At 42.1% G+C, this 72,089-nt stretch overlaps 2 protein-coding genes across 4 annotated transcripts; one reads left to right on the top strand and one right to left on the bottom strand.

The window, feature by feature from the left end:
- The first annotated feature begins 31,884 nt into the window (after nucleotides 1–31,884).
- On the top strand, nucleotides 31,885–35,037 carry LOC147640084 (ETHYLENE INSENSITIVE 3-like 1 protein). 2 transcript variants are annotated; one of them, XM_086776874.1, is made up of 2 exons: nucleotides 31,885–32,036; nucleotides 32,390–35,037. In XM_086776874.1, exon 2 carries the CDS (start codon nucleotides 32,480–32,482, stop codon nucleotides 34,355–34,357), a length of 1,878 nt encoding a protein of 625 aa, XP_086633000.1. In that variant the 5' UTR covers nucleotides 31,885–32,036; nucleotides 32,390–32,479; the 3' UTR covers nucleotides 34,358–35,037. The 2 variants fall into 2 exon arrangements, with proteins under 2 accessions (XP_086633000.1, XP_086633010.1); XM_086776884.1 differs by having other exon boundaries at nucleotides 31,905–33,920; nucleotides 34,013–34,150.
- Nucleotides 35,038–38,002: 2,965 nt separating this feature from the next.
- On the bottom strand, nucleotides 38,003–67,516 carry LOC147640083 (uncharacterized). Of its 2 annotated transcripts, none has more exons than XM_086776861.1 (2): nucleotides 67,185–67,516; nucleotides 38,003–38,339 (listed from the first exon to the last, which is right to left on the bottom strand). In XM_086776861.1, the coding sequence occupies exons 1-2, from the start codon at nucleotides 67,456–67,458 to the stop codon at nucleotides 38,275–38,277; spliced, it is 339 nt and encodes a 112-aa protein (XP_086632987.1). In that variant the 5' UTR covers nucleotides 67,459–67,516; the 3' UTR covers nucleotides 38,003–38,274. The 2 variants fall into 2 exon arrangements, with proteins under 2 accessions (XP_086632987.1, XP_086632976.1); XM_086776850.1 differs by lacking the exon at nucleotides 38,003–38,339 and adding an exon at nucleotides 53,319–53,625 and having other exon boundaries at nucleotides 67,185–67,515.
- Between the last annotated feature and the right edge of the window lie 4,573 nt (nucleotides 67,517–72,089).

Genomic DNA, 72,089 nt, shown 5'->3' with positions numbered 1-72,089 from the left:
CCTCAATAGCACAAAGGGGATTGTGTCCTTTTTATTTATGAGAAAATATCTTATGTACAATTGGCCCTTATTCACACTTGGGCGTCCAAAACTTACTAACTAGCCCTTGGGTGGCCAATCTCTCATAATGTACAACCTTTATAGTGCATTTACATGACACTCATTAATGTCCTCAATTGAGGATCATGGTGTTAATCTGACTGCAATTAACATTCCCCCCTTCCTGATGTAGGTTCTATCCTCAGAACCTGTTATCGAGGTCAAAAGGCCTGGTCACCGAAATCATGTTAGTAGAAATTGCGAGACGGGACTAGAGTTTTCGGAGTGTGCGGCGGAATACTGAATGGGACTTCTAGAATTCTGTGTTGATCATGTCTTCAAATGTTAGGTGCATATATGCTGGAGGACATCTTAGACGGTGGTAATACAGCATGATACCCCTGTCTGATGGCCCTTGGTTCATGTCGAAGTGTAGGTGCTGAGCCCCAAATCCATCATAAGGTTCTTTAGGTTGGTCAATGAGAACCACCAATAATTTCATAAACCTTTTGCAGGATCTGGGATTTTTCACCAAGCCCTGATCCAATTTAGCAGTTGCTGTCTTTGTGCTTGAATACTGACAAATGTTGCTGGATTGAATATAGGAAAGTTGTAGCAAATATGAGAATCCTTATCTTTGGCATTGTTAAACTCCAGCGGTGTCCATCTCTTCTTGATAGGCATGTAGAGTGGAGCCACTCGTAGTGTTGGCGGTGCACTCATGTAAATGCTGCTGTATTCAGGCACTCTTAAGAATTCCTTTCTCCATGCATGTTGCACTCCAAAATCCGGCAGCTGTGGTGCTTCTTCATTTGTGTGGATGGTGGTGTATGCTCCTCTCTGGTGTGCACTAGATGTCACCTCCTCCATCTTCTGTAACTATAATTGATCATAAAAGTGACTAGGCGAATTTCCAACAAGTCTGAGAGATGGGCGTTCGCGCAAGCCTTGTGTGTTTGGTGACATTTTCCCACAATGTTCCCTCTCATGCTAATGGAAGTAATTCTTCTAATTCTAGACGGGTGGCACGAAGAGGGTACGATACATAGTGTTGCCGTCTGGGTGTGACTACAGAATATGCCTTTGGAAGAATCTTGCTATAGTAGGATCGAATGGAGTAATCTGCATTAGCACCTTGAACGTAAGCTTTGGCTTTAACAGTGGGTTGCCTTGTTGTATAAACTCTTCATATTCTGTAGCTGTTAAGGAATCCAAAACATTATTATCAGGTGTAAGGCGTCACATTATCAACTGGCGACAGATTACGTACCTCTTGAGGTTGTCGTATTATTGGAATTGGGATAGGTGCCAATATCTCCTTGGGGGCGAGAGTGTTAGTGGAAAAATCTAATTCTAGCGGAGAGAAGGAAGTGTTGAAATATACAAGTGAATAGGGTGTGCCCATCCAAATGGCGCAGCAAACCGCGAAAGCGTTGAGAAGAAATTGCAAAATTCGTCAACACTAGTTTTTCTAAGTGATTTGCAGATCTTGTGCTCATCAAATCAAATTGCTTCAATTCCTCTTAGCCCCGGGGGTTTTCAAGCATGCTCTACAAGCTGGTGAAGACAGAATTCAATTTCATCAAGTCTACAGTGAGATCCAAGCTCTTCATCAAATCTGCAGGTGACTTTGGTAAAATAGAGATTAAGCTTTCAATATTTGGTCAAATCTTGTGTTTCTTGGCTTAATCCTCTACTAGACTCATTGCTATTGATGCCTTTGAAAGCATTTGAGCTCATTTGAAGTGTAAGGCACCAGATCTGGACTCCCCGCATACTCTGTTTTTTGCACACAAAACAGAGCATTAATTTGCTAATCAGTGATTAATCAGTGCTAATCACTGTATTTTGGTGCAATTGAGGGTTCAAATTAACCATTAGGTATCTGATACAGATCCCTATAGCTTCAGATTGCAAATCGGAGTTGGTTTGATACTCCAACCATCCCGTACAAATTGGCTACCCTTAATTTAATGTAATTTCTGGTGATTTTATGCTGATAAAATTATTGTAATCATCTATTAAACACCAGATTGAGTTGTAAAAGGGTAGACACTGCCCTTGAATCTTGAAATTGGATTAAGAGGTAAGACCCCCTTCACATCACCATGAGTTCAGCACAGGAAATAGCCAAATTTAATGGGGAGCAGTTTTATACATGGCAGACAAAAACCATGTATTTGCTGATGAGGAAAAATCTGTGGGGATTAGTTGAAGGGAGAGATGAATGCCTAGAGAGAGGGGAAAATGAGTGGAAGAGCAGGAATGAAAAAGCATTGGGACTTATTGCACTCAATTTAAATGATGAAATCATTCATCACATCACAGGGATACAATGGGCAAAAGATGCTTGGAATGAACTCAATAAATTATTTGGTACACAAGCAAAAAATTCAAAGATAAATCTGTTAATGCAATTCTACAAATTGGACATGAAGGAAAGTGAACCTTTAATCACACACTTGAACAAATATAAAAGCATTAAGCAACAGCTGGCAGCTATTGGCAAAAAGGTATGCACATGATGATGCATTGCTTTTCTTTTTTTTCTTTTAATTTGACCATGGAAACCAAAGGTTTTCCTTAGCACCTTTAGGCATTTTTTGATGAAATCTTTTTATTTCTAATTGGGAGGTTTTTAGTGTTCCTTCCACCTAATTAAATATTTTTGTTGCGGTGTCTAGTTGTGTATTGCTTATACTTGGGACACCCTTACTTTTTCCTTCACATATCTTGTTCAATTCTGTATTCACTGTAGGTATTGTTGTTGCTTGAGTCATTTTCAACTCAGGTTACTGAATTTGCTTCCTTCTCCACACAAGTGCAGGTGTGGGGTTTGCCCTTTTGGGGAGTTGATGCTGAAAGTGCTCACCCTCTTTTGTACATTGATTCGAACCTATTGTGGCATTTCTCATAGACTTTCTTTTGAGTAGCCATGTTGTTGTATTGCCTTGATAGTAGCCTTGTGCTTGTAGTAGGTCCTTTTAGATCCATTGTTACGACAGTCATCATGAGGCTTTTGCAAGTGCTTGACCTTCTGCTTGTTGCAATGCCCTTGTTTGTTGTGATTCACAACTTGAGTCTTGCTGGTTCAATGTTTAGATCCTCTTCATCCACAAGGGTTATGGACGCCATGTTGATATGAATCAGGCCCTTCTTCATTTTAGCTTTTGCTTGCCTAGCTTTAGCCTCGTCTTGCGCTTGCTGGATCTTTTCTTTTGCTAATTATTTCTGTTGTTTTAAGAGGTGTTCTTGGAAGAGCATCTCCTAGGTTGATGGTCCAAAGTATTTTTTTAGTTTACTCCCATTGACATAGCCCTCCATTTGGATGCTGTCAATTTCTCTATTCGGACAGACCCTTGAGGTGATTTCTAATACGCTGAATGGTCCCAGACCTTGGTATTTCAGTATCTTTTTCCTGGCGCTTCCCATACCATACATGAGGACAAGGTCCCCCATTTTTAACTCTTTTTGCTTGAGGTTTCTATCAAGCCAATGTTTTTTGCGTAACTTTTCAACCATGAGTCCATGTGATGCTATCAACCAGGTCTCATCCAGTTTTTCCAAGTCAATTAGCCTTTTAGCTAATGCATTTTCAGTTAGACGTTCTTGTATAGCAATTCTTAAGCTTGGGAATACGTATTCTGTGGGCATAACCACTTCAACACCATAAGCTAGACGAAAAGGAGTATATCTTGTTGCCACCTTATATGATGTGCGGTAGGCCCAAAAGGGCTGCTGTAAGCTTATGATCCCAATTTGTTCGATTTGCTTCCACAAATTTTGTCAGGATGGTACACAAAATCTTATTGGTACTTTCTACTTGACCATTTGCTTGTGGGTAGTATGGTACGATTTACGATGGATTACCAAGAATCCTGCAAAAATTTAATTAATCACCTCATTAATGAAATGCGAGCCATGATCACTCACCAATTCCAATGGGGGCAGCCGAATCGTGATATGATTTGCTTATATACAACTTTTGCAATGGTTCGCGCATCAGCTTTCTTTGAAGTTCTGGCTTCTGCCCACTTCATGAAATAATCCATGGCTACGATTATGTAGCGGGCTTGTGATGATGGATGAGCCGCTGGATTAATCGGCCCTACAAAATCTATTCCCCGTTTCTCAAATGGTTGCCTGACAATGATGGGGGTTAGTGGCATCTTGTCATTTTTTTGTAGGATAGTGAAATGTTGGCATTCTTCGCATCTTTTGATGAACTCTATGGCATCCCTAAATAATGTAGGCCACCAGAGTCTAGCTTGGAGCACCTTTCGACCTGTAATCTCTCCAGCAAAATGCCCACATGTTGCTATCCCAGAATGAGGCTCTTCTAGTATGGTCACGAATTCATCCTCTCTTATGCACTGCCTGAGCACATTGTCTTTGACCAGTTTATACAATTCTCTGGCAATCAATTGATATGGTGCCACAAGCTTGATAAGCCTCCGCATCTTATCTTTGTTTAAGGGTACATCCTACGGGAAGCCATAAGCCAAATACTATGAGATCTCATCACTCCACTCAGGTACCATATCCAATTTGAATAGGCAAGCATCAGGAAGGTCATCGTCGACGCCAGTTCTTGGTTCTCCATTTGGAACTCGGGACAGGTGGTCGGCCAATACATGTTGTGCTCCCTTTCTTACGGTGATAGAGTAAAGTCAAATTCCAACAACAATAGTAGCCAACGTGTGATTCTTCCTGTGGTGCAAGGTTTATTCACTAGATATAGCAAAGCTTTATGGTCTACAAAAAATATGAACTTGTTAGCCAAGAGATAATGTCGATATTTCTTGACTGCGTAGACCATGGCCAATCCTTCTCTTTTGATAGTGGTGTAGTTCACCTCTACATCATTCAATTGAAGACTAGCAAAGCAAACTGGATAGTCCAATTTGAATTCACCAGGTTGGGCGAGCACACAACCAATTGTAAAATTTGACGCATCGATGTGTACGTGGAATATGAGATCCTAATTGGGGGGTTGCAAAATGGGTGCGCTTGCCAAGGTTTGCTTCAGATGATCATAAGCCTCTTGACACTCTTTGGTCCACTCAAAGACAATGAGCAGTTTATACAAGGGTCTGGCTATCTCTGCATAAAATACGATGAAGCGTTGATAATAACCCACATGACGACCCATAAACCTTTGCACACCTTTGTAGTTTGTAGAGGCGGTGGTAGTTCCAAGATCAACTTGACCTTGCTATCATTAGTGGATATGCCATTTTTTGAGACTGTGTATCCAAGTATCACACCATGCTTGACCCAAAACTAGCACTTCAAAGAGTTTAGTGATATTTGATATAATCGACAACGTTCAAACACCTTCCTTAAACAGTTCAAATGATCTTCCCATCGAGAATGTGCACATAGATCATCAATAAACACTTCCAACCACTTTTGTAAAGTAGTCCTTAAAAGCTGTGCACATTAACCTTTGAAAGGTTGCCAGGGCATTTGTGAGACCGAACGGCATAACCTTGTAAGCGAATGTTTCCCACATGTTATTGAACATAGTCTTATGTTGGTCTCTAAATACTAGGTTCCCTTAGGTTGCATCACATCAATTGTGGCCAACACATGCATCCAATTCTCAGTGAAGTTCGGGGGAGGTAGTGATGCATACATCTTTGTATCCTCCTCATCCTTGGTCTCCCCCTCTGTGGGCTGGCATATTTGTAGGGATGTGGTTCGCTCCGTTGTGTGACCGAGTCGTTAAAGAACAATTTCCCTTCCATGGGGTGTGCCTTCCATGCTCTTAGATCAATCTTCAATATTTGTGAGTCCCTACGTACATATACATGATCCAAGGCCCAATATTATGTTATATGTATTAGGTTGGCATAGGAAGTCCTTGACCACAAATGTATGACGATGGTGGAATGTGAAGAGTTTGAACTTCACATTTTCCAAGAGCCCAATGGGTCTCGAAGATGTTCCATCAGCCATCTTGACGACGATTAGATCTGCTCTTTTTAGATCCAACTTTCTCTAATTTTCCCAGCAATGTTTGGTAATGACGCTGACACCTGCCCTACCATCCAGGATTGCCAATGCCTTGTATCCATTATGATGAATCGAGATGGTAGCATTCGTGTTGTCACTCTCATAGTAGCGTCCCAGTTGGTTAACTGGTATCTTAACTACTTGCGTTTCCTTTGTATGCCTCAAGGGTCTTTCTGCCAAGGGTGGTAGAGTATCATCAATATTATCAACTGGCCTTAGACCTCCTTCGACCCATTCTTTTATATATATCCATAAGGTTGGTGAATTGCATAACAATTGTTGACCCAAGGGCATCTGGATAGGCGTGGATAATACAGCAGCTAGGCTTCCTATATCCTTGGGTTCCTTGGATATAGAGTGTTCTTCCCATCAAGGTGTCTCATATTCTTCCATGGGGAAGAAGTGAATGGAACCCCCAACTCATTTTCCTTAAACATTCTAGTCATTGTGTTTTTTTGGGAGTCTTCTTCAGTTCCCTCCAGAATCAGGGTGGGTAGGTTCAAAGTCCTATTACGGGGTGGTTCATCTTGTGGATAGATGGTATCCCTTACTTGGCTGGCCTTTGGCTTAGTTTCATGAATTTGTTGGTACTTTTCAACTAAAGCTTTGGCATCCTCTAACTTCCTTATTTCTTCATCGGCATTAGGGTATTCACCAACCCCCTTTGGAGTTGTTGGTTGTTCTCCTTGTTTCCCCAAGTCTAATCCTTCTAGATTGATCCCTTGACCCCCCTCTTCCTTTGATTGTGTGGATCCGATGTCAATTGTATCTTCTTCAGATCTGTCTTGGATTGTAACTCGTGTGTCCCCCTTTCCTAATTTCTTCAGACTGTCTTGGATTGTAACCCGTGTGTCCCCCTTTTCTAATTTCTTCACTCTTCTCCTACGACCCAATCTGGAAATAGTAGCATCCGCCCGGTTCCTTCCTTTGTCACCTAATTGAGCTTGAGCTTGTGTTAAGACATTGAGCGGTGTGATCTTCCTAGATTGTACACTAATGGTACGAATGATTGCCTGATTGGCAGTTGAAGCGGAACCACTTGCTCGGTAGGGACAATCTTTGATCACATGATCAATTCCACACTTAGTGCAAGTGAGCATTGGCATGTCATTGGGCGTGGTCACCACTTGTTGTGGCTGGTGTGTATGAGTCATATTCTTATTTGGGCATTCCACGACTCGATGTGGCCCACCACAAAAATAGCCATAGCATTGTAAAGGTCCTCTTCTCATATTTGAGTTGATTTCCTTGCCCTTCCACTGTACCATGGTTTGAAACACAGGTACTGGCATGTTATTCTATAGGACATAATACTCTGGGCATGAACTCACCCATATCCTCATAGTATTCCCCACTAAATTCTAGTTCCTACACCAGTTCAACATCTTTTGATGGTTCTTCAATCACTACTTGATTGATCTTGGCCTGTGGTGGTTGTGGCGGTAGAACTGGGTGGTGGCAAGGGCAAAGCATCTTGTAACTGAAACATCCCCCTAGGTAAGTAAGAAGAGTTGGGTTGTACTACAGCAGTGGCAATGGTTTGCATAGGCGGTGCCAGCAAGGCCAATGGGGGTTTATTTGTTTGCAGTTATGCTATATTTTGAAACCTTGGAAATCTACATGATGTGTCATGATTGCCCAATTTTACACAATGCACACAATACAGTAATGGTCTTGCTCTTAACTGTGGACATTCAGTGTGGTGGTATGATTTAGTCTGCACATGGAACACCACACTAGTTCCCTGCGGGGGTAAAGGTGACTATGCCCATGGCCCGACATCTCTCTTCCTTCCCTTACCTTTAATTTCTCCAATATGGCATTGCTGAGCTCATCCATAGTCATTTGTCCGCGACTTGCTTGCTTTGAGGTCCAATTTCTTGATGACTTGAGACACGTGAAGTCGTAGTTGCTGCCGATGTTCTAACATCCTCAGATTGTGGCAATTCTAACATGTTATCTTCGTATTCGATTGCCAATTTGCAGCATGCATCGAGGGTAGCTGGCCGGGCTAGTACCAAGTAATCATGCATTTTATGGTCTCTAACCGCTCTCCTGAAACAAGGTAACAATTGATCATCTATCAATCTTTCTCGAAGTTTGCATCTTGAATTCAAGTGTTTCAGGCGAGAAACATAGTCTCTCATAGACTCATCTTCCTTCTCTTTGATGTTATGTAGTTGGGCCATAGGTCTCCATCTGTCACCATTACGTGCAAAGCTGGGCACAAAAACATTTTTTAACCTAGTGAAGTTAACCTTGTCCTCAGGCTTAAGGGTTCTAAACCACCAATGAGCTTTTCCTTCTAAGGTCAGCAAAAATGCATGTATCATGGTCACATCACTGACCGGTCTGCAGGTTTTACATGTAGATTCAAAAATCTCTACATGCTAGATAGGATCTCCATCCCTAGAGAATTTTTGGACAAGTTTTGAGATGATATAGGGTTTCATCTGGGAAGGTCGAGGTTCTAGAGTAGAACCTAACTCCCTGACCATCCCCCTACCCATCTTAGCTGCAATATTTAACAAGTCTTCCCTTGTGGCTCCATTAAGGCCCATGGTTGGATCGTTTCTAGGTCTCTGGGGAATTGCTCCCCCCCCTTCCTAGACCTCGTCCCCTACCCATATTGTCTCTTCCTTTCGTCCTCATGATTGGAGATGGTTAACATTATCTGTCTCCTTTCTCTCAGCTCTTGCCCCAGGAGTATCAAGCTCTTGTTTCCTTAAGCTCAATTCTTAGAGTTGTCATTCCACCTCACTTCGTTGGAGGTCCAATTCCATTTCCTTGGTGGTGGAAAATAATATTTGACCCGTCCTAACTGCACTTTGCATATCTCATCTAATTCGAGGGGTGCCAGTATTTGACAACCTAGAATTCAACGTCTGGAATGGCCCTTTTTGTCTTGGACCGAGTCCAGCGCTATAGTTGACGGAACCATGCCCGCAGATTGCGCTTCTTCATCATGACTAGTTTGGAGACCAAAAAATCCTTGGGTTGTATCAATGATCCCACTGGACTTGGTTGGAGAGTGTGGTTTGTCACCTTCCCCAAACCCAGTGTATCTTAGCCCTTCTTCCATGGATTCCTCACTACTAGTTTCTGCGGTGGTCAGGTTTCTCCTCGAGACACTCAAGTGTGTGCTTACAGATTGTCCCGATCCCACACTTCTTTGGTAGGAAGTTCCTGGATGATTTGATGCACTATTATCAGGCGTAAGATCGTCTCCGATGAGTTTTCCAGATCTTAAGTGCATGTATGTATGATTTGATAAGATATTATTTAACCCAAATTGATTCAATTCTTGGTTCTATCGCTCTGTTTAGGAGGCGTGAATTAGCAAAGAATATTTCACGCCATGAAATAGCAGGACTCAGTTCACGTCGTAAAAAAATGGTTCATGTCGTGAAACTGTAGAAAAAATGGTTCACGTTGTGAAACTGCAGAAAAAATGGTTCATGTCATGAAACAAAAAGTGTTTCACGCCGTGAACTGCTTCGAAAATGGTTCACATCGTGAAAGTCTATTGCACTTTCACGTGATCCAATTTCCTTCCTTAAGATTAAATTCCTTCTTTAGCTGACCCTCACAGCCTCAGTTTTGTCAATTCGTTGGTTTTGGTGGTCGTCTCGTGAAACAGCAGGATTTAGTTCACGTCGTGAAACAAAAAGTGTTTCACGCCGTGAACTGCTTCGAAAATGGTTCACGCCGTGAAAGTCTACTGCACTTCCACATGATCCAATTTTTGGCGGACTGAATCGTGTCAGAGGTGTCAGGATAAGGGTTTTCTATTTTTGAAATGTAATCCCGTGATTTTCGGCAAAACTCCCAGCACTCATTTCGTGAGCGACATTGTAGGAAAATGGTTCACGTCGTGAACAACTTCCTGCACTTTCACGTGGAGTTTTTCGCATCGGTAATTTGTAGTCTTGGGTGCATAATACTTATCCAAATGATGAAAATTAGATTGTGCCAATGCTCGGGAATGAAATGCAAGTTCCTGGATCAATCAATGGTCCCTTATGTTTTTGAATTTTTGAATTTTTTGAAAAAAGGAGAAAACAACACCCAACTTGCTTCTTCACGTTGGTGTTTTTTGTGGTGCTAACATCAAACTTATCAAGAGTAACCAATGAATCCTTTCCTAAACTACTTTCCACAACATTCACAGCATCAAAACTATATTTTTTTTCTCAACCACACACACCTTATCCTTCCATTTTCACACAATACATTACCAAAATGCAAAGGCAACAATAAATACTATGCAATGGGAGCTCAAACTCAAAGAGTATGGAAGAAACAAAGGTGTTTCCCCGACAGTGGTGCCAAAAATGTTATGGGCTACCGGGAACTCTACACACAATCACCTATTGGGACAAGCAGTAGAACACAACTGTCATGGGGTACTTACCAATGCTTTGAGCCCGTGTCTCTTGAGGCCTCCAAGCCCGTGTCTCTTGAGGCCTCCAAGCCCATGTCTCTTGAGGCCTCCAAGCTCGCTTGTATGCTCCAAACTCCAAGCTCCACCTCCACACTCTTGCCGTGGAGTCGCTCACACCATCGCATAGGCCAGTCACACTCTCTCATACAAGCATAAACACACAAACATGAAAGAGGCACAATGCTAGAATTCTCTCACTCCTCACTCTCTCACAAGGTGCAAGGGAAGAGCTCTTAATAGCATAAAGGGGATTGTGTCCTTTTCATTATGAGAAAATACCTTATATATAATTGGCCCTTATTCACACTTGGGTGCCCAAAACTTACTAACTAGGCCTTGGGTGGCCAATCTCTCATAATGTACAACCTTTATAGTGCCTTTACATGACACTTATTAATGTCCTCAATTGAGGATCATGGTGTTAATCCGAATGGAATTAACAGGTCTCCAGATGATGGCCTCTATACAACTCTATACACCACCAGTAGGCACACCACAAAGAAGAAAAGTAAAGGGATCAGAACTAGGGGATGCTAGAATCCCAGGTCCAAGGACAGATGGCTTTAGATGTCCTTCTAGGTTAGCTCACCCCTCTAGAAGCTCTGAGCTTCCACCAAAAAGCCTCTCCTGACCACAGCTAATTAAAATCTCCTCTAGCTAATTAGAAACACAAAAACACGACATCGTCTCAACAACCCTGAGACCTAGGCATATACATATCAGAAGAAAAACTCAAAGACACAAGGATTCCCCTCAAATGGATCACAGCAACTAGCTACAAACACCTGAACACACCATTGTGCATGACGAGCAACAACCTTCACTCAGCCGATAGAAGAAGAAATAGTTGAGTAGAAATGAATAGAATCAATTCTCTAACGAGAATTGGCTTCTTAGAGATCCAAGGGGACGCATCACCTTCAAGACTCTGGCCAACAACTCTCTCCCGGCTCTGATCCAAAACACTCTCACTCTGAACTGTCCTCTCTTTGAAAACCCGAGGATATATGCAAGAAACTCTAGCCTGCAACTAACATGAGTACAGGAGCTCACTCCATTAAAGTCGGTGCACTCTTTCCTCTTTTGTAGTAACACAAACCACTCTGTGATGAGCCACACCTACATAACTGCCTCAATTTTCCCTCTTTAAGCCCGGTCGCCCCGCCTTGCTTTTTTTTGGAACCTTACATTGCCCGCTTCCTACAATCGTGCATGCACCTTCTTCTTTTTTGTGGACATGCTCTTATGCCACGCTGCCTGGCCCATTTGGGATCCACCTCATGCCTTCTTATGTACAAATCATCCCTCTATGCATCATGTTTTAGATAGGCTTGATATTCCCCACAACACCTTAAATATAATGCTAAAAGGAAACCCCAAAATATGGGATTGGGAAGAAGCAACAAATCTAAGAAGGAGCAGTAGAAGAAGTTATGATATTATTAGAGTGAAGGGTAGAAGTAATCATCAAGATGAAAGAAAATGAGTCAAAGAAATGAAGCAAAGAAAAAGTGAGGAAGCAGATGAAGCAATGAGAAAGAGAAGAAGCAAGAGAGTAATTGGTAAAAGAAGAACAATTAAGGGAAGAGGACAAAAATAAGAAGAAAAATAGAAGGAGAGAAGTTGGAAGACAAATCAAAAATAAGAAAAAACATTGGAAGAATAGTAGGTGAAAAGAAGGAAAAAATACTATAACAATTAAAAGATTTAGAAAAAAAAAGGTGACTAAAAGATGTGGGAGAGAGAGGGTAGAAATACTTTTTAAAAAGAAGAGAAAAATGAACAATAGAGAGAAGAAAAGTCACATGACCCACATAACATACTCAATAAAATGAATTGTAAATACAAAAAGAAATATTATAGAAATTAAAATAATAATAAAAAGATGACTAAAAGATGGGGAGGGAATGTGTGTGTGGACATTTTTATGTCCTCATTACTGACCAGCTTTATGGAAATTTTGGAACACATAAAAATGTGTGTGTGGACATTTTTATGTCCTCATTTACTGACCAGCTTTATGGAAATTTTGGAACACATAAAAATGTGTGTGTGGACATTTTTATGTCCTCATTACTGACCAGCTTTATGGAAATTTTGGAACACATGGATAATGAAAATCAAAGGTTTCCTTTTTTCATATCATCACGTATATAGTGAATGAAAATTGGGATTATTTGGCATCACATTGATTACCTCTAGGCTTTTCAATTCCATAAGAACTCGTAGGCCAAATTACAATCGTAATGCAGAGCTGTTTGGACTATATTTAGATCAAAGGCTTTAATTAGCCATTTTTTCATTGCTTTCCAAAGTTTTTGGATGTGCATTGCTTCACAAATATATCTATGGTGTAATATAATCCATCTTAGGCTCAAAAATCAACTAGAACTCCAAAATTTAAATCTTAATGAAAATTCTAAGGTATTTAGCTGTCTAAAAAAATAACTCTAAGAATTTTTATAGCTAATGGAACAATCATAGACTAGGACAAAATCTTGCACACATATTACTTACAATGCTATGCTTTGCTAATGCATTTTGTGAGGGCCAATCACATATACACTTATCCTTTTAGGCACTTTGTTTTGGACAAAAGTTTACAAATTTTGAACCGTATTCATTACTATAGAATAAGAGAATACTTCATGCATTTTTAAACATCTCATAAGGCTTTAAGTGGAATATCTAGTCATTTTATATAATAATAAATATTATTCTCATAAGTTTCTCGCTAGATGATCCAAATATAAGCAAGGGTTCATATATGCTATTTTGTTATCAATGCATTTTTTAAAATTAAGACCATCACCTTGTTTTCTAACTAAATTGAAATATTAGGTGTGAATTCTTGACTGATTATTTTAGTGGAGACATTGATTTATTAGTATAACTAAAGTAAATCACCATATAAGCTCACATTATTGTCATATTTTGGGTGTGAAAAACTAAACAACAAAAAAGAAAGAAATTTAATTGAATTAATTATTAATGTAATAATTTTTTTAAACGTGTCGAGATAGTTTTTTTCTTGCATGTAGGAACCGCTTCATTCATGGTTGGTTAGACCTACACTTCCTATCATGTAGCTCATGTACACGGATCTCTCATCTTTGGCCAACCATCACTCTTTTGATCCACATATATGGCCGATGCAACCCATACCATCGCATGCCTGCCACGCATCATCAACCTCCTTGCATGGAGATTCCATACTCGGCATCCACACTATGACTACTTTAACTCGAGTGCATGCTCACCAACTCTCCATGGACATGCCCCCCCTCGAAAAATTCACCAACTCTTATGCAGAATTCCACGTGGTGTGTGGTGGATCCACCATGTGGTGTGTGGTGGATCTCCCTCCTATGCCCCAACCTATCACTTGCAAGTGGATCTTGTGTCTCAAGCTGGCTCCATTGAGCATTACAAAGCCCGTCTGGTTGCGTAAGGGTTTTCTCAAACCCCTAGGCTTGATTATGCTAAAACTTTCCCCGCGGTGTGGGGGATGACCTCTTTCCACTTACGGTTGGTGGTGGTCATGCCATTGCTGCTCATCCATCCTTCACTAGTAGTTGGATGTGAAGATCGCTTTTCTCCATGGAGAGGGCTTCAGGAGGAGGCCTAACATGGTCCACAACCACCCCTCTCTCAGAATAAATCCCACCTTCGTCAAGTGTACACGTCTTCAGTCAGCAGATCCTAATATATATACATGGCACATTAACTCCATCATTGTATGTGGATGATATCTTGATCCTTTCCAACATGGATCACACTCTTAGTTTTGCCAAATGGGATGATGCTTTTCCTCTTATAGATGGAGATGAGTTATCATAATTGATGTTCAAGTTCACCGCCGAGACTACAAGACTGGTGTCATTACTTTATCTCAGTAAGGATCAGGCGATGAGATCCTACAATGTTATCAGATGGCTACATGGAGTAAAAGCATCACATGTAAACCATCTTGTACTATGATATACTAGGCAGTATCTACATGACTTGATGTATGTTTTTTTGCCAGCTTAGGTTTCTTTCTAGGTTCATAATAAACCTTGGAGAATGAGGACTACTTCTTATGGTTGAAAATGACTCACTCACTTAAAAAATTCAAACTCTCTGTTCAAAAAGTGGGGAAGAATATATATCCAATGAATTCAAAGATTTTTTGGCACAAGAAGGCATTAAGCAACAGTGTACAACTCCTTATACACCACAGCAAAATGGTGTTGCTGAGAGATTAAACAAGACTCTTATGAAGCTGAGAGATTAAACAAGACTCTTATGAAGCTGGTTAGATGTATGGTTAAAGCTCTCAATAGTTTCCACACAATATTTGAAGTAGACTAAGCAATTTTTAATCTCTCTATAGCCATGTAACTTGAGCTCCTTGGATGGTGTTGATTGGGAAAATGATTTAGATACTCGATACACTATAATCGGGAAATTTACATGTAACTTGAGCTCCTTGGATGGTGTTGATTGGGAAAATGATTTAGATACTCGATACACTATAATCGGGAAATTTACATGGTTGTTATATTAAAATAGAATCACAAAGATTATCATATGTTAGATGACTCAATCATAGATTGATCTCATGAGTCACTAACAATACTTGATAAACTTTGTTAATGAGATGCCATCTACTAAAGAACTTGTATTAATCAAGCATAGACACATGATTAATACTAAGTATCACACATTGAGATGCCATCTACTAAAGAACTTGTATTGATCAAGCGTAGACACATGATTAATACTAAGCATCACGCATTGAAAGACTTAAAGCTAGCCATAATGCAAGAATTAAGATCTCCACAAAGGATCACTTAGAATTTCTCACAAAAAGAGATTACAAATGCTAGAGTTCTCTCTCTCTCTCTCTCACACACACACACATTGTAGTGGGGGATGGTCATCAAGGGAGCTTGGTGGAGGGAGATTTTCTTGGTTGCCCTCTCTCTCTAACTATTGCCACCACCATCTCCGCCCACCCCAACCCACACCACCAACTTTGCTCCTTCCTTTCTCTCTCTATCTATTACCACCGTCCCTTCCTCTCCCTCCCTCCTTTTCACTCTCCCACCCTCCCTCTCTCTCCTTCTCCCACCCTCTTCCATCTCTTTGCTCACTCTCTTTGCTCACTCTCTTTATCCTTCTCTTTACTCTCTCTCTCATTCTTTCAACATTAGCTCAAATTCTCACACATACACCACTTTCGCATTCTCAAATCCCCCTGGAGAGTTTCCCTTTTGCTCTTTACATCCATACGGGTACTACTTGTTTCCAAGAAACCATTACAAAGTTGTTACAAAATAAGAAGACCCAACTTGATAAGTTTGCTACTCAAGGGAGGAACTTGGAGGTGGCCAGATGAGTTGATCAGCTGCTGTCAACACTTAGGGTGAAGCTTTTTCTTTTGTTGCTCAATGATTCCCATATGGTCAAGGGAGCTTCCCTTGTGATTCGCCTCTCCCTGATCATGTCTATTGATGCTTGGATCTCCTTGATAGTGGCATCTCGTATAGAAGTCAATACATCTCTCAATGTTTCTCCATTAAACCATCCTATAATACTTGGGGTGAGGAGGACAAGCAAGAGTTTCTTTTATGGCTCCATGTGAGAGAGAGTAGAGAAAAGAAATTGGCAATCAAGATAGGGGAGAGTAGATGTGATAGAGAGGGATCAAACATATTTGTAAGTAAGAAAGGGGAGAGTAGATGTGTTAGAGAGGGGAGAGTGGATGTGAGAAAGAGGGAGGGAAGAGACAAGGGAGGGGGAGAGTGGATGTGAGAGAGAGGGAGGGAAGTGACAAGGGAGGGGTAGAGAATAGAGCTTGGTATAATAGGAAAGGGCAAGGGAGGGAAGTGACAAGAAAGAGAGAGGGAGGGAAGTGACAAGGGAGGGGTAGAGAATAAAGCTTGGTATAATAGGAAAGGGCAAGGGAGGGAAGAGACATGTACATGAAAGAAAAATAGAGTAAAAGAGCGGCAGTGAGAATTGAAAGAAAGGCTCAAATGCATGCTTGCTGCATTATGTTTGGGCATGGGTGACATTAAACGTCACACTTCATAGTGACGTTAAGTGTCACACTTGGACTAGGCGTTATTCGCTTTAAAAAAGACCCAAAAATCAATTTTTGTGTTATGACACTAAATGTCACAAATTGTGACGTTAGGTGACACTGTCACAAAATTTGTGACGTTTGGTGTCACATTTGTGATGTTAAACGTTACAAAGGCATTATTTCCTATAAAAAGGCCGAAAATTGACTTTATATGTGATGTTTACAATGATAAGTTTTTTGATGTTAAAACATCACCAGTAACGTCATTTTCTCTTAATGTTTAACATCTCCCATCACTTAGAAACCCAAATATAGCAAACTATTTGTCTTTTAAGAGCTATGCTGTTAACACAATGATGGCATAGAGCTTTTTTGTAGTGTTATGTTATCTTCCTCCACATCATCCTACTTGTCTCTCCAAATTCTCCTATCACTTCCCATCTTTTCGCTTCACCTCTATCCCCTGTCCCTTATACCTATGACCTCTCTCTCTCTCTCTCTCTCTCTCTCTCTCTCTCTCTCTCTCTCTCTCTCTCTCTCTCTCTCTCTCTCTCTCTCTACATATTTATGTATGTATGTGTGTGTAAATGCAAACATACATACACATAAACCTAGCTATATTATATGTGTGCATAAATGTGCACATAAACCTAGCTAGATTTTATATCGAGTTTGTGTTTATGTGCTATAGGTAGCATGAAGGATATGTGCTACATGTATGCATACAAAAAAATTTGTTCACACGCATAAGCCTAGCAAGATTTCATATCAAGTGTGTGTGATTGTGTGTTATATATAGATAGCGTGGAGCTTAAACAAACGAGGTGTTATGGAGTTTGCTAGGGGGAAAACTTGGAGCACAAGGAGGGAAATGATATAGGCTATGGGGGTGGAGGAGAGGCTTTGGGATAAGGAGGTGAGAAACTATGGCTGGGTAAAGGGAGGCATGCAGAGGAAGGGGTTTTTTTGGGGGGGGAGGGGGGGGATGGCTAGGGGATTGGCACATGTAAAGGAGAAAAGGGAAATGGAGGTGGACAAAAAAAAGGGGAAGAAAGTGGGTGATCTACAAATCAAAAGGGTGTGGCAAAGGTGTAGCACTGCATCGGGGCATGGTGTGGAGGTGGAGAAGCACAATAGAGTACAAAGGGAGGTGATGGAGTATAGGGAGGAAACAACTAATAGGGGGGCATAAATGACCAATGCATGTTGGAGGGGCATTGGGATCCAAGGCACAAGGGGGTTAGTGCAGTATGTGCATGGGTGGGTGGTGTTGGTGGGGGGGGATCCAAGGCATAAGGGGGTTAGTGTAGTGTGCGTGTCGGTGGGTGGGTGGGTGTGGAGAGGGATGTGGATGGAGGGGGAGGGAGATGGGATGATGATCAAAGTTTTTAAGTTAGGGTTTAGCAGTAGAGTTCAGGGTTTGAGTTTATATGTAGGGTTTTGTTTTAGAGTTATATAGTATTAGAACTAGGGTTGGTGTAGAGAGAAAGGGAGAGAAAGGTTAGTGTTAGTGGTAGAGAGAGGGCGGTAGGTAGCGAGCAGGTGCTACTATGAAAGCATAATAATATTTTTTTCCCAATAAATGCTATATGACAATAAGAAAACCTCAATGGTTTATTTGACTAATATTACAAAGATAAGTAAATGTGGGAAATTATTTTTTCTTCACTTTTAAATTCACTTATAAGGAACTTGCATTTTTTTAGTGATGCATCTATACTAGTACTGAGGAGAAAGAGAGATACCATGATACAACTTGACATTTTTTTAGTCATGCATCTATACTAGTGCTATGGAGAAAGAGAGATATCATGTAAGTAGTGCATGGAATCCCCATTTATTGTTGTGATTAAATGAGATGACTACATTTTTCCATAGATGTTTGATAGGGAAGGGTGGCAAGCTACATGCATGTGTGACTTGGGAATAAGAAGGTGTAATTTTTTAATTCTTGAGAGGGATTTTTTTTTTGAAGTGTTATAGAAGAAGCCTTAAAGGTTTGAAAGGGGTGTTATTTTAGATTTGTAAGGAAGGCTAGGGGGGTGATAGGGTAGGTCCTAGGTTAAATAAAAATATGTGGGTGGTAGGATAGGTCCTAGGTTAAATAAAAATATGTGGGTGGTAGGATAGGTCTTAGGTAGGTCTTAGGTTAAATAAAAAAAGCTAAGTTTACATTCTAAGGTTGTAAGGTATGGGTTATTTATTTATTTATTAGGAAGGCTAGGTGGGTGTGGTAGGGTAGGTTCTAGGTTAAATAAAAATAGCTAAGTTTGTATTCTAAGGTTGTAAGGTAGGGGTTATGTTATTTATTATTAGGAAAGAGATGTAGAACTGCTTAGGTTTCTAGGAAAGGGGAATATGGAAGATTGACATCATAAGGATGTACAAGTTAATAAAATAAAAAAAGTTCATAATTAATTTAATAAAATAAAAACTAGCATATTAATATGATTTAATTTTTTATTATAAATTTACAAATGAAGATAAAGTGAAAACATGACCATTGCATTTTATAGGCAAATAGTTATATATAAGTATTAAGATGTAAATATGTACGTTGTAAAAATTTAGTAGATGTGTATATAAAATTAGTAGAAACTATAAACATATGCATTATACTATCAATACACAAATTTTACATATGCATTATACTATCAATACACAAATTTTACATTCAAGAAACAATGTGTGTGTGTGTGTGTGTGTGTGTGTGTGTGTGTGTGTGTGTGTGTGTGTGTGTGTCTGTGTGTGTGTATATCATTATAAAGAAATATATTTCTTGAATTATAATAATGAATATTATATATAAATGAGCCCAAATCACCATATGTAAACATTATTATTATATTATTGTAAAATGTTAATATATTAGATATATTAGTTAATACATATATTAAAATCAAGTCTTAATTTTTGCTTATATTTTCAAAAGTTTTGATAACCAAAATGATGTATCTATGAAGATTTTAAAAATTCTCAAGAAAAAAGTAATATATTCATTTTTCTTATCTCTCTCTCTCTCTCTCTCTCTCTCTCTCTCTCTCTCTCTCTCTCTCTCTCTCTCTCTCTCTCTCTCTCTCTCTCTCTCTCTCTCTCTCTCTCTCTCTCTCTCTCCCCCACCCCCCCATAAAGGCAAGCCTCTTACAAGAAAGGGTTCCCTTTTTTGATTATTAATGTCACAACGAGTAGGTTGTTGTATTCTCCCCAAGCTTCCTGCCATTAGAACATGCTTTATACTAGTCATTGAAATAAGGACAATCATTATGTTTTAAGATTTATAATTTTTTTTAAATGATTCTAAGACATATGAAGATAAGAAACCTCAAGGGTAGATTAGTTTTGGAGTAATATGCCCACATAAAAAATATGAGCATGATATTTTACAAACATAGATGTGAGACACAATGCTTTAATATATATATATATATATATATATATATATATATATATATATATATATATATATATATATATATACTGTATAAAGCGATATGTGAAGAAATGTCCTTAAATTTGAATTCTTGCAAATTAAAGTTCATTTGTAATATTAAAGTTCATTTGTAGTATTCTACCATAGACTTAAAAGTGTCATGTGTAGACCATATATGATGTGAATAGAGGCACCTTAAGTTCTAAAGAAAATAACACAATGGATTCAAAGTTGTAAAGTTGGTTTTTGATTTTTTTTATTTGATATGAAAAAAAGTGTCTAGGTATCAAGGATATTTAATAACAAACAATAAGAAATATCATTATTGAAAGATACGTAAAAGATGGTTAAACATGCATTATAACCAAGATTTACATGTTACAACCTTATCTATGAAAGAGATTCATGATCATAGACTTAAAACTAAAAGAACATTAAGGGGGTGCAAGAGGGTCAAATATTTTTTTAACATGGGAATATTTTCCAAGTTCAACAGGTGTAGAGTGCTTATCATAAAGAATCTTAAAAGGAAGGATGAAATGACAAAAGCTATACGAGGGTGTTTATGTGTGTGGTGTCTATCACATCCAAAACTATCCAAAGGATCAAATAGGTAGATTGTTTTAATAATATAGTAAGCACATATATGGTTTTAGATTATGATTGAATCAATTGAATATGTATTGTTCATATCGGCATAGCCTAGGTGGTGAGAAACGCCATGCATTGAATGATTGAAACACCTCAATAAAAACGGATAACATTTTTTCATCATAGATTGTTAGTTGACATGATGATGGAATGAAATTAGAAACATAAATTTGTCTACCAACTAATAGTTACACATGATGATTTCTATATTTTCATTTTAGAGTCTTGCAATGTTGAATTGTCAACATTACATTGTGTCTTTTGACTGTAGATTGTATCAAATATTTTAAAATATCAACACAATGTAGGGTCCATTTGAGTTAACTTTATGACATATCATTACAATTTATATCATTGTCATCCCTAATGGAAAGCAACCTCAAGAGAAAATGACATCACATGTGACTTAACACTACCAAGAGAAATTTTACCTTGAAAACTTTATTTATGTACCCCCCCTCCTTTTTCTCTTTATTAATGAAAAGCAACCTCATGGAGAAAATGACATCACATGTGACTTAACACTAGCAATGTGACGTTAAAAATTTTATTTATGTAACCCCCCCTCTTTCTCTCTGTACACACACATGTATACCTCTCTATGTGTGTGTGGAGAGAGAGAGAGAGAGAGAGAGAGAGAGAGAGAGAGAGAGAGAGAGAGAGAGATTATTATTATTATTAATGTTTGTTGGATGCAATGATGACCTATGAGACCATGAATTTTTTTATCAATATTATTAGAAAAGCTATAAAAAACTAATAGAACCCCAATGTTTGGCTTGTGAGGCTGCATCACTCTAAGAGATATAACAAGTACAACATTTGGACACTCAATGTTAGTTATTAGCAAGGTTAAGTTAAGAACAACATTTTGAGACTAAGAGGTGGTTATTTTTCATTTGTAAAATTTTTGGATAAGGCTTTTCCAATATTTTCCTTCTTTTTTTTGCTACTTGTTGGACTTTAGACAATTTGATGTCTTTCTCCTTCAAAATATGACCCATTTTCCTTCTCTTTGTGCTGTTTGTTGGACTTTAGACAATTTGGTGTCTTTCTCCTTCAATTTGGTGTCTTTCTCCTTCAATTATGCTTGGATAACTTTGTGCTCTATCCAAATTCAAAACATTTGTGCACTTTAATTTCTTTGACTACTCAAGAATTTCAACCCTATTCGATTTGGTGTCATAGGTGAGTATCGCATGATTATCACATGTTCAAGCTGTAATACCACTACCATTTACCACCAAGTTATTGAAATTTACTCAAGTATTACATTCCAAGTTATAGAGTCATTATCATGATAGCGTTTCTCTAGTAAAATTACCAGCTTAGATTTTGAGGGGCCACTTACCTTTGTGTATTATGGTAAATGTTATAACACTATCCACTTACTCCCTTTTTTATTTTACTCGATGTCAAGAATGATCAATGTTATAACACTGTCCATTATGTCTTGCACATCTTCCCATCACCTATTCCTTCACCAAGAACATTTTGTAGAAACGAGCCGTGATATGTGATATAATGAATGTGAAGAATTAATATTCACCACGGATCTTATTTTTTACATGAAGCACTTTTTTAATGGAGTGCAAGCAACTATGATGCAAGGGATGTTTCATATCAATGTGGGCATCATGTTATGCAAAGAAGAGCACCTTTAGGCCCTTTAACATATACAAATAATGAAATGATTACGATGTTAGTGCGTCTTCTTCATACAATGTATTAAAAAACCATAAGAACCTCAGTAGGTTAAAAATATAAGCTTGCACAAGAAAATAAGAAAATTGCCATGGTTTAGAGTAGATGCATATTTTTAAACATCATTATCTAGGGAATAATTCCATTGTTCAATGGAATGATAGAATTCCCATATCACAAGAAAAATTGTGTGTATTTTGACAACTTGATGTAAGACTCGTTTGGCAAACTTATAATAGTGTAAATGTGAGGGCCTTTCCCTTGGTGGGAATATTGAATACATTTTCACACGAGGTAAATATAACAAAATCCATTGAGAACCATATTGGGAGATATGATTGTCCAATCATTGCATCAGTGTTTCCCCTCTTTTTCAAAGGAATACTGGTGTGGCTATGTAGGATATCTCTATGCCTCTCTTTAAATGGAGGCATTTGCATATGTAGTGTTGATATCTGTGGCTATGTAGGATATCTCTATGCCTCTCTTTAAATGGAGGCATTTGCATATGTAGTGTTGATATCTGTGGCTATGTAGGTTATCTCTATGCCTCTCTTTAAATGGAGGCATTTGCATATGTGGTGCTTGATAGGTATGCATCCTTTATCAAGGTAGCTTGAACATACATATGTAAGGGATGGAGAGTTAGAGTTAGTTCACATAAGAATAAAATTTTAGGATTTGGTACCTAAATATGACTTGAAATAGTCATAAGAAAAAGTGTGTTGTTATACTATTATGGCATGTACAACCACCCACTCTTTGTTGATGGACATTATGGTGCAAACATTTAAGGTATTTTAACATGAACCACAGTTTGAGTTTAGCTTAATTTGATAAATTTGGCCTTGTGTGAATGTGGTCTAATAAGGAAACACATACCACATGCAAATAATACTATTTGCAAGGGTATAGAGTCCCTCATCAGGTGGAAGCTGTGTTGGTATTTGAATAACACACAAAACAACATACTCAAGTACCACCATTTGGGTCCTCGCATATACCTATCCTCTTTTTGGGTACCCATACCACCACGTTGTTGCACCCTTATAATGGATGACATGAACACTTATCAAAGTAGCTCATAAAATGCCATTATAGTTGAAACATTGTGTAAAATTAAGCATTCATTAAACAAAATAAAGAAAGTGTTGCTTTGGCAACAAAGGGTAAGTTTGATTTGACACAAGAATTGATTTGTGTTTTTTTTCTACCTAAATTTCTCTCTTTCCTTGAAAACTTTCTCTAATGGTCTCAACTTGCCACTTGTGATAATCTCCATAACACACCGTAGACTTGATATCTATCTTGATAGCCACTAAACCTTATTTATCCTTAGCACCTCTAGCGATTTAAAGTTAAAAGCCAAGGAATCAATAACCTTGTAACTTTTTGTAAATTTTTACTTATTGTTGAGCATCCGTGAAAGCAAACTCATCAAAATGATCACATCCGATACCACATGTGCCTTTGGATGAGCAACACGATGGGACACCTAGGACATGAGGAACATTTTCTTGTAGTTTGGTAAGCACTCCATTATTTACACCCCTTGCAAGTTACACTATCCAAAGTAAGCCTAATTAGCCATGTAAGTGTTATACCCACTGGGGGGTCACCTTATATGTATAGCACGATAGTTAAATGGAGGAGGGTTTATTCAATTAAGGGACTTACATGATGTATATATGTGGGAGGGACTACACAAATAGTGTATGTAAATTTACAAACATATATAGTTAAATGGAGGAGGGTTTATTCAATTAAGGGACTTACATGATGTATATATGTGGGAGGGACTACACAAATAGTGTATGTAAATTTACAAACATGTATAGATACAAGAGGGGGTAAACAATTGTGTTAAAAATATATATTTTTGTAAAATTATTTTTTAAAAATAATATGTCTACATAGTTTATGTATACATATTAAACTTACAAATAGTTTATGTATGCATACAAGAGGGGGTAAACAATTGTGTTAGAAAACATATTTTAAAAAAATAATACAAGCTTTTTAATGCATGTCTACTGGAACATGGAAGGGCTTTTATAGAGTGATCTCTCCAACTAAACCCATGGTCTCTGATAGTTCCATCAATTAATCAAACTTAGTTTGGGCTTTCCATTTGCTAATGGAAGAAGAGCAATATACTTGTAAGTACAAGGACCGTTTTCATTCTCTTCTAGGTATATTTTTAAAAATATTAATTATATACTATCATTAATTAATATTGAGAAAAGTGGCTCTTAAGGATGGATATTTTTCATTTTTTTCCAATAGATCTACTTACCAACTTTAAGAAACTCTATTCTGCTATTGTTGATAATTCCTTTCTTCTCAACATTAACCATAAGCTCTCTATGTTTTTGAATGAGCATAACATTTCTATGCACCTTTAATGTGCTAGCTTAGAGCTAGCTTGTGTGCCTCTGATTTGGCATGCTTGTCAAGGGCTTGCCCTTTAGATTGTTGTGTTCCTCACCGAAAGGTCACTAAAAGTATTATACCTAAGAAAGATGTTTTTCCTACCATACACCAGCTATTTCGACCCTATTGAAGAATATTGGAACTGCTTTCCTCTTACACTCATATTCCCAGGTCTTCCACATGTGTATTGGCCATGTGTATTGGCCAATGCTGGAACTGCTTTCCTCTTACACTCATATTCCCAGGTCTTCCACATGTGTATTGGCCAATGCTAGAGGCCATTGGGTCAACTTTTGGATTGGTCTTATAGGTGTCTCCTATCCTTGCCTTCTCGACCTCTGTTGTGTTCAATGCCTCCTGTGTACAAAGGAAGAGTTATTGGACTCAGAGCTAGCAAATGATATTGATGTTTTTGGAGGCCTCGCATGCATGTCTTTGTTCCTTCCGGGCATCCTTGGAGGCGTTTTGTTTGGTAGCAGGAGCCACCATTAATTGGTACATGTTTGTGGGATTTTGGATCAGTGATTTTCTACAAGGGACCTTGTTGGTACTGGTTGAGATTTTCTCCTTGTTTGGCTTGAAGTCTCTTTTATATTTATCATACTTAATACAAAATAAGTAATAGAAGTCTCTTTTCCGAAAAATAAAAATAAAAAAATATAAATACAATAAGTGCAAAGAATTTGGAATGCCCAATGGGAATGGGCTTACTTACTACAGGACCTCTGCTTCCTCAGAATCAAAGTCGACTTGGAAGAAATCTCTCTCAAGCAACCTTACATCTGTGAAGTGGGAGTACAACGCCACCCAATCACAGGCCTAGAGACGGATTGATGTTTTGGCACGGAGGACCTTTGGGGTCTTTTCAATCTCGGTCACGAGCTCGGCTTCTGTAAAATTAATGGTTCGCCCCGGGGGCGGGGCGGGGCGGGGCGGGGCGCATGCGATCGGCAGAGAGGGGGACTAGCGGGCAGCAAAGAAGGTTGCAGGCAGGCCGTAGAGTGGGGATGTAAGCGGGCCGCAGAGGAGGGCGAGGCGAGGCCCGCAGAAGAGGGCGAGGCGAGGCGAGGCGAGGCCGGCCGCGGAGGAGGGCTCTATTGATTGATTATACTTTAGTAAAGCATAAAAAAGTTAATAAATAAAAGAGAGGGAATGCTAAGCATAAGAGAGGGAAGGAAAAAAATGTGCATTTTTTACATTTCCAATGTACATTTAAATCATTGGTTCCATCTTAATTAAAAAAACATTGATTGAATGCTTACCTTAGGCCAGTACCCAACACATGTCAAAAAGCCATGCAGAATTAAGGGGCCCTCTAGCCATTTACATATACAAAAGGGTGTAGCCCTTCATCATAACGAGATGTCAACTCTCTTCACAAAATTTACCCCACCTTGTAAGTTGGTAGGACTAAGCTTTGCTCTTGTTTTCTCTTAATCAAACCAGATAAGAATTACAATTAATGCAAGGACTGTGTCTACACTCTATATACATAGAGAATTTATGTCTAATAAAAAGATAATGTAATATTATCTTTTGTCTATACCAATACTAATACTTATCGAGCATGAGCAACAGAGCCAATAAGAGTGTACTTTGTCTGTAAAAAAACTCAAAAGATTAACTATGCATCCTCACCTACACTACTAGGTGGACGAAGGTTGAAGCTAGCTAAGGCTAACTTAATAGCTTTCTAGCCCGAAGATGTGATCCATGGATTGGATGTGTGCTAGCCATGCTCATATAAAAGTGCAAAAGCAAACACACATGATAGCTTGTGGCAAGTGGTAGGGTTAGTGTCACTAAACCTAATGAACACTATCCAAATCCTATCAACCCCATTTTTGTTTGCACCTTTTTATGCTATGTTTGGCCTCTTTAAGCCAAAAAGTTTTTTTATGTGCACCTTCTATCCAATGTCTAGGCTTGTGGGCCCTAGATGGTGTCTACCTAATATAGTTGTGACAAATGGCATACACAAGCTTTTGATGGAAAGCTTGTGAACCTAGCTTGAAACTATTTGTGCTAAAAACTTGAAGAGGTGGACCTAGGCTATAAGTGAGATTGTAGAGTTGACCATCGCAACTTGCTCTCATGTGATAGGCATGTTGCAATATAAGGATATTGTGTAGCCTCTCTTTCTCACACACGTAATAATACACATTGTGAATTTGAAGTATTAAAAAAAATAACTTCTCTTAAAATGATATAATAATTGAAAAGACTATTTCCTCGCATAAGCAAAAAAATCACCAAATTATCAAGACAATTAAAACTAAGGCAGGTTTATGAGAAATCTTTACTTGTCATAGTATCACATTAGGAATTACAATTTACAAACCCTTCACACATGAAGTTTTACATTCTCGTCATCCAAACTCTTCCCTTTACACTCTTTATAGCTTGCCTTTCAATGTTGACTCTTCTTTGTTTGACTCATTGCCTACATTACATTTCAATTCTTTGTACCTCACCTTTCAATGTTTCGTGTAGTTTTAATATATTAAAGAAAATGAATTCACACTACGGTCAAAAACCTAGCATGTAAGAGATGATTTCCACGATGAGAAGAACTGAAAGGGTTTTGAGAGAACTTGTAGGTGCAGAATTGAAAAGACGCGTCAACTAGCAAAGGTAATGCTAAATATAAGAACAATCGGCATTGCAAATCCAAAGGTGCTACTGCAGAGTTGCATTTCATGGAGTTTTATTTGAATGAAGATGAATTCACACTAACATTAAAAACCTAGCAGCTAAGAGATGGTTTCCATGATGCAAAGGACCGAAAGGGTTTTAAGATCTTGTGGGTGCAAATTTGGAGGGCCGTGTAGGTAGCTATTACAACCCCCTCTTCCTTCTTTTTTTCCTTCTTCCCTTTCCTATACATAGGAGCACGTAGATTTTTCCTCAAAGCAACTTCAAAATGGTTTCTATATCACTCCTATATCATGAGATCACAACTAATGTGGGATATTGCCATAGCTAGGTTAGCTTGTAAGAGGCAACAAAGAGTTACAAACTAAAGGTAAAACATGTAAAAAATACTATACCCATGTGTTTACAATTATAGTTTAGCTAAGTACGTATAATATTATGATGTGGAAAGCTACTCTTTCTTTGGTACCATCAAGGTTGTCTTGGATATCAATACTCTATCCTCATATTGTATTATCCAAGGCACCAGCTAGCTCATGTTTATATGGTCCCCATTATGAAGAGTAGCCATGGTTCAACAGGCCGGGTGTTTGTCATCCCCGTATTCACACGAGAAGGTGGCCTATAAGGCTAGATGATTTAGAGATAGCTTGGATTAGATTTAGCACACTGCCAGATAGGCTACATGCTACACTAGACTGTTATCTCATAATGGCCCACACATGGAATAGGTAGACTTTACTCTTGGACACTATGTCCCAACATTGCATGGCCCGAATGGCCATGGGAGATGGAATCACTGCTATGTAGTTGCTAGTACATCTTTATGGTGCCACCACGAACGGTGGCACTGACTATGACTGTGGACATACACGGTCATGTCATGACTGCCCTATGTATACAAGCCTATATAGATACACAGCCACCCCTTCTCCACACAATTCATTAGTCATCAGTGTTCCCCATCTTTTACTAGTATACAGACTCCATCTTAGCAATTCCAGCTAAGCCATCAAAGCTCCCCTCATAGGAGCACGATTTGCCATCTGTTGTATCACTTTAGTAATACAATATTCCTCTCTATCTCTGTTATTGTGCAACTTGCGTTTTAAAGTTTTGTGCTGTGAAAGATCCTACTTCTTGTGAGTGCTCTCTTATATACACTACACATTGTATTCTCTTACATGCTATCAGAGCACCGGCTTGGTATAAAACTTCTTTTCTAATTGTTGTCTAGCAGTCCCTTAGAGAAATGGCATCTTTTGCAAGGCCCCGCCCACACCACCACCATTCGGTGCTGATGGAAAGCTTAACGACACCAATTATCCTCTTTAGAAGTTCAAGCTTAACTTTATTCTTTCCTCCTACGAGCTTTGGGACATCATCATTGGCGTTGGATGATGCAGATGGCAACCCTGTAACACCTTGTCTAAGCTTACAGATGAAGGGATTCAAATGCTCTATGTGCCATCATCAGGAGCGTGGAAGATAGTGTGCTGACCATGTTTTAGCATGCCTCCACAACTGCAGAAGCATGGACCTTGTTGTAGAGCCAATATGAGACCACAAATCCCTTAAGGAATTAGCATCTCAAAATCAACTTCAACAAAGAAGTTGAATGAAGGTGAAAGAGCGGAGGTGTTTCTCTCTAGAATGAAAGATCTCCGTGACTAAATGGCTGCAATTGGCATAAGTGTGCTCTCCTCACATCTCGTTCGTTGTCACACTGTCTAAGGGTATTGTCGCCTAAGTATGATAGTTTTGTTACATCTTTGAATGTTGGTGTCAGGCCTACTCCTCTCACATTCAAGAAGTTTAGCTCATTGCTTTGGGATAAGAAGATGAGGATGCAGAGTCGTAATGGTGGGGACCAAGCTTTCTCTGCTAACACAATAAGGATTTTAACTCTTCAAATCAGAAAAAGATTAAATGCTTTTATTGTAACAAGAAAGAACACATAACCAAAGAATACATGAAAAGGCAAGTTGATGAATGGCACTCTAAAGACCAAGGAAGAACGCTACAGAAATAGAGCTATTTATATTTGTTGCCATTAAAGAAGTGTGCAGTGATACGGCTAATGTTGTAGCACACAATGATTCTTAGATCATCGATAGTGTGGCTTCACAAGGATTGGTATTTCTTCCTAAAGTGTGTGGGAGATGACATCATGGTTGCAGTAGGCAATGATACAAAGTGTCCAATAAAAGGTTCACAGTATTATTTCACTTATGTCTAAAGAGAAGTCTTTTATTTTTTTCAGATAAAAAAAGAAACCTTCTTTCTATCTCGGCCACCCATCACAAACCGTTATTTGTGGGTGTAGGTTCACTTCAACAAGAATGGTGCAGTTACAATCCACACTGTTCATGCAAATGGATGTGAAGTCTGCTTTCCTCTATGGGAGCCTTGAGGATCTGGGTTCATGGTTCTTGATTTCGAAAGAAAAGTTTATAGGTAACAAAAGGCACTCTAGAAAGTCTCAAGAGAATCATTGGAAAGTAGGAATGCGAGTGTTGCGATACATCCAAGGTACTTAGGAGTCAGGCATCACCTATGTTGTGGATAAGCCCCTCAATGGCTTTAATGACTCAGATTAGGAGAGTGATTCCGACACCAAGTGCTCATCAGTAATTGGGTATTGTTTTTCTCTTAGTTCGAGATGCATTTCTTAGATCAGTAGAAAGAAACATCCACTGTTGCACTCTCGTCGCTCGACAGAGACCGAGTATAAAGCTTCATGCTTTGCATCATGTGAGGCATTGTGGCTGAGGAGGATTCTACAAGATATGGGAGTGGTGTAGAAGCCGTCTACAACGCTGCAATGTGATAACCAGAGTTGCATGGATATTGCTTGGAACCTTGTGTTTTATGCTCGCACAAAACACATTGCACAAGCTCATCACGTTCAGGGAGGTCAAGATTGTATACTGCCCAATGACACAGAATTGTGCAGACATCTTGACAAAGGCTTTTAGCAGGGATTAGATGGAGCAACATCTTCATCGACTTGACATAGTTTACCTTTGGGTGGACATTAAGGGAGGGGGGGTGGATATAATGCTCCACCCTCATATTGTATTGTCCAAGATAGCTAGTTGGCCCCCATTATGAGAAGTGGCCATGGTTTGAGCAACTCGAGTTGTTTTGTGATGAAATTTTCCTACGTGTCACTAATATATTTTCCTTTGCCCTAATGCGTGGGAATAGGTCCTTTAGCTCGTTGGCACACATGCATGTGCCTTGTAAAAGGCTTTGATGATGGTGGGCAATCAAGGTGGTCTAGAGTCCACCCATCGCATAGGCTATCGTGTAAAGGGCCGTGAAGTCTAATGGCGGACTTGAGTCTTTGACCATGGATGGCTGGACCTAGTGCTCACGAAAAACCGATCTTTATTATATTTTCATTCAAATTTCTCGACAAGAATTTAATTTGATCCTTAATAAAAGAGACAAAAATTTTACATATATATTTATAAAACCAGTTAGTAACAAGATTTTTATTAATGAGAATGGCTAGGTTTCAACCTTGTCTTTTTTATAGATCGTTGAGAAAAAAGTTTTTCATGACCACTAGTAGGACCTCAAATACAAGCTTTTTTGAACTCAACTTTTTCTTTTGGGGTACGACATGATTCTAGAATCTAGACCACACAAAACCGTGGACCGGGGCGCAACTGAGGCTGTGATTAGGCCAGCTGGAGTCGTACCAGCTTGCATGTGTGGTGCACCATGCGTGGGTTCAGACTGGAGACGATGGAGGACAAAAGTTACGAACTTCGCAAATCATGGGGGCCGGGCGCCTGCGTGTGTACGCTGTACCAGTATTCTCTACAGTGAGTCTACACACGAGTTCCGTAAGCAGTTGGCTAAGCAGTTAGTTGTGAACCGTGGCCCGTGAGTCGTGACCAGTAGTCCCGGTTGTCGCTCGGGGCGTGGGCCCTTCAGCGGCTAGCCACCTGGCTCCTACCCGTACGGATGATTCCGGTTCCTCCAAAATAAATTGCGGCGATAGAACCCCTTGTCGATGAATTGTTTTGACCAAATTGATTGGTTTTGTCGGCTAGGCGCTTACAGGCGTTAACCCGTTCCCCGGTAAAAAGGTCATCCGGGGTAACCGTTACTGCTTTATAACTGTGCCGGGAGGCAGCAGTATAATTGAAACTAGCGGCGGGTGGGTCGCAGCGCCGCGGCCGCGGTTTAGCGAAAACCGTCCAGTTTTCGTGCCGACAAAATTGAACCCGAAAAGACCTTACCGTCTGGGCTCCCGCCACTGCCAAGTGGTAATCAAGCATTCGCGCTAAGCACGCCTTTCTATGCCGGGCGGGGTCTACAAACCGCTGCCAAATACGGAGCCTCCCCAGTTTTAGCGGTGTTGTCTCAGTAAGATGGCAGTGTGTGACACCACCGCTACATGCATGATGCACCCCATTATAAGATACAACCCTTAACTCATTCCTTTGCCTTTACCACCCACATACCAGGTTAGCTTATCCCTGCCCAGTGCCCACCTTTGGAGACTGTTATCACCACACACCAGGGCACTCACTCTTTTGTGCTTCCCATCTCGCTGGATTTGAAGCTTCCAGGTTAGCTTTAATGGCTAGTCTACTTTAGTGTATTTAGCCTCTCTGCTTAGCTGCTAGCTACAGATTGAAAATTTTGGGTAAAAATTGCACGCTCTATATATCTATCTTTCATATTTGTGATGGACCCAACAACAATGAATGCTAGATTTAGGGGATTTAGGGGCCCTATTTCTCTTGAACTCTGATTTGGATCTGTTGCTGTCTCATAATGGAATGGGTTTTATCCTGCATCAGAGATTAGTGGGTGAAAACTTAAAAGCATAATCGCTTTGCCAGTAGCTGCTAACGTGCAGTGTATAATTGAGTCCTTTGAAGGGCATGCTTGTTGACCCCTTGCTTGCTTCTAATTGCAGATTCTTCAACTGGTGCATGTCTGTTTTTTACATTGAGTGAAGTAGTCTGCTGTAGAGGTGGTGTTGTGGGCTTTAACCCTTTGCGCCATCATGGATTTCCATGATGACTTTGCATCTGCTGGAACTCTGGACACAGAAAGAATGGGACTCATGGGGGATAATGATGCAGATGTTCTGCAAGATGAAGATCTTAGTGATGATGAAATTGATGTGGATGAGCTCGAGAAGCGTATGTGGAGGGATCGCATACGGCTGAAACGGATCAAAGAGCAACAGAAGTTGAAGTGCCACGGTGACAGGCCCAAGCAGAAGCAGTCACAAGAGGCAGCACGCAGAAAAAAGATGTCACGGGCACAGGATGGCATACTCAAATACATGCTGAAAATGATGGAGGTATGTAAGGCACAGGCCTTTGTGTACGGCATCATTCCGGAAAAGGGGAAACCTGTGAGTGGTGCATCTGACAACATCAGGGCATGGTGGAAAGAGAAGGTCAGGTTTGATCGCAATGGACCGGCAGCCATAGCCAAGTATCAAGCAGAGCATGGTGCATCAGGCAAGGCGGAAGGCAATGAGTCTGTGGCCTCAACACCTCACACTCTTCAAGAGCTTCAAGATACTACACTGGGGTCTCTATTATCAGCACTTATGCAGCATTGTGATCCGCCACAAAGGCGTTTCCCTCTGGAAAAGGGAGTCTCACCGCCATGGTGGCCTACCGGTGATGAGGAATGGTGGCCTAAATTGGGTCTGCAAACAGGGCAAGGGTCTCCACCCTACAAAAAGCCACATGACTTGAAGAAAGCTTGGAAAGTGGGAGTGCTAACAGCAGTAATGAAGCACATCTTTCCAGACATCTCCAAGATTCGGAAACTTGTCAGGCAGTCGAAATGCCTCCAGGACAAGATGACGGCAAAAGAGAGTGCAACATGGCTTGCAGTCTTGAACCAAGAGGAGGCCCTAGCACGCCAGCAGAACAATGTAGCAGGTGTATTGACCAGTGATGAAGCTGTAGCAGCTGGTAATGGGGGGACTTTCTCTATTAGCAGTGGAAGTGAGTATGATGTGGAGGGTTTTGATGATGCCCCAAAGCTGTGCCAAAGTGAAGGAGGTTGGAATGGGGAAACGTTAAGTTTTGACCCATTTGTCATGAAGGCTTTGAAACAGGAAGTTGATCCAGATGATGAGTTGTTTGCATACTCCGACAGGGGCTCTGTTGCCTTGCATGGTGGTGAGCCTGGAGAGCTTGGAAGAAAGAGGAAGTTGTCTGGGGATTTTTTCAGTGGTGTCTCGAAGGCCGCCTACACATGTGCATATGAGCAGTGTCCATGCTTCAAGCAGGCAAATGGGTTTTCTGACACTTCAGTCCAAAATCTGCATCAAGTAGGGTGTGTATACAGACCGGAAACAAGAAGTGGTGAAGTGCAGAAGGTGGAAGATTTCCAAGGCACACTAAATTCCATTGTTTTTGGGCATTCTTCACAGACATACTCACATGCTGAAACTATGGCAGTTTTTACTGGCATAGGAGGTGAGGGTATTGTGCAAGAAAACAGTCTCCTGGCAGGAGGAGGGCAACAACCTTCATCCGATTTTCTTACCAACTTTTGTGGGGTTTTGCAGCATTCTAGCCAAGTAAACACGGCAACCAGCAAGATCTTTGATGAGAGTCAACAGCTGGACTTGACAACAATCGGGCCTGAGTTTCAGGACAAGGGAATTGCAAGGTCTATCATTGATGAGAATGTAATTTTTGGGCCGGGGTATATAATGGGCAATAACCTGAGCACCATGGAAGGAAATCAAAAGGACATCAATAATGTTAGCAGGTTGCTAGAATGCATGGATTCAAAATCTGGTGTCGACTTTGGGCCGAGCTCTTACATTCAAAATTGCTATCCAGTGAAAGGAGACGTGGGTTCTCTCCCTCATGATGATGATGAACCAATATTGTATTATGGAGCCTAGACCTTGAATGGGTCTGCATCATTGCCTACTAAATTATTCACTTTGTCATGGTGTCAACTATCATCACACGTGATGGTCCTTAGCTACTGGTGGAATTTTTTTTTGTAGAAGGAACTACTAGAAAATACCTGGCAAGAAGGCAATTGTTTTATGCAAGAATATAAAGGGGTCACGGACTCTGAAGTACAGGAGTTATGGTTCTCAAGCTGCTACCTTGTCAGAAACTTTTTGATGTACATGGCAGTGCTTTGTAGCCAATATGATAACTATCAACTTTACTTGTGTATATGCAGGCATTCGCGTAATTCATCGGCTCGTCCAAATGCAGGTGAATGTGTGCAGAGTGTGTCATCGATTCTGCAAAGGCTTAAGGACCTAGGCTCATCATACATGGCCGGTGTATGTATTGCCCCTCCTCCTGCAAAGCTTTTGGTCTTTATGTAGGCTTATGGTTATCTTCTCCCGTCACACTGCTTGTGACAAGTAAACTTTTCGATCAGATAAAGAAGAAAGACGTTTGGATTGATCTAGTAGGTTACTATCTTGTTGCACCAGGGCTCCTTTCCCTGGCCTCACCTATTTTGGTGGCTTTAAGTCACGCTATATGTTACTTGGTAGATCAGTGTGGTTCATCAGGGGTCCATTGGCTCATCTTTTCTGCAACCTTTATGCCATTGGAAGTGTGTGTTTTTACTTATTTACAAGTGCTGGCATTACGTTTACGTCAACTTTACATGGAAAGTGTAGGGTGCATGGGTACTTGGAAGACTACATAGGGTCAAAATGGAAGAGCTTATGTGAGTCTTGTTCGGAAGTCTACATTTTTGTATGCCGCCTCTATCTTCTGTATTATGAAGTCTATGAGACCTCTGCAAACTCAGGGTCTTTACAGACAACCCAGACCCATGAAAATGGAACATCTGACCTGCCCATTGTCCAATTCCAGCCTGGACAATGGGTGGGGTATCTATTTGTAAAGACCTTCAGGGCTTGATCAGCTCCGTAAATCTCAATTACCCAACCCTTCGATGCGGAACAACTTATTAAGGAAGAAGATGGAAGATATCTACCCATTATATTTCTAGTTTGCTTCCACATTGGTTTGAAAGGGGATAGAAAGGTAGTACCTTTGAGAGTCTGGATCATGCATGATTGCCTTGTAAGTTGACCTTATTGTCATATCCCTTCCTCTTGATTACCTAATGTAGTGTCAAAATTTGCACATCTCAAGGGCATCTCGCCGTTGAAAAGCTGAATTCAGTTATATCTATGGTGCCACAAGCACAATTAGCTTGACCCTTCACACCACAGCAGGCAATGCTTTAGGTCCCTCACGCCCAAGAATAACATTGACTTCAATACACTAAAAGCTACTTACACTATTATTGTGTTTGCACCAAGTGGTGCAAGGTGGAGCCCTATCACGCGACCCTACACTAATAAGGAAAAAGAAGGAAGCTCTATTTTGGACTACATTGTTCAATGCTCTCAAACATGAGAGACAACACACCACAATTTTTTAACAACCAGAATTATGGATCTATAGCCACTCACACAGATGTCCGAACAATTTGACTCATGTCCATTCACACCTACAAAGTTGTAAAGGGTGCCTAAATGATATTAGACACTATCTACGAATCTCTACCAGACATGAGGGATAAGGTCTGTGTTGTCATCCATATCTAGGGTAAATACCTAGACCGCGTCACACACCGCTCCACACTGCCATGTGTCATCCTTGAACGTCCACACGTCTTGAGCCTAATATTTCAACTAAGGCCCATGAGAGTCCTGCAAGATGATCTTAAGGTCAAAACCTTTTGACATAATCTTCCTTCACATCTTTAAGGTGATGAATTTCCACTAGCAATCGCTCATACAACATCATACTAGGACACCCATGCATGTGAGAAGCCATGTTGATTTCACAATTGGGATATACACCACATCTATCTATTTGCTTAAGTATGACCAAACCTTAAAGGTATGTGTTTGGACTTGGAAGACACATCCAATGAGTGGAGGAATACTCATAAAAGAATTAGACACAAGTGCTAGATCCATGACAATTGACAATAAATGTGTATGATAAGACTTACATGACCCAAAAGACTCAAAGTTTGCACCTTTTCTCGAGCGAAAACAGTAAAAAAATTGGATGTATATCTTGGCAAACCATGTATGTCTTTCCAATGCGGCTTGTAACTTGCTATGAAATAGCTAACATCGAATCTTGTCAATATACATGTCAAGTGGAGCCATGTTGATAGAGCTTACACACATGATTACAATGGATGAGAGTACTTTTAAATGAGAGATTTTCACGATGAAACATCCTAATCCTTAAAATAATCACCGTCATAAGTGAAAAACACAACAAGGTGACATCCTCATAGAAATTCTCGTAGGCTTTGATACATATATATATATGCACATGTTTCATTTTCCAATTAAAGGGAAATGAATTCCAATAGGTCTCCATCCTTGGTCAAATATATGGCCATAGAAAGAGACACTACCCCCAATATTACAAAAAAAATGAACCTTTCTTGTTTTGAAAGGCAAAAAAGGAACAAGGCCAAAGCCAAATTTAAGTCAAAGAGGCTAAAAGATTACAGAAGCTGAGAGCGGAGAAAACAAAGATTTCGGGCAAAGGTCTAAATATTTCAAGGTTGAGGACCATCTCATGCACTTTGAAGGTAAAGCAAAGTGCTCAAGGAAAGCCAAGCACTTTGTATGATGGCCTAGTTGAGGTCAAACAAGTGAACCTTACAGATTTGTGCACATTGCTAAAGAATTTAAGCTGACGGAGGATGATTAGCTTATGTTAGAGGATTGTAAAAGGCAATTGCAGATTTGGGATTTAAATGATGCTCAAAGGGGTAGGACTCTATTTAGGAAGCTAGCTTTCTCTATGCTCATTGCCCTTCTAAGTTCTTTTTAAAATCTCTAAAGGATAGTCAAATGAGGGATTCTATGTTTTCTTAAAACTTATGGGAAAGGATAAAACCCCTTTGCTGTCCTATGAGGAATGCTTGTTAAGAAGTGTAGTAGCCATACAAGTTAAGCAAGAACACTCAATTCAAAGTGTAGGTAATAATAGGAAATACATAGGTGGTTAATGTTTGATTTCTATCAATGGAAAAGGGTTAATGAGAGAGAGAGAGAGAGAGAGAGAGAGAGAGAGAGAGAGAGAGAGCATATATGCATGCACATGTGTGTGTGTGTGTATGCGCGCGCGCATGTGTGCGTGCATGTGTGTACTTGTCTTAAATTGAAAGATTTTAATAACAAATTTAAATTCAAGATTATTTATGTATTATTAGTAAGCATGAAAAAGCATAACAAAAAGGAAGCGATTATTTTTATACAAACAAAAATTGAGAATGGCACAAGATTGAAGGTAGCTTGCTACCCAAACTGATTTTTTTATAAGAATGATTACCACTAGTCAAATTGATTTTGTTCTCACTAAGGTAGTCATGCATCATAGACACATGATTGGTGTTATAAATAATACCTTTTCTTCTCCGATGACACCTAGAAAACACATAAAAAGTCACTAATATTAGCTTCCTTTTGGATGGATGCAGGTAGTGGTAGCCATTCTAATTCTTATAAAAAATATCTAAGTTTTGAGAAATCAACATCATTACTTTCATTGAGGATTTGGGAAATTTAAGTACATGAACAACTCCTCCATAATTAGATGAACAATTCCATAAGCTCATCAGCATAGGTGAGTATGGACTACTACATCTTTGTCACAACAAATAGGTGCAAGGAGATCCAGGCATTCTTGTGGGATTGTCTTTGGTTAGCAAAAAGGTGTGGCATCCAATTTTGGGAAGTTCTATTGTTCTTGCAAGGAAGAAAAGTTGAAGGTTTAAGATGGATAGTCGAGTCCTCCACACTCAGTCCCTCATCTCCATCGTCTCTGTCTCCCCCAACCATCTCACCTCCAAAATAGCCGCAGATCCTACAAAGACAACACAAGGGTGGAGCATTAAGAAAATTCTTTTTCAACCACTTCTCCCAGGGTGCCCAAACAATAACTTGTCCAACTCTTTATAAATAATATGAACACCTAAACTTGAAGTACGAGTGGTAGTAGTTCACCAGCTCGAACAAATAGATGATGACCTTCCTAGCTAGCAAGATTAGCAACATCTTTTTGTAACTATAAAGGGTCCCATGTGGGTTGTAGCATCAAAGGGGTTTAAAAGTTATCATACCAAATGATCAGCCAATTGTGAGATTTGGTATATAGACACATTCTCATGAGCAACTAAGTTGTAATACGAATTCATTTTTATATGCAAATAGCATCCGATTAATACGTTGAGTTTAACATTTTTTTTGTAGGTATCAAGATCTCATGAGGACTATAGCATCTATGGGGTTGTTTCTTGGTCTACACACTGGCTTTGTGAGAACCTCGTACCAAAGAAAAAAAGAGCACTTGCCCAAAAAAGGGTAAGAAAATTTAAAAAAGGATTAATCAATAAAAAATAAGATTAGTATTAATGTTGTTAAAGTTTAGTCGTTATTTAATCATCATGTGACATACACATGGAGATTAAGAATAAGGAAAATTAAAATGTATATTCTAGATTACTGAGTAAGAGAGATTTTAATAAAATATGGAAATTCAAAACTGTAACATTAATGCATAATAGGTAGGAGAGATCTTAATAACATATGGAAATTAGCAAGATTGTAGCAACATAAGTAGTTTGAGCAAGCGGCTACCATTCTATACTCATAGAGAAAAGATATATGAGCTAAGGAAGAATACCCAAAGGTTGCGATTGTGGTTCTTGAGACACGTTTTACCATGTGGATGTGAGCATGGTTGGTTTGTTGAAAACAACTGAGATAGAGTAGGTAGTAAGGTGCATCAAATAAAAGGAGGGTAGAGTGAAGAGTGGTAATATTTTCCTACACTAAGTGCTTAATCTTTAAGAACTAATGGGTATCCAAGCTTGAAAGAGCCAATGAGGTGATAGCTCAAGTGGTGAATGTGTTTGCCTAGGTTCACTAGGTCTTGGGTTTAAAACCCCCTTGATGCTTCCTTGGCGGCATCACCTATGGGTGGATAAATAAGCACCTGCGGGCGGGTGGCTGTGGCTTTCTACAGATGGTCAAATTTGGTAACTACGGGAGGATCTTGGGCTAAAGGCCAGTTGAAAAAATTAAAAAGCTTGAAAGCATACATCTATGAGCTGGAACCACCTTTTTTAAGCAATAGCAATTTTGGACAATGAACACCTTGGACACATAATCTTGGGTGGCCACATGTAAGAAGGTGGTTGTCTTGGGTGGTGTTAAAATCCTAAGATCTCTCTAGATAATTGTTATGGCATAAATCAGGCATAAACTCATCCACCCGACCACCCCCGAGCCCAAGGGATGCACACATGAAATATAATGAAGTACATCATACCTTTACCTTGATGTCCCATACCATCAAGAGGTATAACTCCAATCCAATACCATGTATAGCTATAGTGTGAAATGGTAGGTAAGTAGATATGATCCTCTACACAAGAGAACATAACATAACCTAGCCTCAAGATAACATCAAGAGACCATAGCCTCAGCCTCCCTTGAGTGTGCCCCATGTCCCTATTATATAGGAGGGCCCTCAAGTGACTCTTGACTCTCCATTTTTCATGTGTGACCCTTGGATGCCTGACCCTAACCTTAACCCTTAAGGTTAGCCCTAACCCATGCTCCACTAGAGCTTGTTCCCATGCTCCCATGCTCACAAGCATATGCACTCATAATCTGCATATAACATACTTCTCCTCTCTCAAAACATTACACTCTTGCAATGAAAAGAAGGGAAACTACACTGAACAATATCAACCTACTGCCAAGTCGAATCCTCTATTTCCCTATCTTTCCACCTAATTTTAACCTCAGGGATTAGTCAATTACAAAGTTTTCTTTCCCTGAATTCCAGTACCTTATCAAGTTCATGTGGAACATAGGACACTTCTTCGACTTCAACGAGTTCTTGAGAAGTAACTATGTTATCCTCACCTCTTAGTTTCCCTTTCAATCTATTGATATGAAAGACTGGATGAACTCTAATATGTGGAGACAGTTTAAATTCAAACGCAACTGTGCCAATCCGATGTATAAATCGAAATGGACCACAATATCTAGGAGATAAATTCGAGCATTTTCCTATTGACAAAGTCTGAGAATCTTTAGGAATATTTAAAAGTTAGTGAATTTTAAAAATTTTAAAAAATATTTAGAGAAAATTTTAATTAAGAATAGTATTTTGCTCTTGTTTCTTTTGATTCATGCACCTTCACTCATTGTGGGTTATTAGGTATAACCCAAAAAGTGCAATTAATGGCATCCAATCATCATACCACTCTAATAGACTCTGTCCAATCATCCTACCAATCTAATGACTCTATCCAATCATCATACTAATCTAATAGAGACTCTATCCAATCTAACAGAGACTCTATCCAATCATCATACCAATCCAATAGAGATTCTATCCAATCATCAAAGGAGTACCCAAATTCCTTGTTGTCAAGAGCCTAGCAGTAGTGAGGATGCATCAATATTGAGCCAAGAAGAGAGTGATAATCTATGGCATGGACCTAGAGTTCAACTTGCTCATATGACCAAGTGGCTAGAACTCGTCACTCCATGCTAGCTACTACATAGGGACACGACTTATCGATCTAGTGAAAACCACAACATAACTAAATCTAGATCAAGGAGGCACTAATACACTCGGCTTTGGATGGAACCAATTGAGGAGACACTAATACACTTGACTTGACCACTAGGTGAATGGAACCAATTGAGGAGACACTAATACACTTGACTTGACCACTAGGTGAATGGAACCAATTGAGGAGACACTAATATACTTGACTTGATCACTAGATGAATGTAACCAATTGAGGAAACACTAATACACTTGACTTGAACACTAGGTGAATGGAACCAATTGAGGAGACACCAATAGACTTGACTTGACCACGAGGTGGATGGAACCAATCAAGGAGCACAGTAAGTCACGTATTATACTGTGCTCCTTGATTGGTTCCATCCACCTCGTGGTCAAGTCAAGTCTATTGGTGTCTCCTCAATTGGTTCCATTCACCTAGTGGTCAAGTCAAGTGTATTAGTGTTTCCTCAATTGGTTCCATTCATCTAGTGATCAAGTCAAGTATATTAGTGTCTCCTCAATTGGTTCCATTCACCTAGTGGTCAAGTCAAGTGTATTAGTGTCTCCTCAATTGGTTCCATCCAAAGCCGAGTGCATTAGTGCCTCCTTGATCTAGATTAACTTAATCTAGATCAAGGAGGCACTAATGCACTCGGCTTTGGATGGAACCAATTGAGGAGACACTAATACACTTGACTTGACCACTAGGTGAATGGAACCAATTGAGGAGACACTAATATACTTGACTTGATCACTAGATGAATGGAACCAATTGAGGAAACAGTAATACACTTGACTTGACCCACTAGGTGAAAGGAACCAATTGAGGAGACACCAATAGACTTGACTTGACCACGAGGTGGATGGAACCAATCAAGGAGCACAGTATAATACGCTTGACTTAACCACTAGATGGATGGAACCAATTGAGGAGGCACACGGACCGAACATTGAAATAATAGTTACCAATCCATATTATTTCAAAGGAACCTCAAGTTTTGTATTATCAGATATGCAACAAGAAATCCTACACCCAATACTATTCTGATTATGATTGGGGTTATACCATAGTCTCTTGCCCAATACTATTCAACTATGATTGGGACTACCATGTCAATAAATTTTCTTACCCCAGGTGAATCCATCGAGAATAATCGCACTTAGGGAAAGATATGAGAGAAGAAACTTCTAGTTCAATTTCTCTACCTCTTGAAACTATCACATGAGACATGAAGAAACTATTCATGTTTATACCACTTTGTCCACTGAACCAAATCCTTTGCTAAACTAGGGGCAAGAAGCTAAAAATAACACTAGAATTTGGAGGTGGAGCTCAATGTAGAAGATAAGTTATATAAAATCTAGCTTGAATAGCTCCTAGAGCACCACTGGCAAGGAGTATCTCAGGTACCACATATAGATCCCAATGTAACAAGCCATGGAAATCAAAGCTTGGATAATCTGCACTCGGATGGATGTTAATCGATTTGGGGTTAATAAGAAAAGTGCATTCATATGGCATTCATATGGGAGTAGCAATAAGAAAAACGCTCTCTATGGGGTTAATAAGGAAAGCGCTCTCTATGGCATTCATATGGGAGTAGCAATAAGTGTCATGAAAAGGCACTATAAAAGTTATAATATTATGAGAAAAGTTAGCCATGACGAACCTTTTACTAGTTAGTTTTTAAGTTTTTTTTTTCGTACACACCCGGGGCCCACTCAAGTGGGTGGAGCCGATTTTCCCTTCCAACAATTAGCCAATTATTATGGTCGGGCAAGGGCCACATACCATCGGGCAAGATCCACGAATTAGGCATCCCCCATGACCACCGCGATGAGTCGAGCGCTGGAACAGCGGAGGGGTCTCGTATGGACACCCAAATGTGAATAAGCGCCAAATGTATATAAGACATTTTCTCATAATGCAAAGGACAATCTTCTTTGTGCTAAGTGAACAAAGACGAGGTGGATGTTTATCGGTTGAACAAAGACAAGGTGGATGTTCATCACTTTATCAACTTCGACCTCTAAAACAAGTAAGAGAAGGCGACTAATGAGGGTAGACAAGGGTGAATCACTAGTCCTTATCCAAGATGGGTCATATGAAGGGACTATAGAGATAGGGTCACAAGATTTAGCCAGAATAAGATCTCGATACAAAAATCCCCTAAATAGACGGCCCCGCAAAAAGGCGAATGACCCCAAAGAACTTTAGAGAATATCCCAACACTAAAAAAGAGATCGAAAAATTAAAAACTACAAAGGCTTAATTAGAGAAGCCCAAGGGAAGTTCGAGCACAAACTAAGGAGTAGTAAGGCTATTGAAACAGTGTACCTCCATGAGAGGGTTACAAAAAACAAAAAATTGGATATTCTAGAGCTAATTTTAGAACAAGAGGAGGAGACACAATTTAGCTCCAATGAAGGATAAAGAGATGACCTCATGAATAGAATGTTTAAAACAAGGGATGAAGTTTATACACCTAGATCACAAAATGGTATAGAACACCTAGTTGGGGAAAGTGAGATAGCATGCGGATCATGGGATGTAGCCAGTTAATGTCATTTTTATCGTCAGAGGTGAAAATGCTAATTGGTCTCTTGCTTCCTAGCAATCTTGTCCTTTGGAGGGATGTGAAAGAACGGGTAGAGGAAATTTCGAAACCACGTGCTAAATCGTGAAATGAACTAGAGGTCAATGTCTCATAGCCTTTGAGAGAGGATAGTAAAGCTCCTAAATTCATCAGATTCCAGTCAATCAATTGGGATATTACTATGAAAATGATGACCATAATAGAGATCAGACAATTGTGATCCTAGATGGTGGAGCAGGAGTGAGCACCATTTTGAAAAAATGTTAAGAAAAATGAAAAAATAATGTTTTACAACGAATGGATCTTGTCATAAAGATGGCCACAAAGTAAGGCCCAAGGGAGTCTTGTATAATGGCTCAAACTGAAAATCTTTTCATTCCGATATCATCACACTTCCATAGTGATGAATTTCTTGCGCTAACCAAATTTGTATGATGTTATACTTGGCACACCTTTCATGTGGGAGGCTTGGTTGGTGCATGATTGAGACCAAGTCTATTTACGAAAGGACGCCCAAGTTCTAAAGATAGACCTACAAACATGGAAGACTCGACCGCTGATAGAACATAACCTCTTTGAAAATGAATCGGTAACAACTGATCAAACCACTTCAATACAAGTGTACCAACCAAAAACTGTTCTCTCTCCTCTAGATTTTAGTAAAAGTTGGATGCGCGTGTTTCAACAATTGATGTACTCCAGTTGATGTACAAAGTACATTGATTTGGACTTAACGAAGCAAGGTTCTTTGACTACTGTCCTTATGATAAGAATTGGGAATGTTGCAAACGTTTCAGAATCAAAGTTGTCAACAACTCAGATAGCGCAGCATTATCAAAAGGGAAGCGCATCAACCGACTAATGGCCAAGATACGTCGAAGCTACAAAGGTGCATGAAGAGTTTTCCCCACGAATCAAAGTAAGGAATTAGAGAAAGTCACTATCCTTGGTAAGACACAAGAGAGACCCCAATCTCTAGAGAAGGTTGAGCCTCAGCTTTCTAGATCGAAAAGGCCAAGGAGAAATAGAACCTTGGCCAAAGCTGCCCAAGAAGCAAAGAGGATTTTGGCCCAAACCGAGGCAAAAGAAGATGATGGGATGGACCTAAGATCAGTCCCTGAACACTATAAATCGAATAGAGTGGTCGAGGCAAAAGAAGATGATGGGATGGACCTAAGATCAGTCCCTAAACACTATAAATCATCTAGAGTGGTTGACCAAACAATGGTTTGCCTCAAAGCCCAACGATCTAAGGAGGATCATATGACGGACCCACGGAGATCGAGGAAGGAGCCCAAACCAATGTTCATCGCTAAAGATCTAACCTCGGATGAGGAAAGGAAGTTGGTGGATTTGTTAAAAGAGTTTAAGGATTGCTTTGCGTGGAAATGCACAGACATAGGGAGTACCGCCTAAGGTGGTGCAACACACAATCCCTATTATTGAAGAATCAAGACCAAGGCAAAGATCTTACCAAATGGATCCCAAGTATTCAGCCATTGTATAAGAAGAGAGATTGACAAACTTATTGCTGCAGGATTGCACAAGAAAAGATTGGCAAACTTATTGCTGCATGATTCATTTATGAAATCAAGCATACTACTAATTGGGTATCACCCATTGTCATTGTGCTGAAGAAGAGTGGAAAGCTATTACGACTCTGGTTATCGCACTCGCACTAACACGGTACGGCGGTCTATTCGGTGGAGTACTACCAGGAATCAGATCAATGGCATGATCTTCTGGCCTCTCAAGAGGAAGTTCTCCTGGCAATGACTCGGAAAAACAATCTTGAAACCCACATAAGAAATCAGTCCTGTCCTTATCTAACATAGACAAATTAGACTTAGACTCATCATCCTGTGCATCCTTTACATAAATCAAGTACGCGGAAAGATGCTTTTTCATTACTGATGAAATCGCCGAAGCGGATACAATAGGAACAGATTCCCCTTTGAGTTTTACATCCAATACATGTTCTTTCCCTCTATGAGTCAAAGTAATTTTTCTATTGTAAGTATCCACCACCGCATGTACCCTGTGGCACCATGGCATCCCCAACAAAACATCACTGCCATCAAGTGGCATGATAAAGAACTCTTCGCTGTCCACATAACCCTGCAAATGAAGCCGAAGCTTCCCAATGATAGGAGTAACGGGTTCTGCATACCCTGGACAAGCCATATTAGCCTCATGTAACGGCCCCATCTCCTCTGCGCGAATCCCCAATCGACCAGCCAAATCTGGTGAAATGAAGTTGGCTCTAGCACCTGTGTCAAAGAAGATCAAGGCATTCTGATCTCTCACTTTGCCCCATGCCCTGCACAACTCTGTTGCTTCACCACCTGGCTGTTCCCCCACAAGATCAGGAACTAAGCCTGCAGAAGGTTTTGGTTTCTTTGACTTGGGCTCTCCTTTATTGTCAGAGTCCTTTTGGGACAATTAAATGACATATGAACCTCTTCAGTACAGTAAAAACACTTATGAGCATCTCTCAAAGCCTGTCTTTTCTCGGAAGTCCTCTTAGGCATTGGCAACTTCTTATACTTCGTCTCTGAAGACCCTTTAGCATCACGAGAAGCATGCCCAGATTTTTCAGCTTTCTTGCTCAAGTGCTTACTGCCTTTAAACCCAGATGAACCACCAGTGAGTAACGCATTAGCTGTCATAGCATTTTCAATCATCTGTGACATGTTCATTACTCGTCTTGATACAATAATCTCGTACCTCCTTGGACAGCCCACAACAATACTTCTCGACCTGCTCAGATAGTGGCACCGCACGATAAGAAGTCACTGGGAGTAAAGCTTCCCAAAACTTCTTGTTATAATCCTCCAAATTAGCACACTTTGAAGCATCCAATTTGTGCCATGCGGTCATAACATCCACCTCAAATGTAGATGTGAGCCATACGGAAGAGAAAACCTGTTTAAATTGGACCCATGTAGTGGGTGCTATGCCCTGCAAAAGAAGAGTAGACCACCACTGCAAAGCATTGCCCTTGAGAAAAGTGGCAGCTTTCCTCACCTTAGAGGACTCTGTGTAATTCCCACCAGAAAAAGCAGCATCAAACTACTGTAAAAAGGTAAGTGCTTTAAGTTTATCTTTGGCCCCACTGAATGTATCAAACTTCACTGCAGCTCCCCCTTCCTTGTAATCCTTCGCCTTTCCCATAGGCGTTAGATTATCATATGGAAGTGGCTTCGCAAGATTGCTGCCCCAACATTCATGCCCATCATTGGGTCAACATTTCCCATTCCCACACCAGGCATACCATACATTCCAGCCATGTTTCCAAACATTCCATTATGCATACCTGGCTGCATGCCACCAAACATATTGCCTTGCATTCCAGGTTGCATGCCCCCAAACATATTTCCTTGCATACCGGACTGCATACCACCATACATATTCCCCTGCATACCAGGCTGAAAATTAGCTCCAAAAGGCCCGTGCATACCCATGCCTCCCTGAGGATAACCCCCAGTCATAGATTGGAACACCGAGCCACCACCAAAATAACCTGGATGCATATTCTGCTGAGGAATAGGTGGCTGTTCAAAGAAGGAACTCTGTGAGTTTGCTCCATAAGCATGCTGCATGTTCAGAAACTGGCCAAAAGATGGTTCCTGTGGGATGGCACCACTGACCCTGAGGAAGATTCTTAGAACAAACCTTCTTCTTCTTTTTCTTGGGCTCTGTGCGGGATCTCATAAATTCAGCAAATCTCTCACTCTGTGTGAGCTGCATAAATACATCCATAACACCAGCCAAACGATCTTTGAACCGAGCATCATCATCCTCTTTACCAAGTACATCTTTTGGCTGTGTTACATCCTCATAAGGCTCAACATCTGCAGCCTGTTCTCCTGCATGAATATCCTCAGATACATCTCTCTCAGGAGAAGTCTCTTGCTCTTCTTCTTCATGATAGAAGTACTCATCCTCTGTATCAAACATGTTTGCTGAATTTTCAGCGATGGCTTTCTTCGAGGCAACCACGAGCTCAACCCCTTTAGAAAGTTGATGATTGGTCCCGGCAATGGAACCTTGAAACCGGCCTCTGATAGAAACCAGAGTGCGGTAGACTAGCAGTCACCCGTCCACTTGTAGTCTAGATATGAAAACATAAAAGATTGGGGCTAGAGTGCCCAAATCTGAAAACAAAGTGACACCTGTTGGCCCCAAAGCTTGGCGCCCCTTGCGGTATTTCTTTATTCAATTTTCAAAAGTATGAAAGGCTGAGTACAACAAAAATCAGCCAAGAGATTACACCTGTATGTCCAATCTGACAGCCCACAATCCCTCTTAGCACAGAGGATTCTTGCGCACAGATCTGTGTCTCAAAGTAACACACTGTGCTTCCCTCTGATCAGCCAAGACCACTAAGCAGGGCAGCCATGAGCATACATCTGGCATAACTCAAGCACATGATTCAACATCTCAGCTCATACATACATGTACTGTTCAACCTCTGTCTCAACCCTTGTCAATCTGCCATACCCCTCCTCTCACAAGGGGCCAGATAACTCAAATCTGCAACAGACATCAAGCAGTAGAAAGAGAGATAGATGAACAGATGCGGAGCTTACCAAAATCAGCCCGTGAATCTGCACTGGAGGAAGCAACGGTACCAATCTGTACTTACAGGCACTTGTTTCCACAACCCTGCTTCACACGTGTGTATGTACTTGTCTGTACCCTCCTCCTTGTGTCCACCTCAATGTTGTACCTGCCTGTACAGTCCTGAAAAACTGCCCTGTACCAATCTGTACTGCCTCGGGATACGTGCCAAAAGCTGTCCTTGCATACGCCGCCTGCAGCCAGCACTTGTACACGCCTGTATCTGCGCAGCCAGATCTGTCCAGAGCCTGTCTAGCACCGCCAGCAGCAGTACTGTTGTACCTGAACTGTCCGTACACCGTACGGCAGTCGTACAGTGCTGTACCTGTAGTTGTACCTGTCTGCACAGCCTGTACCAGCAACTGTAGCAGTCTGTTACAGCCGCCTCTGTTCCACAGCTCAACGCCACCTCTGTCCTCAGCAGTACCTGCTGTCGTACAGACTTGTACGGCTGCTGTACGGCCTGCTCCAGCACACAGAAATCAGTAGCAGAATTCCCAACCAGCAGTCGAGGGAACTAGCATGTACCTCCACGTTTTCCAAAAGCTAGAGAGAGAGAGGGGAGAGAGAAGCACACACTCCAAAAGTGGAGTGGCCCCCTCCCCATAATAATCCTAGGGCCCCCCACTTTAAAATTTATTAAAGCCCCTAGGGGCCACTAAGGCCTAGGGGCAACTTTAATAAATCATTAAAAGTTTAATGTTCTAGTTCCCCCCTTCACACCTAGGGATGTCCACACATCTTTAACTCTGTCCGGGCACCCCCCATGTGAATCATTCAATATTCTGACTCAGCAATCACCATGCCCACACTTGTGCTGTTCCATTTTCACGGGGCCATGACACTTGCATACCTCATGCACTGACAGAAGATGAAAACCCAGAGCAGGGACATAAAGAACACGGGAAGCATGCTTGCCCCCCTTGCCGTCGGGAATAATCTCCATCCGGCCCTCACTATGTATCGGAATAGTGGAGTTATCGTCAATAAAGATGCAACCCGACTGCCGTTTCAGATCTAGAAAGAAGTTAGGGGATGGAGTCATGTGCCTGGAAGCACCACTGTCAAGAATCCATTCCCAGGTATCCTTTGCAGTGAAGCCAACTGCCTCCTCGCTCGAAGATGATGAAGCATCGGAGTCCACCATCTCTAAGTGCCTTAGTGCACAAATGCCGGAGTCTTTGCAGCTAAGGCTGAGGAATCGGCACTCTTCCCTGTCCGCTTAGGGCACTTCCTCCAATAGTGGTCTTTCTCGCCACAATCATTACAAGATCTTTCGGCCTTCAGCTTCTCTCGTTCTGAATGAGGCTTCTTCTCAGAAGACTTCTCCGGTGAGGCCTTCCCTTTGCCCTTGTTGTTATTCCGGCCTTTCGATCGTTGGCCAGTTAAGGCCTCCGAGCCTCCGCTGTGAGGAGGGTTCGTGAAACGTTCCTCCTGGTCCAAGACCATTGGCACAAGCTCCTCCCAGGTTATGGTGCTGAGCCTACCACTCGTAATCAACGAGGAATAGAAAGCAAAATACTGAGCCGGCAAATGGGAAAGCAAAGTGATGGCCATATCTTCATATGATATCTCTTTCCCAGCTTGTAGGACTTCCTGCTGAAGGGCCTGCAGCTTGTTGATGTGTTCCCGCAGCGTCGAGGACTTTGCACGGTTCATAACCCGCATTTGCAGTTCCAAGGAGATCTGTTTCATGGGTGATACCCTGTTATACAAAGAGGCCAAGTGCTCCCAAATGCCTCTCGCCAGCGTCATGTGCTTTACATGATTGATCACTTGTGGTGTGCAGTTGAGGAAAATAAACGACCGGACCCTAGCGTTGACACAATCCCACATGTGTGCCTGTGCCTCTCGGTCCTTCCTCATCGACAGTAACTCCCCTTCCTCTGCTTCCGGCCATGGAACCCCGATGATGATAAAATCAGCAAGGTCATATGACTCCAGCACCGACTTCATCATGACCTTCCAGATGCCGTAATTGGACCCGTCCAACTGACGATCCACTGGGAACGTGGGGAGAGTCGGAATCTTCACGTGCTTTTCAGCCATCTCTAGTAAATCTGCCATTGCGGGGAGTAACCTGAAAGGGTGGGTGGGTGGGAAAAAAATCTGAAAACTTGCAAGTGGCTGTCCAGCACCTTAGCCCGCCTTCCTCTTGCACCTTCTCTTCCCGTACAGTCCAAAATAGTCCACCAATCAGCAGCCTAACGCTCCCCCCTCTTGCTCAGAAAAACTCCCAAGATCTATCTCGAGCCTAGGGCTCTGATACCATGTCAGAATATGCAGCGGAAATGATAACCAAACTTGGGTAGACAAGAGCAAGTAGAATGCAGAAAATAGACAGCACAAGAAACACTGAGAGATAGGTGTGTAAACTCTTCTCTATACACATCCTGAGAAAACTGAATGAGGAAGTGGTGGGGGCAAGGGGCCTATTTATATGCCCCTATGAGAGCAGTCGGCCAGCACTGAAGGCCTCCACGACTGCATATGCAGTCGGCCAGCATAGAAAATGTCCACGACTGCATGTACCCAGTCGGCTAGCAGTCCAGAAGCCCACGCATGACCTATGTGCAGTTGGCCAGCCACCCATAGGACTGCAGTTGGGACAGTCGGCCAGCCCTGAAGTGCTCCTGCCAACCTCTGCCATCCCTCCCCACCACTAGAAAAAATGGGAAAAAATAGGGAAAAATACGGGGAGTGAGGAAAAATGATAAAACACCTTATACAGGGCGGGCACACCCACAACAGAGGCCCTGGTTTATAAATATAGACAGGAGATGACTTCTAACAGATCCATGCTGTGTCCCATACTCCCCATATAAAGGTGCTCTAGCCTTGTGTTCATCTCAGAACCCTGAAGAGAAGCCCTTGCTTGAGCACATGGCCTGGGCAGCCCACAAGACAAGGAAAACTCAAGGAGACTTTCATTTGTGCTTGTGCAAATCGTCAAGTTTAAGTGCTGAATTTGTGCTCTGATCAAGTTAATGATTCTACTCTAAGTCTTCTACATGCTACTCTCTCTCTCTCTCTCTCTCTCTCTCATATATGTAAATACATACATACAATCTATATATTGTCACATGTGGAAGCTCTGGGAGTCGTCTTTCAACCTAGACACCATCTTGGAAGAACCTGATACAAAACGCAAGCGAGAGATGGAGAGAAGAGAGAGACATTATATTCATAATGTACAAAAAGTACCACTCTTGGCCAGCCTTGGGCTGCCATCAAAAGGTGGTAAAGACCTAGTCTGCAATCTAGTCTATTGACCCTACTCCCTAATGAAGTGAGTAAACAATGAGCAATTGATGCCTTATATAGGCCATGGAACACCTCATGGACTGGCTGACCTGCTGTCGGCCAGCTTCCTGGACAAATATTCACTTTTTGCTGCAGCCCACAGGAACATCCTCCTTTCATGCGCTGGCCGACAGCCTCTTGAGTCCTCCACAAGGCTTCCCTGCTCATACAAGCTTCACCATCTCCTATATTTGGTTCTAATCTTGTTCTTTATCTGTTGCCCTTCAAGGATCAGCCCTGGGATTAGCATAGCATGTACATGTGCATACACATGACATATATATACATATATATATTTGGGACCCAATACGGTGCTCTCTCTCCTGTCTCTCTGTCATGCGCACACATGGACATGGCTGATTATCCAAGGCTAATCCCTGATTTGCAGCAGATAGACATTAGGATTAGGGTTCTAGAGGCCCAGTTGAAGCCCAGATGGACAAGACTGAAGTCAGGATGATGGACAGCAGCTCCAAAATGAAGTCGGCAGCATGCTCATATAAATATGTGTCCTCTGGAACTGGCCGACAGCCCGTTGATTGTTCCATGGGAATCTTAGGGGCCTATATAAGGCTAGGCCATGGATTTAGTTATTCATCTGATCCCTTTCATGGGGCAGGTCATGAACAGGACCCTTGAGGTCTAGAGTAGGTCTTTAGTCTCCTTTTGGAAGGCCAAAGTCTCCTTTTGGATAGGACCCTTGAGGTCTAGAGTAGGTCTATCGTCTCCTTATGTGTCCTCTGGAACTGGCCGACAGCCACAGCCGGTTGGTTCACGGGCATCTTAGGGGCCTATATAAGGCTAGGCCATGGATTTAGTTATTCATCTGATCCCTTCATGGGGCAGGTCATGGATAGGACCCTTGATGTTGATCTATAGTCTCCTTTTGGAAGGCAAAGGGCCACAGACTTTTGTACAAGACTATTACATCTCTTTTTACAATATGATATACTGAGAACACAGCTATCTCTCTCTCTTCTCTCCGTCTTTGTTGGTGACTAGCATCAAGAGTTCCTATGTAGTACTTAGGGCTGAGAAGATTCCCAGAGCTTTCACATGTCACTCTCTCTCTTTCATTTGTGCTTATGCAAATTGTCAAGTTTGAATGCTGAATTTGTGCTCTAATCAATTAACAATTCTACTCCGAGTCTTCTACTCTCTCTCTCTCTCTCTCTCTCTCTCTCACACACACACACACACGTGTGTGTGTGTGTGTGTGTGTGTGTGTGTGTGTAGCTAGTGAAGTTATGCATAATTTTTTTCTTGTTGTGGGAGGCAGTGTTTTGGGATTTCTGGCATAAGCACAATGGTGAGTTGTGGGTGCAATTCCAACTGCCCATGCGGGTCTCATTGCCCTTGCGGTGGTGGCTGCAGGTGCAAAGCCAGTGAACCCGGAGGGGCTCCGTCGGTGATTGCTTATTGCAAGTGCGGAGACAAGTGCAGTTGCGGGCAGTGCACTTGCAGCAAGGTTGCGGATGCCACGAGGGGCTTGGCGTATTGCAAGTGCGGAGAAAACTGTAAGTGCTCACAATGCACATACCCTCGTGCCGCATTTGCGGCCACAGCCTAATTAGAAGCATCACGTCCTCTGCATAAACTCCCAAATAGCATCTTCTTTCCTATTACTATGTCCAGGAATGTCTTCTTTCCCAAATAGCATCTTCTTTCCCAAAGTGTGTGTGTGTGTGTGTGTGTGTGTGTGTGTGTGTGTGTGAAGAGAGATTCTAAATTCAGGAATGCTCAAGGTCTATATTTAAATGTGCTTTGAAATGCAAAACCCAACTCAAAGAGAATAATATGGCTTGACAACTCACTGACCAACAGTATCAAAACCCTTTTCCAGACATGGTTTGGAAAGTTACATGACAAAACAGAAAGCGTAGATCATTCTTCAATTCCTCTTGTCTGAAGCCAGCTTCTGAGATAACTTGCTCGGATAGAGGAGTGCACATACTCATGGACATCGAGGACTTTCAGGCGACGCAAAGGACTCAGACCTGTGCTCTCCAAGGCCAATCCTTCATCATCATCAGCTCCTGCAAAAGAATCAAACCCATTTCACTACTAAAGCAGCTAGTTTTTCATTTTCATGTTGTGTTGACATCAGGTTTATTCATGAGTCACATGCTACATCTTTACCGTCCCATAGACCCTCTAGGTCTTTCGTAGGCGTTAATAACATATCTCTCTCTCTCTCTCTCTCTCATGGAGGGGATGTAGGATAGCCCCAGGGGCATGCCAGGGGCAGCCCACAGTCCATGAAGCAATTATTGGGCTGTAGGGCAGGTGTGAGGCAGCCCATACAGGCTGCCCAGCCTCAGGGTACTTGCAAAATCAGTGCCCAGCCCATCTAGAATTAGGCACAGGATGCCCAGCCATCTAGCAAATGATGCGCAGCTGTTTATGTGATTTTTCCAGCATTTAATGCTGATTTACAGTCGTGGGCAGAAAAGGGAATTGGCCGACTGCAGTGTAGCTGGCCGACTGCTCATCCTGTAGTAGTATAAATAGAGGAGCCCACAATCCCTTTGTTTCATCTCATATTTCACCAAGAGCCAAGGCAAACAAGGGCCAGTCAAGCCAAGGAGTTGCTAAAGCAAAGGGTTTGGAGGCTTCTTCGGACAATCCCGAGAAGTATGTCCTTTTATGTGACAAAAGAAACATCTACCCTCCTTCCTGTACTGAGAAAGCTCCTCAGCACTCAACTTGCCACCTGTCTTGCCTACCTCCGCTTTTTGGTCTGGAGTAAGCTTAGACGCATTGTTCGAGTTCTTGGAGCCAGAGGCTCCCGGGCTCTGTCCTGGGGAAGACCCCGTCTGGTTCTGGCTTTTGTCCCCCGAGGCGTTAGCCTTGGGAGAAGCCGGCTGGGAAGTCTTGGGCTTGCCACCATTGTGTTTCATTTCTGCACTCTGCGCAAGCGAGAGTGAGTCCTCAAAGGTGGCTGGCCTAAACATGCGCACCTCCCATTGGATTTGCGTGTCCAGGCCATACAAAAACTGCCCTTTCTTGTCCGTATCAGATAAGCCTAATTGCAGACACAAGGTCGAAATTTTATTGGCAAACTGAAGGACTGGTTGCGCGTTCTGACGCGCTCCCCTGAACTCGTCTTCGAGTCGCTCAAGGTAGTGGGGCGGTAGAAACCGCTGCTTAAGGTCGCGGACGAACTCGTCCCACACATAAGCTGCCATACCTGCTCTGGTGTGGGCATGAGCCCACTGAGTCCACCAAGGAATGGCCTCACCTTCCAAGTACCAACTAGCTAAGATCACTTTGTCAGTATCTGTTTTCCTAACTGCGGCAAAGTATTCCACTCGTCGCATGGCGTCGTCTTCTCGTTGTCGAATCTCCAATGCACGCATCTGCATCTCAAGCAAGGAGCTTCGCTGCCGCTGTGACCCCGCGAGAGGGTCCCTGTGAGACGAGGATCTGGTATCTGGGATACGGAGGAGAGGGAGGAGGAGATGGAAAACGCGACGCTGGAGAGCGAGAACGCTCCTCCAGAGCCAAAATCCGCGCCTTCTGCTCATCCAACTTGGTTGTCTGGTCTGCGATTGCTCGCATCATCTGCTGGAACATGTCTGTGACACTCAAGCCGGGTGCCCTTGCTGGGCTGCCTGGTGCACTCTGGTCCCATGGTTCTGGTTCTCTCTCGTCGCCAAAGCTCGCCATAGCGGGAAAATGCAATTCCTTTCCGGAACGCAATCTGACCATCCACTATCTGTGTGGGAGACTTCCGGAGGCTTCCGGAGGCTAAAAGCCAACCGTCCTTCGAGGGATAGGAGTCACTCCGAAAGGGGTAGTCCACCGGCGTCTAAAAACCAACCACACGAGCGAAAAAAATTTCTGGTTTTCTTTGCTGGATCTTTGTCCTTGAAGTAGGCTCTGATACCACTGTAATATGCGGAAGCTTCCGAGAAGGATCGGTACTTCAAAACTCAGAAATTAGCACTCTTTTCGCGACGGAATTAACGCACAAACTGAAAGAAGATGTGCAGAAAAAAGAGAGAGAAGGGGGAGATGGAGAGGACACAGTATTGGGTCCCAATTACCCTCTGTAGGGCCCCCACCACGGATGGTGTATTTGCTTTATTAGAATGATATAAATCTGAAAACAAATACAGAAACTTGACCTTTTCTTGGCTGGAAAATCGTGCCCTTGACCTTCAGTCCTTCACCCCTTTGCGTTAGCAACTTCTTGGCTGTCCTGGCCCTTGTTTGCTTGGAGCACTTGGTGAATTATGAGATGACTTCATTGATTATTGGCTGGAGTATTTATACTCCTCTTAGCATCCAGTCGGCCAGCTTCATAAAGCCCCACGACTAGGTTTTATTCAAATAAATGCTTTCACACTATATAAAATGCTGGCCATTCTGCGCATGCCTTCTGGGACAGCTCCTGGCTGCTGGGCACTCTGCGCATAGGTGTGGGACTGCCCCCTACACCTGGCCGACCTGCTGGGTAGGGTTTCTAACCCTGTCGGCTGCCTGTCCAGCAGCAGTAAAGCTGGCCGACAGCCCTTCCAGCCCATGCCATGGCTGGTGGGCACAGCTTGGGCCCTCCTGGCCCCTTGGGGGTGGTTCTACACCTCCCCCATGCCCACACTAAGGGTGCAACTCTTCGCACTGGGGTAGCCCTATGGGCTGGCCCCATCTCTACATGCAAACCTACATGCCCACAGAGAACTGGCATCCAGTTACAAACTAGATACTCAGAACATCTGACATCATTCCAGAGGGAGACTCACAGCGCGGACTGGCACTGTTTCATGTGCAGGACAGTGCACACTTGACCTTGGACTCATGTGCAGGACAATGCACACCTGACCTCGGACGACTGAGATGGATCCCTGGCTGACTCGTCCCGGACTGGGCTCACATGGGACCAATTCACCATCCCAGGTCCTGCACCTTCTGTACAGAAATGTCTACGTGGCATCCAAGTGCGGGATGCACGTGACAGTTGCATAAGTCTAGGTATGAAAACATGAATGTTTTCATCCAAGGGGGTTGGGCTATATGTGAGGAGAATCCGGAGCCCAATCGAAACACAATGTATAGGTAGATGTAATATGTATAGATAGGGTGTAGAGGATCTATAGTGGCAAAAACTGCAGGAGGCAGCCACGTGAAACGACACAGGTGCGCGAACGAAAATGCAAAGCGCGTGGTGGAACGAGGAAGACGAGCGGCGCAGTGTTCTAGAAGGAATCAAGGTGGCAACAAAGAAGTAGAAGGAGAATTACGGTTGATCAAGTGTGATTCTTCGACTCTTGGGAAGAGAGATTGGTGTCTCTCGCCAAGAGAGGCTCTCCAAGAGCAACAACCAAAGAGTGAGTTGCAGGCTGCAGTGGAGATGAGACTTGCAGCTTGGCTTTCTTTGTGAAGATGGTAGGCTGGAGTTCTTGCATATTTTCAAGGTTGTCGAGAAGGCTAGAGCAATGAGTGAAGGTTTGTTTGGATCAAAATAGAGGTTGAGCTGGAGAACGGAAAATTGGCTAGGAGGTCTGTCTCCTAGAGTCTCTCTGCAGCTCCTCTGTTAGAGACTTGACCAAGATCAATTTATCTTCGACTGTAGCTACTGAAGTAGAAGCTTTGAAGTACTGTCGTCGAGGTCTACCCGTGAGGAATCCTCGAGTTTTTTTGGTGTTGTCTTCTTGTGTTGTGCCCATGTCTCAGGGCTGTTGAGACTTTGAAGTGTTTTCTTGTCTATCTAAAGCAGATAGAGAGTATGGATTTTATCTTTGGTCTCGATGTTTTTATTGTGATGAATTGAGTCGCTTTGATTGAATTCATGGAGATGAAACGTATGTATGCGTGCCTGAGGTCTGAGGAACTGATACTAAGTCACTGCTGACTGACTCAAATGAAAGGATATAGTGTCAGAATCAAATCAAAGGATATAGTGTCAGTTGTGTGTCAGCTAAGCATCAGAATAGTCAGCTGAAGGTGTAAGAGGGTTGCTTTGGTCTGGCTGAGTTGAAGGGAAGAGATCCTAAGTTAGAGATGACTGTCAGAAGTGAGTCAGCCGTCAACAGTCAACAATCAGATGGGTCAATGGTCTGATGAGTGATCCAATGTCAACTGTGTGTCAGTTGATGTCAATGAGTGTCCACTGTGATGGATCCTAGTTTGGTTTGAGTGGTTTGAGGATCTAGAAGCGTCAACGGACACAAAAAATAGGAAGCCTGCATCAGATGAGTCAATTTAGTCAGCTTTGAGAGAATAGTCGGAACGGAGTCAGTTGTGTGTCAGCTGCAATCCACAAAGAGCTTATACTGTGATATCCCTTTGAGTTTAGAGCTACCTAAGGGTCGGGAAGAGTCAGAGGAGAAATGAGAGGAAGAATCTGTTTTAGTTGAGTCACCTGAATCAGTCAGTTCTGTGTCAATCTGGTGAGACAGTTTTCAGTCAGGTTCAGTCAGTGAGGGTCAGCAAGGTGTCCAAGAAGGTCCTGGGGTTGTGGCTATAAGGTTAGCTAGTGCTAGAGGATTGTAAAGGATCCCGGAGAACTCATTTCCGATTAGGGTCGGCGTCAACATTCCAGATTGGTTTACAATCAGTGTTGTGAGTCAGTTGGGAGCTAGTTTGGTCAGTTGGATGTCAGCTGAGGTCAGTTGGATGCTTGTAGTTGGAAGGTCAGAGGTGTTGGAGGTGAGTGCTGACTTAAGAGGACAACTAAAGGAGTCAACTGGATCGAAATAGAGAGATTGGAAAGTGTCTAGGTATCCAACAAAGTCAGCAAGAGGGCTGAGGACAGCAGCAGTGTTGATTGGTGCCCTTGGAGCTGGGATTTCAATGTCCCCCAATTATGATCCCTTTTCTTCTTCTTCTTGTGTGCCTGCTGGTGGTGAAGTAGAGGCCATCACCCAGCAACCACACAACGTGAGTACAACTCAAGAAGTTATAAAAAATCTGCCTCTCCATACTTAAGGAAACAAAAATCCCTCCACCTATGTCTGCTCCTCGCGGGTGTGAAACCCATAGAATCCTCTAACAGAGGGAAAAGAGCCATCAAGTCTCTCAACGGAACCATCAAAAGCAAATAGGAAAAGCTTACTGAGACCTTCACCCATGCATCGTGATACCAAGTGTTACAACCCCGCAGATCTCATAAACGAAAAACACGAGTGATCAGTACAACCCTCCTAAGACGGGTGCAAGCTAGCTCCCACCCAACCATAGGTTCGCGTCTGCAAACCTCCCTCACGCCAGAGGCTAAGGCTCCAATCCCACGAACAATGCCAATCAACATTGGTATACCACCAACGCCTGCTTGTTGAGGCCTTCAGCATGATCGTCCGTGATCTGTTGAATCCGATCATATTCCCGATGGTAATCCTGGTCCATCACAAACCACAGAGTGAATAACTATCTACGAACAATAACTCCATAGGGGCCCTCGGCAAGACTACCTGTGATCCGCCATGTCCATGGCAGGAGTAAGCCTCTTGGTCTAGGTCCACACCACAATGATTCAATAATAACCCAAGACTCACTTGTATAGTGTTTATTGCTGCTATAAATAATAGTTCCGTCATAAATAGCCAATAACCTTGGATTTAAGTCTTAGCCACATGAATCCACCTACTTTTCCTAATCCCAGGGCTCCCCTAACCTTGGTGGATTAGTCCCTAACCCCAAGGGTTAGTGATGGGTATGTAACACTGTTGGAGGTGAATGTCCGAGTGACTCTTCCACTAATGGATTTTCCATATTACAGAGGCCCAAATTTGCACTACACTCGTCAAATCTTCCCATCCTTCCAAAGCACTTACATGATGGTCACTAGTGGACACGCACTTAGCTCCATCTTCCGGGCCCAACCTGTCACGTGCATCCCGCACTTGGATGCCACGTAGACATTTCTGTACAGAAGGTGCAGGACCTGGGATGGTGAACTGGTCCCATGTGAGCCCAGTCCGGGACAAGTTAGCCAGGGATCCATCTCAGTCGTCCGAGGTCAGGTGTGCATTGTCCTGCACATGAGTCCAAGGTCAGGTGTGCAATGTCCTGCACAAGAAGCAGTGTCAGTCCGCGCTGTGAGTCTCCCTCTGGAATGATGTCAGATGTGCTGAGTATCTGGTTTGCAACTGGATGCCAGACATCTGTAGGCATGTAGGTTGCATGTAGAGATGGGGCCAGCCCATAGGGCTACCCCAGTGTGAGGATTTGCATTTGCACTTGTAGAATGGGCATGGGGGAGGTATAGAACCATCCCCAAGGGGCCAGGATGGCCCACTTTGTGCCCACCAGCCATGGCTTGGGCTGGAAGGGCTGTCGGCCAGCCCTAGGGCTGCTGGACAGGCAGCCGACAGGGTTAGAAACCCTATCCAGCCAGTCGGCCAGGTGTGGGGGGCAGCCCCACACCCATGCGCATGGTGTCCAGCAGTTAGGAGGCTGTCCCAGAATATGTGCGCAGGCTGGACAGCAATTAAACAAGTGTGAAAACGTTTATTAATTAGACTCAGTCGTGGATGCTCCCTGAAGCCAGCCGACTGCATAAAGTAGAGGGTATAAATACCCAAGTCATAAATCATTTCACTCGTCTCATAATTCACCAAGTGCTCCAAGCAACCAAGGGCCAGGACAGCCAAGAACATTGCTAAAGCAAAGGGGTGAAGGACTGAAGGTCAAGGGCAGGTTTTCCAGCCAAGAAAAGGTCAAGTACTTTGTATTTGTTTCAGATTTACATCATTCTAATAAAGCAAATACACCATCCGTGGTGGGGGCCCTACAGAGGGTAATTGGGACCCAATACTGTGTCCTTCTCCATCTCCCCCTTCTCTCTCTATTTTTCTGCACATCGTCTTTCAGTTTGTGCGTTAATTCCGTCGCGAAAAGAGTGCTGATTTCTGAGTTTTGAAGTACCGATCCTTCTCCGAAGCTTCCGCATATTACAGTGGTATCAGAGCTCACTTCAAGGACAAAGATTCAGCAAAGAAAACCAAAAAAAATTTTCGCTGGTGTGGTTGGTTTTTAGACGCCGGTGGACTACCCCTTTCGGAGTGACTCCTGTCCCTCGAAGGACGGTTGGTTTTTAGCCTCCGGAAGCCTCCGGAAGTCTCCCACACAGATAGTGGATGGTCAGATTGCGTTCCGGAAAGGAACTGCATTTTCCCGCTATGGCGAACTTTGGCGACGAGAGAAAACCAGAACCATGGGACCAGAGTGCACCAGGCAGCCCAGCGAGGGCACCCGGCTTGAGTGTACAAGACATGTTCCAGCAGATGATGCGAGCAATCGCAGACCAGACAACCAAGTTGGATGAGCAGAAGGCGCGGATTTTGGCTCTGGAGGAGCGTTCTCGCTCTCCAGCGTCGCGTTTTCCATCTCCTCCTCCCTCTCCTTCCGTACCCCAGATACCAGATCCTCGTCACAGGGACCCTCTCGAGGGGTCACAGCCGCAGCCAAGCTCCTTGCTTGAGATGCCGATGCGTGCATTGGAGATTCGACAACGAGAAGACGAAGCCATGCGACGAGTGGAACACGAGCGTTACCTCCGAGCTTTGGACGCCAGATTGACACCGGCGGCACCCTCGAATCATTTTCCCGAGAAAATGAACTTCAGTAAGTATAATGGTAAACTCGATCCCACTACTCTGTATTCATGGTTACATCAATTTGAAGCTTACTTTGCCGCAGTTAGGAAATCAGATATTGACAAAGTGATCTTAGCCAGTTGGTACTTGGAGGGTGAGGCCATTCCTTGGTGGACTCAGTGGGCTCATGCCCACACCAGATTAGGTATGGCAGCTTATGGGTGGGACGAGTTCGTCCGTGACCTTAAGCAGCGGTTTTTACCGCCCCACTACCTTGAGCGACTCGAAGACGAGTTCAGGGGTGCGCGTCAGAACGCGCAACCAGTCCTTCAGTTTGCCAATAGAATTTCGACCTTGTGTCTACAATTAGGCTTATCTGATGCGGACAAGAAAGGGCAGTTTTTGTATGGCTTGGACACGCAAATCCAATGGGAGGTGCGTATGTTTAGGCCAGCCACCTTTGAGGACGCACTCTCGCTTGCGCAGAGTGCAGAAATGAAACACAATGGTGGCAAGCCCAAGACTTCCCAACCGGCTTCTCCTAAGGCTAACGCCTCGGGGGGCAAAAGCCAGAACCAGACGGGGTCTTCCCCAGGACAGAGCCCGGGAGCCTCTGGCTCCAAGAACTCGAACAATGCGTCTAAGCTTACTCCAGACCAGAAAGCGGAGGCAGGCAAGACAGGTGGCAAGTTGAGTGCTGAGGAGCTTGCTCAGTACAGGAAGGAGGATAGATGTTACTTTTGTCACACAAAAGGACATACTTCTCGGGATTGTCCGAAGAAGCCTCCAAAGGCCGCCGCCGCCTCCACAGCTTCCGTGGTGAGCACAGCTCCCACACAGACCCCAGTGGCTACCCCTAGTTCTTCAACCCCCGGTGCTTCAGTTGGAGCAATTATTAGCCGGGAGCTCGAAGATAAGCAGAAGGGCGCCCATGACCAGGAGTATGAGCGCAACGAATTGCTCAAGTCCTTTGGCTACATAGGTGGCCAGAGAGTCGTTGTCTTGTTTGACAGCGGCAGCACAGAGGATGTGATCACGGAAGAGGCCGCTAGGCGTGCCCGTTTCGAGCTGACTCCGGTGGACAAACAAGTTGAGGGATTTAGCACAGGTATGACAACGAGCGTCAAGTATGAAGCTCTAGGTGCTAAGTTAGTCATTCAGGGCATAGAGTTTGTGCGTGACTTTATGGTTGCCCCTCTTGTAGGAGCAGACATAATTTTGGGTATCCAGTGGTTTCACAAGTTTCTTCCTGATGTCAAGTGGGACAAGCACACGTTCCAGATTGATCGGAATGTGTCAAACACCCCGGTGACCATTAAGTGTGAGCCAGGTATTCCAAACTTTCCGCTCATAAGCCACTTGCAGGCTAAGCGAGCAGTCAGGAAAGGCGCACAGTGTGCGATGATTTACATCCAGACAGCCCAGACGGTGGCCAGTGCTTCCGAGAAGTACCCGGTTCTCCATGAAAAGTTCCAGAAGATTTTTCTTCGGGACAGTCTCCCTCCCCAGCTTCCCCCGTCCAGACCGGAGGATCACAAGATTGACCTCCTCCCAGGCTCGGAACCCCCGAGCAAGTTTCCGTATCGCCTTTCTAAGGCAATGGAATCGGAGTTGGACCGCCAACTCCAAGAATTGTTGCAAGCTGGCTTCATCCGCCCCAGCGTGTCGCCATTTGCAGCACCGATCTTATTTGTCAATGGGTCTTCTCGGTTGTGTGTCGATTATCGTGCACTCAACAAGCTGACTATCAAGAGCAGATTCCCGATGCCTCGAATTGACTATATTCTCGAGAGGCTGAATGGAGCTAAGGTGTTCTCTAAATTGGATTTAAAGAGTGGGTACCACCAGGTTCGGATTGTTGAGGGGGACATCCCCAAGACAGCTTTTCGTACAGAACGGGCCCACTATGAATTCGTGGTCATGCCATTTGGTTTGACGAACGCCCCAGCTACATTTAACCGCATGATGATGCGTATTTTCCGGGAGTTGATTGGAGTGTGTGTGTTCATATTTCTGGACGACATACTCATATTTTCAGCTACAGTTGAGCAGCATGACATTGATGTGGAGAAAGTCCTTAAGTTGCTGGAAAGCAACGAGCTCTATATCAATGAAAAGAAGTCAGAATTTTATCTGTTCCAGGTACATTACTTGGGATATATAATCAGTGCCGAAGGCATTCGACTTGATCCGGCTAAAGTGGCCGAGATTGTTAACTGGGAAGTACCTCAGACTGCTTATGACATTAGATCATTTGTGGGTATATGCCAGGCATATTCCACCCACATTGACAAGTTTTCTGATCTCTCGGCAGACCTCACCGATCTGCTAAAGGGAGTGAAAACAAGGAGGCAAAAGATTCGAATGACTCCACGAGCGTTGGAGGCATTCCAGAACCTCAAGGTGGCTTTGTCTGAAGCGCCTTGTTTAGCCCTTGCCTCGTGGGACGAACCATTTCAGGTGATCACCGATGCGAGTAACATCGCAATTGGAGGTGTATTGCAACAGAATGGTCATCCAGTAGCTTACATGTCTCGTAAGTTACTGCCCGCCGAAAAGAACTACTCAGTCTATGATCGTGAACTCCTAGCAGTTATTCAGGCCTTGAAACATTGGAAACATTTCCTGTATGGCCGTGACTTCGAGGTCCGCACTGACCATCAGGCATTGCGCTGGATTCAGACGATGCCAAGTGCACAGTGGAGTGATCGACAACACCGCTGGAGTCAAATATTCCAGCAGTTCGGTGGCATGATTGAGTACCTTCCAGGAAAGGCCAATCCAATGGCCGATGCTTTGAGCAGGAAGGGACAAGTATCTGCGATTCAGACCACTAGACTGGACCTTGTTGGTACAGGACTAGAAGACATGAAGCACACGTACGCGGATTTCGAGGAATTCTGTACTCAGTGGGAACAGGCATTGGATGCCACAGGACCATGCCATTTTCTGATACGCGATGGTTGGCTTTACTACAAAGGCCGACTGTGTGTCATGAAATCTTTCCGGGCAGCTCTTCTCCATGATGCCCATGACGCCATTACAGGTGGTCATAGGGGCATGAATTCGACTCTGGAGAAATTAGAACGGCAATACTATTGGCCAAAGATGAGGCGTGATGTGTTTACATATGTACAACGCTGTGACATTTGTCAAAAGGTGAAAGCTCCTCGTGGAAAGAAGATAGGGTTGTTACAGCCTTTGCCAATTCCTGAGGGACCTTTCCAAGACATTTCAATGGACTTTGTCACAAATCTGCCTCCCAGTCCGAGTAAGCGTAATACACAGTGTTTGACTATTGTTGACAGGTTCAGCAAATTTGTTATGCTTATTCCTTGCAGGGCCAATGTGACCGCCGAGGATCTTGCCCAGCTATTCATTCGGCATTGGTACCCGATTGGTGGGATTCCTAGGACCATAGTGTCAGACCGAGATGCCAAGTTTACCAGTCATTTTTGGAGGACATTGTTTGATAATTTTGGTACTAAGTTGAATTTTTCCAGTGCATTCCACCCACAGACACATGGCCAGACAGAGATATACAACCAATTGGCCTTTGATGTGCTGAAGTGTTATGTCCACGATCAGCAAGGTAAGTGGGAATCGTTTTTGCCTTTAGTTCAAGCTGTTTTGAATGACTCTTTTTCTTCAGCTATTGGCAGGACTCCATATGAGGCAGCGTTTGGAAGGCCTTTCCAGTCATTGCTAACCAGGACTTCGTCTTCAGTACCGGAGGCGAACAGAGTGACGGAGTCTTACCAGGAGATCCTAGAGTCCGTTAAAGACAGATTGGCTAAAGCGCAAGAGGCCTACACTCGACAGGCCAATAAAGACCGAAGGGACATGAAGTTTTCGGAAGGAGATTGGGTATATCTTCGGATTATGAAGCAAAGATTAAAGCAGGTGGGCAAGCGATGCCCAAAGTTGTCTTTCAAGAGCTTCGGACCATTTCCCATCCGGAAAAAGATTAATGAGGTGTCTATGCAGTTAAAGCTACCTCCGAGTTGGACTATGCACGATGTATTTCATGTCAGTTGGTTAAAGCCATATGCAGGTCCACCCCCTTCAGAGGTCAAAGACGAAGCGGAACCAGACATTGTTGATGAAGCAGAAGTAATGGTTCCAGAACAGATCCTTCTGCACCGTTTCAAGCATGGCTCAGGCCGAAGACTACGACAGTTTCTCACGAAGTTTCAGGGACGAGGAACTCATGAAGCGGTATGGCTCGACAAAGAATTTTTCGAAGACTATCCGGCTTTATTGACGGATTATTTGGAGGCTATGCAGCTTCTGTCAAGTTAAGCAGAAGGGGATGTCACGTGCATCCCGCACTTGGATGCCACGTAGACATTTCTGTACAGAAGGTGCAGGACCTGGGATGGTGAACTGGTCCCATGTGAGCCCAGTCCGGGACGAGTCAACCAGAGATCCATCTCAGTCGTCCGAGGTCAGGTGTGCATTGTCCTGCACATGAGTCCAAGGTCAGGTGTGCAATGTCCTGCACAAGAAGCAGTGCCAGTCCGCGCTGTGAGTCTACTGCTGGACACCATGCGCATGGGTGTGGGGCTGCCCCCCACACCTGGCCGACTGGCTGGATAGGGTTTCTAACCCTGTCGGCTGCCTGTCCAGCAGCCCTAGGGCTGGCCGACAGCCCTTCCAGCCCAAGCCATGGCTGGTGGGCACAAAGTGGGCCATCCTGGCCCCTTGGGGATGGTTCTATACCTCCCCCATGCCCATTCTACAAGTGCAAATGCAAATCCTCACACTAGGGTAGCCCTATGGGCTGGCCCCATCTCTACATGCAACCTACATGCCTACAGATGTCTGGCATCCAGTTGCAAACCAGATACTCAGCACATCTGACATCATTCCAGAGCTGGACAGCAATTAAACAAGTGTGAAAACGTTTATTAATTAGACTCAGTCGTGGATGCTCCCTGAAGCCAGCCGACTGCATAAAGTAGAGGGTATAAATACCCAAGTCATAAATCATTTCACTCGTCTCATAATTCACCAAGTGCTCCAAGCAACCAAGGGCCAGGACAGCCAAGAACATTGCTAAAGCAAAGGGGTGAAGGACTGAAGGTCAAGGGCAGGTTTTCCAGCCAAGAAAAGGTCAAGTACTTTGTATTTGTTTCAAATTTACATCATTCTAATAAAGCAAATACACCATCCGTGGTGGGGGCCCTACAGAGGGTAATTGGGACCCAATACTGTGTCCTTCTCCATCTCCCCCTTCTCTCTCTATTTTTCTGCACATCGTCTTTCAGTTTGTGCGTTAATTCCGTCGCGAAAAGAGTGCTGATTTCTGAGTTTTGAAGTACCGATCCTTCTCCGAAGCTTCCGCATATTACACAACCCCCGATCAACACAATGCACAATCTCTGCGTTTAGTATAGGGTCTCACAAGCTACATAGCAAGACAGGACGTTGGTAGCTCTCAGGGCTTGACACTTCTCCGGCAAACCGCATATGACCCTACAGTGACTCAAGTTCCATCAAAGATGAGGCTTGATTGCAAAGCTCTCACAGATATTAGAGCACAATTTCCTCAGCCCTTCCAGAATTGCACCATGATTGTAGACATTCTTGCTGAGTAGGGACAGTTGACAACACTGGCAGTTTGCATTCCCAGATTCTGTACAAACTTGACCAGATCATAGACTACAGGATAAATACCACATGACACACACACACTTCAATCTCACATGTCACCCAACACTGATCTATGCACATAACACCACTATGTATGCACATTCCACCACTAGTTAGCACTCTCGACTGATATTTGTCCCATATGCCGTATTCAGCCTTCCATGGACGCTCTCTCTGCACGTGCATGCATGCGTGTATATGGTGAAATTCTAACCCTACATTTATTCTTCTTTTTTCCATGAGTAGATCATTCTGTAGTCGCAATTTACCGGGCTGCTATGATTGAACTTGGGACCTCATCAGCAGTCGACAACTCTACATTTATTCTACTTCAAATCCTAATAACCATGCAGCCTTCATTGCAGACTAGAAAAGAAATTAGAACACAGACGAAGGCCTACCTTCTCCATCGCTACTCGTGAGCTTCTGGAACTGCTGGCTCACGAACTCCTGGTTTCCCCTCTTCTGCAGAGCCTCAAGAGTCTCAATTAGCAGAGCTTTAAGCAACACTTTCTGCAGCCGCACGTCGTTTCCCTGGACCAATTGCTTCAGAGAAGCTTCCTCGCTAAACTGCGAAGCAGCAAGCCTTCTTGCAGGTACGGCAACCCTCTTCTTCGAACCAGTAGTAGGCAGAGACGATATGTATGGCAACGTCACCAACGCTTTACTGGCCATACCTACAAAGTCCTGTACAGCCCCAGTGCTCGTGCATTTGTACTGGGTTATTTGAAGGAATGATTTTCCATATATTTTAGTTTTAAAAGCCTCATATAGTTGGTGCCATATTAGCGATTTTGGAAAAAAAAAACGGATAGATTTAAGAGTTGTTTTTATTTTGATTGGTTGAAAAATATGTTTTTTTCGACATCCTTGAGGGTAAAAAATTCTCCCTAAACTTTGATTTTTAATGTCAAATGGATTGTTGATTAATGGATTGCTTAAGGTTTTATTAATGGCTTTTATGGTGGTAAAATATTTTGGTACATCACACACCTTGTAGAGCACTTGCCATTGTATTCCTCTCTCTCCTATAGTGCGTTGGTCGTATATGCCCTCGTGTTGCATTCTACCGACGTTAATACCTCTCTCTCCTATAGTGTGTGTGTGTAATAAAGAGGACCCTTGCACTACCTTTCTGCCACTCACAAGTGGGGCAGATTGGCTAGTGCAAGGGCCCTTAAAAAGGCCATGATCCACCCGAGTTCAAGTCCAACCCCGTTGGTCGTATATGCCCTCGTGTTGCATTCTACCGACGTTAATGCATCTCTCTTATAGTGTGTGTGTGTGTGTGTGTGTGTGTGTGTGTGTTATAAAAGAGGACTCTTGCACTACCTTTCTGCCACCCACAAGTGGGGGCAGATTGGCTAGTGCAAGGGTCCTTAAAAAGGTCATGATCCACTCGAGTTCAAGTCCAACCGTTGGTCGTATATGCCCTCGTGTTGCATTCTACCCATGTTAATACCTCTCTCTCTCTCTCTCTCTCTCTCTCTCTCTCTCTCTCTCCTTTTAAATAGAAGATGTATTATCAAAAATTACTTTACAAATGGCCACATGGCCGCTATGTGATGTACTAGCCTTCCCTCACTAATTACTCCGAACCACAGGTGTAGCTTAGAGTACTCTCATTCAATATATATCTTCTTTTAAATAGAAGATGTATTACCAAAAATTACTTTACAAATAGCCACATGGCCGCTATGTGATGTACTAGCCTTCCCTCACCAATTACCCTGAACCACAGGTGTAGCTCAGAGTACCCTCATTCAATATATAGCCATGTCATTCTCCACCACGTGCAATTCTTAGTTAGTACACACACACCATGTGTTCATCTAGGTATCACCCACCATGGATAAGGTTAATTATGTTTATACATTTAGGGTTAATTATGTTTATACATTTAGGGTTAGTAAGCGTCCATAGCCATTGCCTAGGGCACCATGATTCTTAACATGGTATCCGAGCCTCCCCTCTCCCCATGAGCCTCTCCATTATGAGATTAGTTCAACCCTCTCAAATTCATTAGCTTAACTCATGCTCATTAGTGCTAATTAACTCACTAATGTCAACCTTGTCTTTACACTCTTCTTGTGGTCAAAATTTGCTAAGCTTCATTCTCTCAATTCATAGCACCATTACCCAAACCCTTTTAACTACAAGTCAAGCTCTCCTAGGCGCCCATCATCACCACGCCATTCTGCCATATTCGCGTTGTCCAATAAGAAATCGGCACATTTCTCCTGTTTGGTTTTTTCCTCTATTCGGCTCAAGCCCTCTTAGGTGAGCTTGGAGTATGGTAGCCCTCTTAGGTGAGCTTGGAGTATGGTAGCCCACAACTTGAATCTTCTGGAGCATCAAAAAACCAATCGCCCGTTCCAACAAAAATCCGCAGTTTTTGGCCCACTTTGAGCTGAAGATCTTGCTCATGCCTTTTCTCCTCATCAAGGGTAACCAAAAAGCCCTATCAAAAACTTATATGAATTGCTCAATTGAATCCTCCAAATTTTGGCCCTACTAATCACTATAATTAACTCTTAATCGATCAATTAACAATAAATTGATAGTAATTAGAAAAAAAAGAGCTTATCACTCACACATTTGGGTTGTATTAACCTTGTATAAGCATCAAACTCCATCAATTGACATTTGAGATAGTGTCAAGAAGAAGCAATTAAAGCATCTTCACTATCACTTGTATGAGATTAGACACTACCATAAAGACTTAATGAAAGCTCATGGTAAGACCTTCTCAAATGGCAAATAGATACATGGCATTGAGTGTTGGGAAGTTCATTAGGGAACAGACACACACTTGGGCAAAGCACCTCACAAAGCATAATGTGATTGCACAAAACATTCTACTAAGCATGCCAAAAGCACACATGCATGAGGTGACCACATACACAGCACTCACACACGAAAGCATATGCAATGAAGCACAAATGATACTTAAGGAAGAAGCATTACCTCTTAGCATCTATCTCACATCAATATTTGGTGCACATTTATAAAGGCTCCCATCATGGTGAGGAGAAGCCATCGTGCATGTGTCTTTAGTGGGAACTAAAGCATAGTGTTTTGCTTACCCTAATACATGTCCAAAGGCCTCCATATGTAGCAAATAAGTATACTTTTCTATATGGCTTCTTATGGTAAAGCATAGTGTTTGTTTTTCCTAATACATGTCCAACACCTGTAGATTAATGAGAACTTGTTTATAAAGAAAGATGTCTATGATCTCTAAAGATGTTTACAAAGGAATATGTATGTGATTTGAACATGTTTACAAAGGAACATGTTTGTGATTTGAAGATGTTTACAAAGGAAACTGTATGCGATTTAAAAGTTAAGATATGACAAGCCCTTGTAACAAAATTTTAAAATTTTATTTAGTCAAAAGGTTTTAGTAGGTTTAAGTTGGATTTTGAATTGCAACATGGTTTTGAACATCATCACAAAGAACATGGTTTAAGTTGGATTTTGAATTGCAACATGGTTTTGAACATCATCACAAAGAACAAGAAAAAATGTTTAAGCACCTTTTCAAACGAGCGGCAAAAAAACCTATAGGTCTTGATGAAAGTCAAGATGAAGAAGAAGAAAGCAATCAATAATTCTATTAATCTCAATTCTAAAGAGGGAAGAACAATTGGGAAGTTTAAAGATCCTCAACAAGATACTCTCTTTGAACCAAGTAAACCTTAATTTATACACCTTCTTTTAACTCTTTTTCAAATAATTTTTTTGTTGACTTGTTTCCTTCTTACAAATATCATAAACAAAAAATCAAAAATGCATTATTTTTAAACCAAGAGGTAGACACAGATATCACAAACAAAAAATAAAAAATGCATTATTTTTTAAACCAAGAGTCTAAACATCTTAATCAAGACAAGGAGACAATTTTTGAGATTGCAAGGAATGATGAGAAAAACAAAATGTGCTCATAATGTTTTATAAAAGGGGACAAAGAAGATGTTAAATCTACCCAATACGAGTTTTTTGAAAAATCAAGATGTTAAGTCTACCTAATGAGAGTTTTATTGAAAAATCAAGATATAACATAAGGTAAAATAATTAAAAAATATGTTTTTTTTCAAATCTCAAAATGATTGATTCATCAATGATATCACACAAACCACACATTCAAGTCTAATGTGAGTTTCTCCTCCCCAAGTCTTTGTTTAATCCCAGCCTCACATATTTCTCTTATTCTTTTCCCAAGAAAAATAATTAGGGTAATTTCCACTAGATTCTAAATGGTGTCTTACGATAGATAGAGAGTGTGATACCTCTCTTCTTGATTATATGTCTGTGAGAAGTTGAGTCATTTGCACTAGATTTCCATAGACATATAATCAAGGTAATTTTCACTAGATTCTAAATGGTGTCTTATGATAGATAGAGAGTGTTATACCTCTCTTCTTGATTATATGTCTATGAGAAGTTGATTCATTTGCACTTCTCGTATGTGTGTTCTAGAAGTTGAGTCATTTGGACTTCTCTTATTTGTGTTCTAGAAGTCTCTCCATTATTTCTCTTAAACATGTAAAAACCAAACGAGCTACGAAGCTCAATTATCTTAATAATATATTTGAACTAAACACTTAAAGATGTACTGTTTATTTTAATTTTCTCTACACCACTGTATACCAATTTAAGCCAAGGATATCATTTAAAAAAATTTATTGCTAAACATATAAACATTGTCTTTGTAAATTCTATAAGCTTGGACAAAAAATATTATAAGGCATAGTCCATTTGAGATGTACTTTCTTAGAAAGGTTGTCTTCATGTGATTTTCATGTCAAAACTTATCTTTGCTCTAATGTGTTTTTAAGAGAGTTTACTTTTTTTTCTTCTCTTTTTTTCCCAAAGAAAGATCCTTTTATTAGTTATAAAGAAAAAACTAGCTGTATGGATGAATACAACACTACTGAAAAGTAGTCCAAATAAATAAATAAGGGGTCCAAGCACAGAAGAAAGCCTCACACTGCTATACTACACGTGCTCTGAAGAATCACTAGTTAAGCACTCAAAACGACCTTGGAGGGTGTGTATGAGGTCCACCCAAATGGAATGGATGACCTCAGCTTGGGGGATAAATCAAACTACCGATAACCTTGCTGCCTCGAGCTTGCCACATATGCCAAGCTGCTATGCTATTGAATGATCTCCAATCACAAGCTAGTGTGTAACTATGGAGTCCAGGGTCATATCTAAACTACCACAAGATACAACATGCGGGAGATGCTTGATTCGAAGGTGAATAGGAAGAGGATGTGCTACCATACCTGCTAGGCTTG

Source organism: Cibotium barometz, chromosome 3 (assembly GCF_041138505.1).
Source record: "Cibotium barometz isolate CiBa-2024 chromosome 3, ASM4113850v1, whole genome shotgun sequence".
NCBI classification, from domain to species: Eukaryota; Viridiplantae; Streptophyta; class Polypodiopsida; order Cyatheales; family Cibotiaceae; genus Cibotium; species Cibotium barometz.
This window is presented reverse-complemented; position numbering and strand designations above follow the sequence as displayed.

Excerpts from the sequence above, each read along its gene's own strand:
- LOC147640084 (XM_086776874.1), top strand. The coding sequence starts at position 32,480 with ATGGATTTCCATGATGACTTTGCATCTGCTGGAACTCTGGACACAGAA.
- LOC147640083 (XM_086776850.1), bottom strand. The coding sequence starts at position 67,458 with ATGGCCAGTAAAGCGTTGGTGACGTTGCCATACATATCGTCTCTGCCT. Across the intron at positions 53,626-67,184 it reads CACGAGTAGCGATGGAGAAG|GAGCTGATGATGATGAAGGA; the intron begins GTAGGCCTTCGT and ends ATTCTTTTGCAG.